This window comes from Neoarius graeffei, chromosome 25, assembly GCF_027579695.1.
Source record: "Neoarius graeffei isolate fNeoGra1 chromosome 25, fNeoGra1.pri, whole genome shotgun sequence".
NCBI classification, from domain to species: Eukaryota; Metazoa; Chordata; class Actinopteri; order Siluriformes; family Ariidae; genus Neoarius; species Neoarius graeffei.
In genome coordinates, this window is record NC_083593.1 from 45,586,663 (window position 1) to 45,647,610 (window position 60,948).

The 60,948-nt window shown below is 41.6% G+C and overlaps 1 protein-coding gene across 5 annotated transcripts; it reads left to right on the forward strand.

The window, feature by feature from the left end:
- The first annotated feature begins 21,842 nt into the window (after window positions 1-21,842).
- On the forward strand, window positions 21,843-58,752 carry sh3bp2 (SH3-domain binding protein 2). Of its 5 annotated transcripts, none has more exons than XM_060908260.1 (13): window positions 21,843-21,907; window positions 34,715-34,854; window positions 35,075-35,177; window positions 38,796-38,913; window positions 39,548-39,615; window positions 40,266-40,348; window positions 40,456-40,521; window positions 40,630-41,164; window positions 44,211-44,322; window positions 44,667-44,722; window positions 45,188-45,263; window positions 45,384-45,443; window positions 57,800-58,752. In XM_060908260.1, exons 1-13 carry the CDS (start codon window positions 21,873-21,875, stop codon window positions 57,935-57,937), a joined length of 1,590 nt encoding a protein of 529 aa, XP_060764243.1. In that variant the 5' UTR covers window positions 21,843-21,872; the 3' UTR covers window positions 57,938-58,752. The 5 variants fall into 5 exon arrangements, with proteins under 5 accessions (XP_060764243.1, XP_060764242.1, XP_060764244.1 ...); XM_060908259.1 differs by lacking the exon at window positions 21,843-21,907 and adding an exon at window positions 25,350-25,584; XM_060908261.1 differs by lacking the exon at window positions 21,843-21,907 and adding an exon at window positions 29,280-29,348.
- Window positions 58,753-60,948: the final 2,196 nt, after the last annotated feature.

Below are 60,948 nucleotides of genomic sequence, written 5' to 3' on the forward strand. Positions count from 1 at the left end.
GCTATAATTGTCTCAAATATTGCCTATTTTAAAAGGCAGTCATGGAAGGGCATTCTAACATGCTTTTTTTCCATTTCCTATGAGAATAGCGAAGCCCATAAAATGTCTGTTTCAGAGACTTTACAGAATAGGAGAGCCTGGAAAAGCATCATGTTTAATGCAAACCCACTACATTCTTTCTTTTTCTTTATTGTAGCATGTACAGTATTTATAAGTTACACATGCCCAATCTTTACTACATGTTAGTTACATTAGTTTGTAGTTAGCAGCTTGGCAGCAGTTCTGCAGATTTGTGCAATCCAAAATATAGCTCATACACACTGGCTAGGATGTCTTTGTACATTTAAAAAAAATTTATGTTTCTAGGCCAATAGCAATAGAATAGTGGAAAGACAAATTGATTATTTATACGGTGCCAGTCAAAACTTTGGATACACCTACTCATTCATAGGTTTTTCTGTATTTTGACTATTTTCTACATCGTAGAACAATACTGAAGACATCAAAACTATAAAACAACATGTGGAACATACACCGATCAGCCATAACATTAAAACCACTGGCAGGTAAAGTGAATAACATTGATTATCTCATTACAATGGCACCTGTTAAGGGGTGGGATATATTAGGCAGCAAGAGAACAGTCAGTTCATGAAGTTGATGTGTTGGAAGCAGGAAAAATGGGCAAGCGTAAAGATCTGAGTGACTTTGACAAAAGCCAAATTGTGATAGCTAGATGACTGGGTCTGAACATCGAACAAAATGGCACATCTTGTGAGGTGTTCCCGGTATGCAGTGGTTAGTACCTACCAAAAGTGGTCCAAGGAAGGACAACCGGTGAACTGGTGACAGGGTCATGGGTGTCGAAGGCTCACTGATTCACATGGGGCACGAAGGCTAGCCCATATGGTCCAATCTCACAGAAGAGCTACTGTAGCACAAACTGCTGAAAAAGTTACTGCTGGCTAAAAGAGAATCAATGACCTTCGACACTCATGACCCTGTCACCGGTTCACCAGTTGTCCTTCCTTGGACCATTTTTGGTAGGTACTAACCACTGCATATAGGGAACACCCCACAAAATGTGTCATTTTGGAGATGCCAGTCACCTTGCCATCACAATTTAGCCCTTGTCAAAGTTGCTCAGATCCTTATGCTATAATTAAAGTCTATAATTAAATCTATAATTATACCAGTTATGAACATTTCCGTGTGATCAGAAGTCGATACAGTATAAAAAAGGCATGTGATACCATTTGGCATGATTTGAAGTATTGGACAATTCATCATTGAATGGTTTCTCAGTAACAAGCAAACTATATTTTTGTTTGATTAACCCATTTTAAAATGCTTATATTATTTATTATGTGTATGATAAAATTCCATGAAAATATAAACTGGAAAAGACCATCGCTCCAAGCGTCGCTGGCAAAACACCTAAACCCCAGTCATTAAAACCGTTGACAGATGGCCTCAATGTCTACTGTACACTTTTCTACTATTGATTCTGCCCACAGTGCACTTTCTTCTTTTGGCTGGTCCCGTACATTCAGGGTTGCCACAGTGGATCTGTTCCACATATCTGATTTGGCATAGGTTTTATACCAGATGCCCTTCCTGACGCAACCCTCCCCAGTCTATCCAGGCTTGGGGCTGGCACTAAGTATGCACTGTCTTGTGCAGCCCCAGTGGCTGGGTATTTTACCTAAAAAATGGTAAGTGGCTGGGTATTTTACCTAATCTGCATGTCTTTGGACTGTAGGGGAAACTGGAGCACCCAGAGGAAACCCACGCAGACACGGTGAGAACATGCAAACCCTACATGGAAAGGCCCCCGTCGGCTGTGAAGTTTGAACCTGTAACCTTCTTGCTATGAGGCAACAGTGCTAACCACTGCACCACCATGCCACCCTGCCCATGCTGCACCACAGAGTGCAAATCCAGGGCAAAGCAGTCTGCAACTATCAGTGGCTGTTTGGCAGCTTCCTCTTCAAATCTGTTATACCAGATGGTTGGAAAGATTTGACACCCACAGTCAGGTTACCTTCAGCTAGTGTTCATAAAACCACCGTTACAAACATACAGTAACTGGAATTTCCTTATATTCAAGGTGAACGTTTGAACACGAAAATTAGTTTGGAGTGTTCACTTGTTTTCCAGATGTAATCAGTGTAAAATGACTGCACCAATTTATCTGAGAATTCATTTGCATTTTTATTTCTTCTAACAGCGCCAGGGTTACTGTCTGTGTGGAGATTCCTCCAGGTTCTCTGATTTCCTCCTACCTCTCAAAACATGGCTATGCTAATTTGCCCCATAGATGTGAATGAGTGTGTGAATGTGTGTGTATGGTACCCTACAATGAACTGCTGTTCCAGGCTACGTTTACATTACGTCGAATCAGCGGATCATCAGATTAACGTTCTTAAAACGATTCGCGTTTACACTAAAACTGTTAGCCGTGCACACAGCAACACCAATACACGGATGCGCTCGGCTCCGCAGGCATCCTGCGCTCCAAATCACTCCGCCCTGAACAGCGAGTGCCCTCTGGAGGGTGCGCACTCCGGCCTTGCGCAGCTCACAGAGCACGCGAGTGAAGTGCACAAGCTGTGATTCGGGACTGAGCCGCTGTGTGTGTGATCCCAGCGCATATCACTTACCACTTGCAAGTGGAAGGATGGCAAGCCTAAAGACAATCATAACTACACAATGGGCAGTATTTGCATCAGTATTTGCAGTATTTTCATACTTTTATACTCTTTAATGAAAGGTGATACAAGGCGGAAGTCCGCGCCGTTTTTCAGCAGTCGCGTCACATGACCAACGCCAGCGAATCAGGAAGGTGGATGTCACAGTGACGTTGTCCAATGAGGACGCCAGCTAGAGCTCAGCACAGCGTATTCGCGTATCTCAATGTTTACACAGCACCGGACCAGATACGATCTAGATTGAATACGTGGACCCTGGCGGATTCCCGTTTCCCAGCGTTTCCAGGTGGTTTAATGTAAACGGACAGTGCATCCGCGAAGAAAACGAGACAGATACGGTCTAATGTAAACGTAGCCCCAGCTAGGATTTATTCACACATTCACACACAGCATTCCCATGATAAGCTCCAGATCAACTGCAGTCCTGATCAGAGACGCACTGAGAAGCATCACCGTGTTCATATAGATCATGAATTTTACAGTAAAAGGTTGGAGACAGGACGGAACCTGAAGCTTGTGCAAATGCACACAATTTTGCAGGATTTAGATTTATAAAATGGATTGTGTGTAGAACACAGCATACACTTGGTTGTCAAGTACACCTTTTGTGCGTACATAGAGTGTTATTTGTGTGTACAGGCTCTTTCAAGGAGTGCAGGCACATTTCAAAGGAAATTTTGCTAATAATTATTCAATATTTCGGCAGCACAGTGATGTAGCAGGTAGCATCGCCACCTCAGAACTCCTTGGGCTTCTCGTTCAAGCCTGAGCTTGGATTGATGTCTTTGCAGAGATTTTGTATATGTTCTTCTCATGTCCACGTGGGTTTCTCTGGGTCCCCTGGGTTTGTCCAACCTTCCAAAAACATGCCACTAGTTGGATTGGCTAAGATAAATTGCCGCTTGGTGAGAATAAGTGTGTGCATGGAACCAGAGGTGGAAAGTAACAAAGTACATTTACCTGAGTACTGTACTTAAGGGGCGGCACGGTGGTGTAGTGGTTAGCGCTGTCACCTCACAGCAAGAAGGTCTGGGTTCGAGCCCCGTGGCCGGCGAGGGCCTTTCTGTGTGGAGTTTGCATGTTCTCCCCGTGTCCACGTGGGTTTCCTCCGGGTGCTCCGGTTTCCCCCACAGTCCAAAGACATGCAGGTTAGGTTAACTGGTGACTCTAAAGTGAGTGTGAATGGTTGTCTGTGTCTATGTGTCAGCCCTGTGATGACCTGGCGACTTGTCCAGGGTGTACCCCGCCTTTCGCCTGTAGTCAGCTGGGATAGGCTCCAGCTTGCCTGTGGAACAGGATAAAGCAGCTACAGATGATGATGATGATGACTGTACTTAAGTACACGTTTTGAGTATCTGTACTTTACTTGAGTATTTTTTTTTGGAAACTTATGACTTTAACTTCACTACATTTGAAAGAGAAATATACTTTTTTCTTGACTACATTTATATCAAGGTCCTTGTTACTCGTTACTATGAAGCAGCTTTGAAAGTGGATGTTTTTTTCTTTTCTTTTCTAAAACGTGGTTGGTTTTTTCACAGGTGACACTGAGAGCCAATCAGTAATCACTAGGGTCACGTTACATCCATAGACTGTATAAAATCAAGATCAATGATTTCTCCACAGCATTATTTAACATAATCAGTTGATGGCAGAAAGGTTGAGGCAGTTCTTCTGGGCAATGCACGCACCCATGGCCATACCTAGAACCCATGTTTCAGTTTTCTGAAAGGATTAAATATTCATTTCATTTTAAGTGTTTGCTTTGTTTACCTAAAACGAGCCACATCACGGCCTACAAAAACTCGACGTCCAATCTGCGGAAACATATTGAGGTCTGTAAACGTTTTATTCCAAGAGAAAGCTTGCAACGAAGTTGTTTGTGCTTTTAGAGCTAATGATAACATTGCAATAGCTATGCAGTCTGGTTAGTCAAATGACTTTCTATGGATTTGCCCACCAAGTTGCCATCGCCTTGTCCACGGCTAACATTTACACATAGCTAGTTAACGTGAACACTGTTACTTAGCATGTAAAAATGGAGTTACGCTAACATGAATAACATTAACTTATCTGAAGTCCTTTCAGAAATATGCTTTAGCATAATCTTGCCAAATAAACAGAATATAGAAATATTTCTTTTCTAGTAGCGTTAGCTACCCAATATGATTTTGAGTTGAAAAGAGCTTGCTGGTGGTGTAGTGGTTAGCACTGTCGCCTCACAGCAAGAGGGTCCTGGGTTCGATCCCTGTGGCCGGCGAGGGCCTTTCTGTGTGGAGTTTGCATGTTGTCTGTGTGGGTTTGCTCCAGTTTCCCCCAAAGACATGCAGGTTAGGTTAACTGGTGACTCTAAATTGACTGTAGGTGTGAATGGTTGTCTGTGTTGTGCTATGATTTTGTGCCAATCATAGCACTGAAACAGCGCTGATTAAAGTTATAAATGACATACGTCTTAATACTGATGCAGGCAAAACATCGGTCCTGGTATTACTGGACCTCAGTGCAGCTTTTGATACTGTTGATCACAACATACTGCTATATCGACTTGAACACTGGGTTGGGTTGACTGGTAAAGTTATCAATTGGTTAAAATCATACTCAAAAGATAGAAGCTTCTTTGTTACCATGGGAAATTGTACCTCAACATCAATGTCCTTGACCTGTGGTGTCCCCCAGGGGTCGATCCTTGGACCATTATTATTCAATCTTTATATGCTCCCACTTGGACAAATTATCAAGAACAACTCAATTTTGTATCACTGCTATGCAGATGACACCCAAATTTATTTTGCTCTATCACCTAATGATTATACCCCCCTTGAATGTCTCTACCAGTGTATCGACCAAATCAACAACTGGATGTCACAAAATTTTCTTCAGCTGAATACAGATAAAACAGAAGTAATTCTATTTGGGAAAAAAGATGAAAGACTCAGGATTACCACTATTCTTGACACAAAGGGGATTAAAACAAAAGATATGGTTAAAAATCTTGGTGTTTTCATTGACAGTGAGCTAAACTTTGACAGTCACATGAAAGCAATCACTAAATCAGCATTTTATCACCTAAAAAACATTTCCAAACTAAGAGGACTTATGTCAAAAAATGATCTGGAAAAACTAATACATGCCTTCATCTCTAGTAGGGTTGATTACTGCAATGGCCTTTTCACAGGCCTGCCAAAAAAGACCATCAAACGACTTCAGGTGATTCAAAATGCAGCGGCGAGGGTTCTCACACGAACAAAAAGAACAGAGCACATTACTCCAATTCTAAGGTCCCTTCACTGGCTTCCAGTAAGCTACAGAATTGACTTTAAAGCATTGCTGCTGGTGTACAAATCTCTAAATGGTACAGGGCCCAATTACCTCTGTGATATGTTGCAGCGGCCGAACCCAATCAGATCTACCAGATCGCAGCAGCAAAATTTACTGGTAAAACCTGTTGTTAAAACAAAGTGTGGTGAAGCAGCTTTTAGCTACTATGCAGTACAGCTATGAAACCAACTCCCAGAGGACATCAAAAATGCTCCTGCTGTTGGCAGCTTCAAATCTAGACTAAAGACCAAGCTGTTCTCAGATGCTTTCTGCTAACTGATAAATATCGTCATCTTTACATGTTTTAAACTTTACTTAACTTTTACAGTCTCTGCATGTTTTAAACTTTACTTAACTTTTATTCTATTTTATTCTGCTGGGTTTTTTTACTGAACTTTTACTTCATTTTATTATTTTATTTCTTAATTTCTTGTGATTTTTTTCTCTCTTCTTCCCCATTTATTTTATGTAATTTTATTTCATATTGTTTACTGTTTTCCTTTTACCTCTGTAAAGCACATTGAACTGCCACTGTGTATGAAATGCGCTATATAAATAAACTTGCCTTGCCTTGTGTCTATGTGTCAGCCCTGTGATGACCTGGCGACTTGTCCAGGGTGTACCCCGCCTCTCACCTGTAGTCAGCTGGGATAGGCTCCAGCTTGCCTGCGACCCTGTAGAACAGGATAAAGTGGCTAGAGATTATGAGAAGAGTTTACTAGCATGTCAGGTGGAGTTTCGCTGACTAGCTAGCTTTTCGTTAACCACCATGATGGCACAGCATGCGTTCATTTCGTAAATCCAGTAGGTTGCTTCAGAGGCATTAGGTTTTGTAAGCATTGTGGTAATAATACAAAAAATGCATTGACAGAAAATGTACTTTTAATACTTAAGTATTTTTAAATGCAAGTACTTCAGTACTTTAACTTAAGCAAAAATTTGACTGTACAACTTTCACTTGTATCAGCATAACATTTGACCAGTGGGATCTGTACTTTGACTTAAGTAATGAAGTTGAGTACTTTGCCCACCTCTGCATGGTACCCTGCAATGGACTGGCATACCTTCTAAGGTTAAATCCCACTTTGTGCCCAGTATTCCCAGGATAGACTCCAAGGATGAAGTGGTTACCGAAAGTGAGTGAGACTGAGTATTCAATATTTTAATAAACTTAACATACTGTAATTTAGTCTTAAGCTTATGATATGAAGTTGTATTCATATAAAATAAATTTGTGAGAAAAATAAGACATAATATTTGAAATATTTGACAGAATACCATAAGCTAGTATTTTACATATGAATAGTTTTCTCTAAACCAAGCCTTGGAATGCAAAACACACATTTCATAATATTTTTATTTTTATTTTATTTTTACTTGGTGGAAATAGAAGCTGCTTTTAAAATGTTTATATCCTGCTTGTGCCAGCAGATGGAAGTGTTGGTCTTGAAACTGATGTCTGAAGAGGCTGCACTCCACCATGGTGCTTTTTCTCCATCATTCCCAAAAGGTTTTTACACAGAGGAGGAATAAATAACTTTTCTGTGGTGCTGTTATTCCTGAGGATAAAATTCCCCCATGTGCTTCACCAGGTGGAGGAGAGAAGATAGAGAAAACTGAGTGAAAAGGTGAGACAGAGAGAAACTGAAAGTAGGGACACATTCAGAAGGTACTGAATATTTGAGTCATTAATGTTTACAGACAGATCTTTGTACACGTTTCACATATCAGACTTCAGGAAAGGACATTTCTCCACAGGTTAACCATTTTCAAATGCAACATAGGTGTGTGGGGAAAATCTCAAATTACCTGCTGAAGAAAATATTTGCTGGGGTTTTATTTTTCTAAGGGCAGGATAGTAGAGCTGGTGGGTGTTGATTTCCATAGAGGAGATGTGACATCAACATATTTCCATCCAGAGTGTGAAGAATGATTCATCTTGAATGAAGATTGGGTGGATGTCTAAAATCATGATTTTTTTAAATTTGCTATCAAAAACAAAACAAACTTAGGCCTATAGAAGTCAGATATGTGCCCAGTAGTCAAGTCAAGTCAAGTTTATTTCTATAGCGCTTTTAACAATAGACATTGTCACAAAGCAGCTTTACAGAATTTGAATGACTTTAAACATGAGCTAATTTTATCCCTAGTCTATCCCCGATGAGCAAGCCTGTGGCGACGGTGGCAAGGAAAAACTCCCTCAGACAACATGAGGAAGAAACCTCAAGAGGAACCAGACTCAAAAGGGAACCCATCCTCATTTTGGCAACAACAGACAACATGATTATAACATGAAATAATTCGTGTAATTCGTGTTTTAACATGAAATCTGTTTTGTTGATGTTATAAACTCTTCACTTGATGGAAACTTGAGTGCAAAACTGTTCATGACAACTGCAGTCCTAAAGTTAGCAAGTCAACTGTAGTCCTCAGCCATAAAAGCATTACTGTACGGTAAGTGTCCCATATGGGGCCGTCCTCCACATGAGCGATGTGATGAGACCCCAGCCAGACGTAGGGCATCAGAATGGATCAGGCAGGTCCAAGGAGCAGAAGAGGTCAGTGGGGGTGGGGGTGGGGGGTAGAAAGAGAAAGAAAACACAGGTTGTTAGGTATGCGCCCAATGTCACCTGAATAAGTAGAAGCAGTATACATTTTGCGCTGAGTGCAAGCAGGGACTCTGGGAAAACTAACTATGACAGCATAACTAAAAGGAGAGAGCCAGAAGGTAACACAGGCATGAGGGAGCCCCGGGACATAAAGCAGCAGCCACTACACCGTCAACAAAATCGAGTGAGCAAGCGAGTGGGGGACTGACAGCATCCATACATCCCAGTTTACCAAAACACTCTATGCCTGAGGACCTTCCAGATCCACACCTTTACCTCATAAACACCATTAACAAAAGGCTTGACTAAACAGATATGTTTTCAGCCTAGACTTAAACGCTGAGACTGTGTCTGATTCACGAACACTACTTGGAAGGCTGTTCCATAACTGTGGGGCTTTGTAAGAAAAGGCTCTGCCCCCTGATGTAGCCTTCACTATACAAGGTACCAGCAAATAGCCTGCACCTTTTGATCTAAGTAGGCGTGGCGGGTCATAAAGGACCAGAAGTTCGCTCAGGTACTGTGGCGCGAGACCATTCAGTGCTTTAAAGGTCAATAGTAGTATTTTATAATCAATACGAAATTTGATTGGGAGCCAATGCAGTGTGGATAAGACAGAGGTGATGTGATCATATTTTCTAGTTCTAGTAAGGACTCTTGCTGCTGCATTTTGAACTAACTAGAGCTTGTTTATGCACTTATTGGAACATCCAGAGAGTAAGGGATTGCAATAATCCAACCTGGAGGTAACAAAAGCATGAACTAGCCCAGTAATAACTTAATTTAACTCTTATTACATACTTTCCCCCATAAGGTCAAGTTCAGCTGATGGAGTTCAGGACTTTGCCCAAGAGTGCAGCTTGGCAGTGCTGGGGCTCAAACCCTAACTCTTGATCAGTAACCCAGAGCCTTAACCCTTTGTGCTACCACTTCCCTGTCATAGACAAGCTTAATTAATTGGTCTTTATAGTTACATGCATTCACTCACTCTCAGAAAATAAAGTACATTATTGTACCTTTAGGGATACCACAGCTTGTCATTGGGTCAGAACCCTCTAAGGTACTTATTTGTACCTTTTATATACTGCTTGGGAACATATATATACCTTTTTGGCCGTAAAAAAGTACACATAGTTCCCTTGAGGTCCAATAATGAGCCCTAGGGGGTGCATTAGTGTAGATTGTACCTTGGGGGACAGAACTGGACTCCTACTGTACCCCTATTTCTAACAGTGCTCCATTATGAACATATGCAACTGCTTATTCATGTAGATCAAGGAGCAGCAGCACAATGCGTAAAATCACTGCGCGAAATGAGGGAGATACAGGTCGTGCGGCTCGGGGCGTGTGCACAAATAAATTCTAATGGTGACGTTTGTGTAGTCGGTTTTCTGTCGTTCATTTGCACCTTAATTTCAATGAGGTGACGTAAAAGATTTCTGTTCTTGCGTTGACTAGGTCCTGAGCTCAGTAAGGGGAATTTCCTTTCATTGCTGTCGACTAACTTAAAAAGACATCTGTATTTTGTATCTTTGGTGATATACTGAGGGTTTTTTTTTTGTTTTTTTGTTTTTGGGGGGGGGATTCTTATGCCTAGCATAATTAGCATAAAGTTTGATGAATTGTGCATACTTACATGTATATGATATTGTGCATTATATGTATTTAAGGTGTCAGACTCATATACTGTATTTCAGTGCAAATTCAGAGGCACTTCTGCTGAAGGGGTGGGGGGTCACCCAGGGCACCACACAACCTAGAACCACCACTGGATGAGAGGGACCAGAGGAGAATGTCCCGACTGCTTCAAGCTGACAGGAAGACTATCGTAACTCAGGTAACCACTCTTTGCAAATGTAGTGAGTAGAAAAGCATGTCAGAATGCACATGTCAAACCTTGAGACATGATTGGCTACAGCACCAGAAGACTACATCAGGTTCCACTCCTGTCAGGAAGACCTCCCAAGACGTCTGAGGCTTCAGTGGGCACAAACTGAGCAAAACTGGGCAGTTGAATATCAGGAAAAGAGCAGGAGATGCTCACTATGATTTTAAAGAGCGGATATTTGAGTTACCTTCCTGAACATTTACCTAACTGAAGTTCTTGACCTGTATCTGCATAATTTTATGCATTGTGCTGCTGCTGCTGCATGATTAGCTGAATACATACCTGCATGAATAAGCAGGTGTAAGGGTATTTCTAAAAAAGTGAGAAACACTCATGAATGTATAGTTAGTTACCACATTATATTCAGTCAGTATACTGTATTGACACAAGAGCTGCAACCATTAGTGTAAGCTGAAAGCAGTTTGTCCACATGGATGAGCACAATGGATCATTTTTAAGCCTTTATTTGCAACTCTTGTGCCAATACAGTATACTGACTGAATATAATATGCAAAATGTACACTCATCAGTGTTTCTCACTTTTTAGGAACACCCTTACACCTGTTAATTCATGCAATTATAGCAGCAGTGTGATACATAAAATCATGTACATTAACGCACAGTGGGCGGCACGGTGGTGTAGTGGTTAGCGCTGTCGCCTCACAGCAAGAAGGTCCTGGGTTCGAGCCCCGGGGCCGGCGAGGGCCTTTCTGTGTGGAGTTTGCATGTTCTCCCCGTGTCCGTGTGGGTTTCCTCCGGGTGCTCCGGTTTCCCCCACAGTCCAAAGACATGCAGGTTAGGTTAACTGGTGACTCTAAATTGACCGTAGGTGTGAATGTGAGTGTGAATGGTTGTCTGTGTCTATGTGTCAGCCCTGTGATGACCTGGCGACTTGTCCAGGGTGTACCCTGCCTTTCGCCTGTAGTCAGCTGGGATAGGCTCCAGCTTGCCTGCGACCCTGTAGAAGGATAAAGCGGCTAGAGATAATGAGATGAGATTAACACACAGTGAAATTCTTTTGGTGCATTTAACCCCTATGGGCTAAATAAGCACATACACATACCCAGAGCAGTGGGCAGCAGTACCCAAGGACCAGTTATGGGTTAGGTGCCTTGCTCAAGGGGGGTGTTCGTTCATTCACTCACTCCCCCTACCCATACGTACAGTACATTTTCCTGCTGGTCCAAGGAATCAAACCAGCAACCTTTTGGTCCCAAAGCTGCTTCCCTAACCTTTAGGCTTCTTAGGCCTTGTTTCTATAGGGAAAAGTCAAATATACCATGCACTGAGAGGCTCCGGTTGAAATTATTGGTGCTTCTCAGTGCATGGTATATTTGATTAATATCCCTCATCAAAAAATTCCAGACTAAAAGTGTTAACTACAACGCATTAGAAATAAACCTGAAAAAAATATTCGAGGTCTAACTCTGCCTCGCTAGGCATGATCATGATACGTAGATCGATATACACAGAAATGTTTGTGGAGCCACAGCTGTGACTCAAGTCAGCTGTATCGCTTGAAATTGTGATATCAATTCATGGTATATCCAGGATATACCATGACTGACTCACACCATATCCATTTTTTTTTTTGACGTCACAAGATACATTGCTTAATCGGTGGTGGAACTATTTTATGTCACATGAGCCATCCTTGGCCAATCTCTGCACGGGAATTTTTTGATGAGGGATACTTATAAACTTATAAAGGAAAACAATAGTAAAACATAACATAAAATAATAATAAAACTCTTAAACCTAAACTGTTAAGTAGGTTAATAGAATACAAATTTAGATATCATTCATGCATTATCAGTAACTGCTTTATCCTGGTCAGGGTCTCAGGGGATCCAGAGCCTATCCCAGGGACACTGGGTGTGAGGTGGGAATACACCCTGGACACCAGTCCACTGTAGGCGCAAACACATTGACACACTCAATCATAGCTAGGGGAAATTTGATGTAGCCAGTCCATCTACCACCATGTTGTTGGAAACTGGAAAACCTGGAGGAAACCAACAGGAACTTGGGGAGAACATGCACAGAAACTCCACACAGGCAGTACCCCAAGTTCCTGATCAAACAGTGGATGCCAACTGGCTTCACTTATACATATTGAAAGTGTTTCAACAAAACTGATGTATGTTCTAGGGCACAGATTCCCAAACCTGGTCCTGGAGTAATCAGGTACTTAATAGCCCTTCCCGAGCTTTGCTGAGGGTCAGGGCCTTGCGTTCTAGGATATATCATGAACATATGCTGCTTTATCCTGGACAGGGTTGCAGTGGATCCCAAGCCTATCACATGAACTCTGGATATGAGGTGGGATTACACCCTGGATGAGACGCCAGTGCATCACAGGTCACCATGCACACATATACTTTCACACCTAGGAGAAATCTAGAATAGAAAACCTACCTCCTGGGATTTTTTTTTTTTTTTTGAGGTGGGAGAAAACCGTTTAACTTTTACTCAAATTAACCTCAGCAGGCGTGTTTTGATGGAAACATGACTAGTAAAAACAGCTTATAAATGTGTTGGTGAGGTTGCGTTTATAGCAAGCAGGAACTGCTCACTTCCTGTCACATAGTTTATTTATATTTTTCATTATCTGGTGATAAAAAAAAGCATCTTTTAAGCAGCACATTTGAATGCTGAGCAAAATGTATACCACCAGCTTTAAAATGCATATTAATTGGCATTAATATATACAATCTGATTCATTGCAAAATAAAAATGCATTTCACACCTTTTTCTTGATTATATGAATGGGCAAGTAACATGTACGTAAGAGAGGGGGGTATGTGTCATTTTCATTCCTGGAATGATGGAAAGGTCTTTTAATTTTGCCACCCATTCATATAGCTGACCTTTAACAGCTTCTTCTGCTAATGATAAACTTTTGGGGTGAGTGGTCAAGTTAAGATTAATTTTTTTTTATCTGAAATATAAAACACAAATCTAGAGGTAGAGCTGGGGCGGCACGGTGGTGTAGTGGTTAGTGCTGTCGCCTCACAGCAAGAAGGTCCTGGGTTCGAGCCCCGGGGCCGGCGAGGGCCTTTCTGTGCGGAGTTTGCATGTTCTCCATGTGGGTTTCCTCCGGGTGCTCCGGTTTCCCCCACAGTCCAAAGACATGCAGGTTAGGTTAACTGGTGGCTCTAAATTGACCGTGAGTGTGAATGGTTGTCTGTGTCTATGTGTCAGCCCTGTGATGACCTGGCGACTTGTCCAGGGTGTACCCTGCCTTTCGCCCGTAGTCAGCTGGGATAGGCTCCAGCTTGCCTGCGACCCTGTAGAAGGATAAAGTGGCTAGAGATAATGTAATGTGTGTGTGATGTAGAGGTAGAGCTGTACTGGTCTTTGTCAGGGGTGCAGATTTGATTTTCATTAAAGGAATGTGAATTTGAGGGGTTTTTAAAATCATTGTTTGTTTAGATAGCAAAGGATTCCAGGCACAGTGTGATTGTGTTTAAGCTCCATAAGGTCCAGTTACCACAAATGAAAGTGTAGTGTTGGTCAAAGGTGGCCGAAATTTAATATCTAAAAAAAAAAATCAGTGAATACCCAAATTCAACTAATGTGTGTTATTTTGTAGTGTTCCTATACTTGGTATGTCACAACTACAAATTTGGTCGAAAATAGTAAACTTTGCTGGAGTCAGAAACTTGTTGCCTCGCATACAAGTGACTCATGAAAGGACTAGAGATAATCTTGGAGAAACTCTAGCAGCGGGGGGGGATTCTAATAGTGTGTCACTAACAAATTTCTGGAGTATTGCTGGGTTTCAGTCACGTGACTTTTCTTAGCGGTTTTACCAGAAGTGGAATAGCTGGTGGTCTAAACGGCTGCCGTAGTGCAAACAACTAGCGATAACATCAGATTATGCTCGTAATCTAGAAGCCACTGCTCACTTTAGATATATTCAGAAGATTGCTATGTGCAATGGAATCGACCCCTACAGTCTGGGAAAGAAGGATTTGTCATAAGATCTCGAAAACTACCCTTCAGTCGAGTTCCCCGACATCTCGAACTATCTGGTGTTGCAGACGTCCTTCTACACCGCAAAACAGATGAAAGCGTGGAAGAGTACGGAGGCTTGCAACTTTTTTGTATGTGGCTGGGTAAAGGACCTCGCTATCAAGTCGCTGCCGAATTAATCCTTATTGTTTTTGCCCTTGTAAGTTATTTTGGGGTTTTTTAAGCTTTTCATTCACATCTTTACAATGAAGCGCTGCAAGTTGAAGTGTAAACAAACAACAGTTTGCTTGATTCTCACTTGTGTTGGCTCTTATCTCTTAGGTAAATCATTCACAAAGATCATCAGAACCCCCTGGATCTGGATCTTAGTTAACCCCTTCGATTTCAGTGAGAGGTTCAAAAGCCACCTTTCTCAATGTCTTTTTGTGAAATCCTGTGTTCGTTCACCCTTTTTTATTAGTTCATGGGGAACCCTGAAGAAACTTTTATCAGTTTCACGGTTTGATCAATTCAAACAACTTAAAACAGCGCAAGCGTAAGGCATTTTTCATGCGAGCAATGCACCTTCTCCGTACAAACGAGCTTTGGTAGACCACCATCTAAAGTTTTGAATAACTAATGAGGCAGATGTGACGTCATGTGAAACTCAGCAATGCTGGGAAAAAAGTGCAAGCGTGATTAATTCATTATCAATGCTAGTCTTCAACTGTTAATTTCAGTTGATTTGCCATTGTATGCAGTCCTGCAAAGCATCCAGTACGATTTAAGGTCAATTCATTCATTCATCTTCAGTAACTGCTTTGTCCTGGTGAGGACCTTGGTGGATCGAGAGCTAAGGCCATCCTTAAAAAAAAATCCGTTTCCTGTCCACCGGGTGGGCAAAAAAAATTTCAGTCGGGAGGGAGGGATTTTTTTTTTTAATTATATATGGATGGATAAGAAATCGCAATGCTGTGTTTGCTTTTTCTTTCAGTACTTTTTTTTTATTACAAAAGCAGACACATTTAATAAAATATGACAGTTAAATCAACTGAAACTTGTACAAAAACTTTAAGTTAGCATTTTAAATGCTGACTGCAACATTTGCAAAACTTTTACAAAGGTACTTAAAATGTCCGACACACGGACTTTTTGTAGTTCTAAATCGAGCGTTAGGCCGAGTTCAGATGAAATTACACTATTAAAATGATCACTGAATGATTTGTTTTTCTGAATCTTTACTATTTTGTTGTTCGCCAGAATACCAATTTGCGATTTCACACTTCAGCAAATGTTTGAAAACTCCGGATCTGCTTCCTTCATGGTGGCTGCCATTTTTTTGTGCCGCACGGCGCATGCACAGAGCTGATTCGACAGGGCTTTCCACAAGCGCCGGCTGCCGGCCATACAGCCGACTACACAATTAAGTGCAGCTGGCTACTTTAATGACTATTTTTGTAGCCCACAGGCTCTAAATATTAATTTTCGATTTTAATAAAATTAAATGTTTAGCTAACGGACTGACAATGTCAAACTGAACCGTTGATCAAGGGAGAGTAATTCATCTGCGCCCCGACATGCGGTGTGCGCGCGCACTCAACTGCGTGAATGTGTCATGCACCGAAAATAAGAGATTTACAAGCCAGGAACGCCTCATGATGCAATACGCAAGAAAAGAAAGAAGATTTACTGCCATTTTACTTTGTATTTGAGTAAAGTGCATAAATAAATGGTCTGTGGAAAATACATTTAACCCTGGGAACAGGAGTTTATTTTGTGTTTACTCCCCCCGGCTGGCTACTTATTTGTCATGGCTGGCTAGTATGAGCCTTAGTGGAAAGCCCTGGGAATATGGAAATGTCAAGTTCGATTTTAGATTTACGAACCCGAAAAAAAATGTCGAAAAACCAGCGTTAAAAAAAAAAATTTTCACCCGCACAAACGGCACTCACCCGGCCAGTGGACCGGAAACAGAACATTTTTTAATAATGGCCTAATTGCAGTAACACCGGGCACAATGCGGGATGAGTCACCCTCAGATGAAGCACCAGTTTTATTTTGTGGTCATATTAAATAAAAAAATATTGGGCCCCTTGTCTGCATGGGTTTCCTCCGGGTACTCCAGTTTCCCCCACATTTCAAAGACATGCAGATTAGGTACAAGACAGTGCATACTTAGCGCCGGTCCCAAGCTCGGATAGATTGAGGAGGGTTGCATCAGGAAGGTCATCCGGTGTAAAACCTATGCCAAATCAAATATTCAGATCCACTATGGCAACCCCTAACGGGAGCATCTGAAAGATGAAGTTGTTAAAGGAAAAAAATTGTAGTGAAAGTGATAAAACAAATGTGTGTTACATCTGCAATGTAACAAATTTGAATGAAAGTATATTGTATATACTGTACACTCTCAGGAAACAAAGTACATCATTGTACATTAGGGGTACAATGGCTTGTCACTGGGTCAGTACCCTTGAAGGTACTTATTTGTACCTTTTATATACTGATTGGGACCAAATATGTAGCTTTTTGACCCTAAAAGGTACACATAGTTATCTTGAAATCCAGTAGTGAGTCCTAGGGGGTACATTAGTGTAGATTGTCCCTTGGGGGACAGAAATGGACTCCTACTGTACCCCTGTTTCTGACAGTGTATATTTATCACAGTCCTAGAGGTCTCACCCCACTAGGACAAGGAACTGTGTAACCCTGCAGACGTGTGGCAGCTTGTTCCCACCTGGTGACTTCCTGGGTCCAGTGCATGATGGACCTGTAAACTTCGTGGGGGGTTACATCACCAGGAAGGTACTAATTAGTGGTTTCACCATTGTGAGGGTGACCATCCCCAGTCGAGTGTGTCCCTAGGTGGTACAATGGGGAATGACCAAATGACAGTATGGCTAGCTGTGAATAGTGTCACACTTCATGGTGCGGCAAATAAGTAGTCACGAACCAACCGGCGGTATCGCTATCACACAGAAGGCGGGGTAGGTGCTGGCAAAAACTGCTTCATTAAATTCTTTTGTATCTCATTGACGGTGATACCTGGTGAGTCAGAGCTGCCTCAAACCCTCCTCCCAGCCTACTGTGCATCACAGCATAGACAGACTCTGACAAACTGGAGGTCTGGCATGATGCTACAGCACCTGCTCCTGCCGGTCGTCATGGGTTTACCTGTACCACTGGGTCACAGGCTCCGGTGTCAAGATGGTGGGACTTTTGGGATTGTGCAACCACTCTCCCAGCCTGATCCTTTCGTAGCGCAGGTTTTTACTACTAATCTTAAACAGAACCCACTGGCGTACCACATCTTGCCAAGGTATTGCCCACTTCAAAGAGGCTCACACCAATGCCAGAAACACCAGGTGTACCACACAACATAATCAACAACTAAGAGCACCCTTGAGCCCAGGTGACGGTATCCTCTGTTCCATGTGTGGGAGAAGATGCGCCTCGGAGTTTGTTCTTCGGAGTCATCAGAGAGCCCATTGGCAACATTTACAACCAGAAGGATCCAAGATATAGTAGTGAACGTGACTGTCAACATCGACAGACAACCTGAGAGAGAGAGAGAGAGAGAGAGAGAGACTATATAATATGTTAATTACAACTCCAATTCCATAAATTTGGGACACTGTGTAAAATGTAAATAAAAAACAGAATATGATGATTTGCCAATCATGGAAACCCTATATTTCATTGAAAATAGTACAAAGACAACATAACAAATGTTGAAACTGAGTAATTTTATTGTTTTTTGAAAAATATGTGCTCATTTTGAATTTGATGTCAGCAACATGTTTCAAAAAAGTTGGGACAGGGACACGTTTACCACTGTGTTGCATCACCTCTACTTTTAACAACACTCTGTAAACGTTTGGGAACTGAGGAGATCAATTGCTGTAGTTTTGAAAGAGAACTGTTGTCCCATTCTTGCCTGATATACAATTTCAGTTGCTCAACAGTTCGGGGTCTCCTTTGTCATATTTTTTCACTTCATAATGCGCCAAATGTTTTAAATGGGTGACCGGTCTGGACTGCAGGCAGGCCAGTTTAGCACCTGGACTCTTTTACTACGGAGCCATGCAGTTTTAATATGTGCAGAAAGTAGTTTGGCATCGTCTTGCTGAAAGAAAGAAAACCTTCCTTGAAAAAGGTTTTGTCTAGATGGCAGCATATTGCTCTGAAACGTGTATATATTGTTAAGCATTAATGATGCCTTCCCAAATGTACAAGCTACCCATGTCATGTGCCCTAATGCACCCTTATACCATCACTGTGTGCTGATAACAAGACAGATGGTCCCTCTCCTCTTTAGCCTCGAAGATGTGGTGTGGCACAGTGAACCCCTCCCCATCTTTACTTCTGAAAGACTCCGCCTCTCTGGGATGCTCTTCTTATACCCAATCATGTTACTGACCTGTTGCCAATTAACAAATTAGTTTTTGGGGGGGTTTTTTACCATTACACAACTTTTTCAGTCTTTTGTTGCCCCTGTCCCAACTTTTTTGAAAAGTGTTGCTGATATCAAATTCAAAATGAGCATATATTTTTCAAAAAACAATAAAATGTCTCAGTTTCAACATTTAGCCCTGTGATGACCTGGCGACTTGTCCAGGGTGTACCCCGCCTTTCGCCCGTAGTCAGCTGGGATAGGCTCCAGCTTGCCTGCGACCCTGTAGAAGGATAAAGCGGCTAGAGATAATGAGATGAGATGAGATGAGTTTCAACATTTGATATGTTGTCTTTGTACAATTTTCAATGAAATATAGGGTTTCCATAATTGGCAAATCATCATATTCTGTTTTTTATTTACGTTTTACACAGTGTCCCAGATTGATGGACTTGGGGTTGTATATCTTGTGTATCTTGTGCATGAAGCTGGACTCTCTGGTGACGGTGGCAGAGAAGAGGTCTATGGACAAACTATTGAACATCATGGACGATGCCAGTCACCCTCTGCACACCATCATCAGCAACCAGAGGAGGCTGTTCAGTGACAGAATGCTCCTTCCCAAGTGCAGGACAAACAGACTCAAAAGCTCCTTTGTCCCTCACGCCATCAGACTTTACAACTCCTCTCTGGGGGGGGGGGACAGGAGGACAGAGGACGGGAAGGAGCAGTAGCCTAGCCTAACAATAAGCAATACCGGACAATGTGCAATATAATGTTCAATATAATGTGCAATATCTTTCCTGCTTCCCCCACACACACACACTTACCCTAACCCCACTTCTCCCCCCTTTCCCCCCTTCCCCATATCTTATTCTTTTATATTTGTATATGTAAATACTTAATTTATTTTAATTCATCTAGAAGTTTTTCTCTATTTCTTTTCTCTGTTTATCTGTAATGATGCTGCTGGAATCTTAATTTCCCTGAGTGAACCCTCCCAAAGGGATCAATAAAGTTTTATCTAATCTATTGTCTTGTAAAATATGTAGATTTATTGTGAGAAGAAATTGTCATATTATCGATTCACTCATTCAGATTCAGCCTCTTTCAGGGGTGATCTCAGAGGGGTAGAACTAACTTTTGTAAAGATCCAGATGTATAGATCTTCTGGACAAAAGGTCATATAAGCAACGAATATCTCATTCATCTCATTATCTCTAGCCGCTTTATCCTTCTACAGGGTCGCAGGCAAGCTGGAGCCTATCCCAGCTGACTACGGGCGAAAGGCGGGGTACACCCTGGACAAGTCGCCAGGTCATCGCAGGGCTGACACATAGACACAGACAACCGTTCGCACTCACATTCACACCTACGGTCAATTTAGAGTCACCAGTTAACCTAACCTGCATGTCTTTGGACTGTGGGGGAAACCGGAGCACCCGGAGGAAACCCACGGGGAGAACATGCAAACTCCACACAGAAAGGCCCTCGCCGGCCCCGGGGCTCGAACCCAGACCTTCTTGCTGTGAGGCGACGGCGCTAACCACTACACCACCGTGCCGCCCAGCAACGAATATAACTTGTATTATTGTTTAATACTTAACCATTAATGAGTAGTTCATGTAATCAGATAAATCAATTCAAAGTGTTACTAATTTTGACTTATAACGAGGAGACACTGGGTCTGAACTTCGCTGTTCATTTGTCTTCATGCTTTCTAGTTTTCATCAGTGATTTTTTCCCCCGTGTTTTTCTTCAGTTTATTGGTCACTTCACTAACCAGACCACAAATAAAACAATTTTTGAGAATCAGTGAAAACTCTCCCCTCTGATGTCATCTCTCAAGCATGTGAGGTAGTCTCTGGTCCAAAGACCTGCTTTCGGGTAAATAATTTCTAACTGTGTGATTGGATCTCTAACAACAGATGATTTGTTACAGAAACCGACCTTGTTCATGTTTAGAACGCTGGAGTTGCTGAACCATGGCCAATTGCACCCTCTACTTCTGTATTTCTTTTTTAAGTTTGGTGGACTAAAATACTTTGCTAGATGTGCATCTCGCTTATTTATTTCCATGTACATGCAATAAAGCAGAATCCAGTATCAGCCCGCTTTGTGAACTGCGCTTATGAAATGATTAAATAGAAAGCGCTTTATTACTGACATGGAAAGCCAAGTGCTGTTTTGCTAAAGTTTCCTATGCATCACTTTCAATTCCTTTCTCCTTTTCAGTGTTTTTAATGTTGCATAGACTTCACAGTGCTTCTTGAAAGTGTTCCACAGTGGGTGGTGATGGGAAGGTTGTGAAGAACCTAGTGCCAGTCACCATATCTCAACTCTCCACCCCCTGTTTTTTTTTTTTTTTTTCTGGAAGTGTAAAGCAATAAAAACCACAGACCATGCAACATCTATCTCCTGTGGGAGCCGAGCTGAATGTGTTTACCTTGTAATACACTCGGATCATCATTAGTGGTAAATCTGCCAACATCTTTTTTTTTTTTTTTTAATGAGTGCTTTTCTGGGTAAAGTTAAACTCAGTGTGATTTCAATTAACTTTGTTTTTTTCTGTGCAACCTAAAAGATCTGACTGCGTTGTTTAGCATTAAATGTCAGCTGCAGTAAAGTAAAGTAAAGTACGGTACAAACAGGAGATACATCTTGAAGATACATTTAGGACTTGGAAATGTAGAAATGCTATTAACACATCAACATGGCTGTGTGCAAACAGAACAGGCATAGCTGTATGCAATTTAGAAATGACAGATGTCTCTCAAGTAGGGTGGGACACAAAGTGCATTGCATAAGGTATGAACAAGATATATGACCACTTTGCTGTAGATCATGCATGATAAATGTTAAAACACTCACCTTTGACCATTTTCTAAATAATAGAGCAGAGTGTGCAGTGTGCAGTGGGAGGATCTCATAAATAGCACTTCTCAGAGGGCCAGAGAGGAAGTGGACTTGCTCACTGCAAACCTCTGAGATTAAGAATGCACGCTCACGCTCCATCAGATGTTCTCAATGGGTAAGCCCCGCTTGTTTTCTTCTTGTTTCCTTTTAAGAACAGTTATTTGGTTAATGGTTATATTTAGATGCTATACTGGTGTGCTATTGTTTCTTTGTACTTATGTCAAAGAGATAGTACGTTGCATTGTGAATTTTAGAAGACGTAGACTAGAATTCACTTTTTTACCCAGCAGAAATACAAGAAAGAGGGCAGTGCCATAAAATTAGCGGTGTAAGAATACTGACTGTTCTTCTCTGTGATGTTTAGGTTTTGTGTAGTTGATCTTGAATGGCCTTGAAACTCCTTTGTATTAAAAGGATGGAAAGTATATATTACCTTTCCACAAAAAATAAACTTAATATGCCTGCTAGTTGTCTGTATGTCTGTATCATGGCATGTCTGTCATCTACCAAGGTGAGCTTCACTGCAAAAAAAATTATCTTAGCAAGCAAAAATATCTTAAATATACTGCCAATGCATTCCCCTGACATTTCTAGTTATTAGATTGTTTGTAAGCAAATAGGATTACTAAACACAGTTCGAGATATTTATACTCGGATTTGAAATGGTTTTATTCTCTTGGCAAATAATTTTGTTTATTTCAAGATATTATTTCCAGACAATTTTAAATTGAAATTATTAAACATGTAGAAATAGGCTTAATGGTCGTATATTTATTACATAACTTCTTAATGAGAGATATTAGATATCGTTTCCTTTATTCAAGATAGCATCGCTGTTTTGCAGTGTTACAGTTTTGTTGGAATTATGAATTGACTTTGCTTTGCTCTTGTTCTTTGAGAAGACAATTAATCTCACAATTCAGTCAGAACATTTCGGCTTCTAGTCCTTCTGAAATAGGAAACTCGAAAGACACTCAGAGAGCGCAGACCTCCACCAAGGACAATAGTCAACACTTCGATGATATGCAAACCTGCTACTGCAATCACTTTTTATGTCTGGATATACGTCCAAAATTTTTAGAATTATGTCAAAATACGGTTATGCCAAGCCGAAGCCTCATGATTTCAGTGCTATTATTACGTACTCATAAATCAAAATTATTTCACATACTTGGAATACGTTTGTGAAAACCAGAAAACGCTTTAGATATCATCTATATTCATACAGTATGTACTGTACTAATATCAAACGCTTAGACTTAAATAACATCATGAACATGGCAGCTTGTTATCAAACTGTATGTTCACAAGGAAGAAATCTGTACTTGAGTTGAGTCAAATCTAAATTTGCATTTGGAAAATGTACGCATTTAGAAAGTGGTTTCGGGCGGCACGGTGGTGTAGTGGTTAGCGCTGTCGCCTCACAGCAAGAAGGTCCGGGTTCGAGCCCTGTGGCCGACGAGGGCCTTTCTGTGCGGAGTTTGCATGTTCTCCCCGTGTCCGCGTGGGTTTCCTCCGGGTGCTCCGGTTTCCCCCACAGTCCAAAGACATGCAGGTTAGGTTAACTGGTGACTCTAAATTGACCATAGGTATGAATGTGAGTGTGAATGGTTGTCTGTGTCTATGTGTCAGCCCTGTGATGACCTGGCGACTTGTCCAGGGTGTACCCCGCCTCTCGCCCGTAGTCAGCTGGGATAGGCTCCAGCTTGCCTGCGACCCTGTAGAACAGGATAAAGCGGCTAGAGATAATGAGATGAGATGAGAAAGCAGTTTCTCTGGTGGTGCAGTTTCTCTTCTCCCGGAGATTCAACAGTGATGAGCTCACATGATGCTCCAAGCTAATTTTGCTGCCATCTACTGGATATTAGGATGTATGGAATTGTTGAGCGCTGATTTGATGGCCAAATACATATCTTGCAACGTTAGCGAACGTGAAATTCATTTTGTGGATCCGCCCTGTGATTCGGATCGGCTCCAAAATGTAGTAGGTTCTTCCTTGGCCCATGCTACAACCTTCCACCAAGTTTCATGGAAATCGGGTTGGTAGGTTTTGTGCAATCCTGCTTCAAGTCAGACAAACAAACTGCACCGGAAACATAATCTCTTTGGCGGCGGTAATGAGAGAGCCTACAGAGAACCAGCATGTAATTATGGATGGACTATTCTTGTTTAAAATCTGATCATGTCCTGCGCTGAAATTCTCCATCATGGAAATAACAGTTGCTCTTCTGTTTTTCTCTTACACATGGCAGCTAATGATGTATGAGCATCACACTTACTTATTGTACACATTCAACCACAATTGCCAATCTGCTTTATTGTCTTTCCCATAGATCTGAATGCATAGGTCTGTTTCGTCACTGTTCATGTTACAAACAACAACATCCACCTGAGTATACTTTGTGTCTGAAGCTCTTGCATCCATACTCCAATAACTGACCCACATTTGAGGTCATTTCTTTCTTTTCCTCTTGCCAGTTTCATACAAGCCCAAGGTCAGCCATGTCTGTATTAGATTAGAATAAAGAGCTACATTAAAGAAGTCATGATATCCTGAAATAGGAAGGTGCCAGTTCCACATTTTAGAAACACCAATTATGACAACATTCACCATTTGGTCATGTGTCTGTCTGTGTAGGTTTCATGACCAGAGTCTCACCTTTTTTTCCCCTTCTTGTAATGTTCATTCAGTGTTAACATTACGATGTGGTCAGCTGCATTTGTTTTCCACCTGTAGAATAGGAAGTGAGATGAGTGGTTCATTCTGTATTTGTTACATATGTACGGGGATGGGGTAATAGATTTACAAACTGGAAATTGACCGTATTTGGGCAATGGTAACAATACCATACAATTCACTTGGAAAAGTGCGATCATAGTATATTAAGTCATCTTGGATGGATGTAAAGAGTATCTAACTATAAGGCGTATGCACTTTTCTGGCTTGTTATAAATGCTATAAGAAGGATTTGCAGTCCAAGAAGAAGAAACGTGTGTTTGGAAACCATGTTCTAATGCCTCATATACCTCATATAGGTTTTGAATAAACCACTGTTGTCCAGTATCTATGTTTCTATGTGATCACTTACTGAAAAGCCCAAAACTTCACATTTGGAAAAAATATTCGAAGTTCATATTCATTAAGGGTTCGTCCAGCAGCTGACCTTTTTCTTGAGCCTGTGATCAAAATATAAGGATTCCATGTCTAAATATAAAAGATGAAATACATGATACACACATAATGGTTTAAAAAAAAAAGACGTAGTCTTTCCGAAAATGCTTAGCAAGACATTTCAATATTTTTAGGTCTGTGATCGAGAGAAATTGGAAAATCTTTTGAAAGAAATTTCTTTTTCCAGAGAAGCATGTCGGGACACCTGTTACGAGTCACTGATGCTACTTTAGAGACCTATGGTTGTTGAGGTGGAAAGTCCCTCAAGTTCAGGCCCTAACAGTGAAAAATGGCCAATCAGCTTGTCCAAGCCATCAGCCAACAGGAAGTGTGGCTCTGACACAGTTGCTGTGTGTTCATGTTGTGGCTCAGAGGAGGAAGTGACTTGACAATGTGTGAGAGTCTCAGATCACAGGCTGCTATTCTCTCGTTCCTTAGCTTTATCAGTTCCTGAAGATTGGCTTCTACAGTATCGTTCTGCCTACAATCATGTCTTCAGCTTCAGCCTGATAACATAGTAATGGACTCTGGCGTATATTCATGGCGCTCTCAGTGAAGACAAAGGGAGCGTTTCCACATCCACATCCAGAAGCTCATAAGAAAATGTGTTGGAATATTATGTAAGTGTGTTTTGTTTATACGCCAAAGTAATCTTGATTTTGCCGGATAGTATAAATTGTAGTACAGTAATACTGCATTTGAGTAAGTGCTTGAGTTGTTATAATGTCTTGGCGAGGATGTTGAGAACCTACAGTTACTTGTCGAGCAGATAGAAATGAAACTGAAGTTGTGAAGTTTTTCTGTGAAACTGATTTTGCAAACTGCTACTTCGAAACAGAAAATAGCCCCGGTACTCTTCTGTGATCACGTATGCACTCACAAACTGTGTATCATTAAAAAGTCAAGTTAACAATGCACAGAGTGTCTAAAATATTGCTTCTTGACCTCTCTGGATGTTAAAACTAGTCTCATGTGTCATTTCTTCCTAATGATTGGTTATGCCTTCTCTCAAATTAATAACAGCCCCAATCCTGTCAGGTTAGGATGCCCCCGGTGTCTTAATGTCAACTTTAGCCTACTCTTCCAGTCAATGTGCGACAAATCCGGAGTTTGTAGGGGTGTCACTTTTTGGTGTTGGAAGTGTTTTCTCAGGGATTGAGGTCTGGTGATTTTGTAGGACATCCATAGTGTCCTTTTGCTCGTCAAACAAGACTCTCACAAATTTGGTCCTACGCACTGGACAGTTGTCATCCGTGTACATTAGAGTGTCAGTATTGTGTTCTGTTCGGACATGCAGCCCATAAAGGAACCTCAGAGTCTGACCATCAACTGACAGATTGTATTCCAGATTTATGTTACATGTGTCCAAACCTGTTGATATTGTAAAATAACTTATCAGTGGAGGGCGGCACGGTGGTGTAGTGGTTAGTGCTGTCGCCTCACAGCAAAAAGGTCCGGGTTCGAGCCCCGTGGCCGGCGAGGGCCTTTCTGTGCGGAGTTTGCATGTTCTCCCCGTGTCCGCATGGGTTTCCTCCGGGTGCTCCGGTTTCCCCTACAGTCCAAAGACATGCAGGTTAGGTTAACTGGTGACTCTAAACTGACCGTAAATGTGAGTGTGAATGGTTGTCTGTGTCTATGTGTCAGCCCTGTGATGACCTGGCGACTTGTCCAGGGTGTACCCCGCCTTTCACCCGTAGTCAGCTGGGATAGGCTCCAGCTTGCCTGCGACCCTGTAGAACAGGATAAAGCGGCTAGAGATAATGAGATGAGATGAGACTTATCAGTGGTCTTTTTTGTTAATCCAAGGAGCTTGAGTCTTACGTACGTGGCATATGCTCAGTTAGGTCAGATTTTTTTAATGTGATGAATACCAAGATATCTGATACCATGTTAGATAAGTCTAATGGTGAATCATTATGATTTAACTCAACTTTGTTATCTTATAGATACACAGATTTACAGTACCACAAAACATTTTCACAGGAAATTGGAGTCAGAGCACAAAATCTTCAGACCATTTCAAGATTTTCTTATTGGCTCTCTGGCTGGATTCAATGTCCAACCGCTGTAGTTGCTATCACAAAAAAAGCTAGCCAAGTCTGAGATATGAGCACACATTGAGTCACACCTGCCTCCAGAAGGTCAGTGTTTGTTGTGTAACTGTGGTTAAGTGGGCGAGCTTCCTGCAGCAAGTGAAACAGCCAGGTTTCTTATTTTTCATCCTTTTCTCACGCTATCCCCAGGCATCCTGCAGGTCTGTTTTGTTTAAGCCATACGTCTTGATTCTTCTGAACTTATCTGTAACTGAAAGTAGTGTTTCCTACCATGAGTGGCATGCGCATATTAAAAAAAAAAAGGAAGTGATGTGGGGGGAAACTATGGAAACCACCAAAGAAGAATTAGTCCATGCAATCTTCTGGTTACATTACATGTATGACCTTAATGTTGGTTAAGCACTGTTGCCTGATTAGAAATTATTTTCTTTCTTTCTTAAGAATATATTCATATACATTAAGGAGTACATTGATGTACAATACTGTGCAAAAGTCGTAGGCACATGTAAAGAAATGCTGTAAACCAAAAATAATTTTAAAAATATTGAAATGAAATGTTTCAACATTAAAAAATACTATAAACAGTCATCAGTAAGACATAATAAATGAAACAAAGTCAATATTTGGTGTGAGACGACACTTTGCTTAAAATAAAAATAGTAGTCTCAGGTACAGTGAGTGCAGTTTCACTGTATGTGGAAATGAGCTGGGCGGCACGGTGGTATAGTGGTTAGCACTGTCGCCTCACAGCAAGAAGGTCCTGGGTTCGAGCCCTGGGGCCGGCGAGGGCCTTTCTGTGTGGAGTTTGCATGTTCTCCCCGTGTCCGCGTGGGTTTCCTCCGGGTGCTCCGGTTTCCCCCACAGTCCAAAGACATGCAGGTTAGGTTAACTGGTGACTCTAAATTGACCGTAGGTGTGAATGTGAGTGTGAATGGTTGTCTGTGTCTATGTGTCAGCCCTGTGGTGACCTGGCGACTTGTCCAGGGTGTACCCCGCCTTTCGCCCGTAGTCAGCTGGGATAGGCTCCAGCTTGCCTGTGACCCTGTAGAAGGATAAAGCGGCTAGAGATAATGAGATGAGATGAGAAATGAGCTGTAGGTTTTACTGAGCATCTTCCAGAACCAGCCACGGTTCTTCTGGACACTGACTGTCACACTCGCTTCTTCATTTTGCACCAAAACCCAGTAGCCTTCATTATGTTTTCTTTTTTAATCTGAAAAGTACTCTGTTATGTAATATGCTGCTCAGATGCAAACTTTTTTTTTTCTGTAACATTTAATTTTGTGCTGGGAAACGAACATCTGGAACTCTAAAATGTTTTTGTACTGACTCGATAATGTAGAAGTCATAACAGAAATCTATAACAAAGTTTGTATGAAAAAAAAAAACAGGGTGCCGAAGACTTCTGCACAGTACTGTATGTTATCAATATGTTTTAACAGTCAGTAAGTTTTCCATCGCATGAAAGTCCTTGGACAGATGACTTTGCACTTTTGTGTGCCATTTGAATTTGCTTTTTTGTCTTGTTAACTTCAAGAGAGACAAAAAAAATACCCTTTCATGGATTATTTTCCCTATAACAGCATGCCCCACGGTGTATTATCAAAAAAAGTCAAAGTCCTTCTCACACCAGAATCTGGTCTTCCCAGGTAGTCTCCTGTCCCAGTACTAACCAACTCTTTAAGACGTACAGTATGGGTGCGACGCCAATCTCAGTTTCAGTAACCCTCAGCCTCTCACCTACCGGTATACAGCTAGGGTTACAGTGGAGGGCTAGTCCTCTGGTAACCGTGAGAGTTTGAGTTTAACTCCCCACTCGCATCTGTATTGCAGCGTGCCTTGCCAGATGGTAGTAGGTACCATTTTTATGATGGTCTTTGGTAAGACCCGACCACAAGTAGAATTCGTGATCTCCCAGTCAAGAGGCAGACACACTAGGCCAACTGGCGGTCTACAGTGTATTATAGTGTTCCTTAATTACTTAGTGCTCCTTACTTAAATGCTTGGATTAAAAAAGTTTCACATGTCTACTGCAAGCTCTATGTTTATACAATATCATCACGTTAAAATACATAGATGTGTTGAAAAACAATACACATCATTCATTAGGTAATGATAATTCACAGAGCAGTGTCTAATAAATCCAGTCCTGTCTGATGGTCCACTGACCCCCACAGAATCTTACATCTGATAGTTTTTACATTACATTACAGGCTTTTAGCAGACTCTGTTATCCAGAGGGACGTACAACATACCCAGAGCAGCCTGGGGAACAGTTACCTTGCTCAAGGACACTTCAGCCATTCCTGTTGGTCCAGGGACTCAAACCAGTAGGTCCCAAAGCTGCTTCTCTAACCATTAGGCCATGGCTTCCCCTGAATTTTAAAATGCGTTTTGAAAAGAAGGTAAACGTTTGTTTGTTTTATCTGTAACCGTTTATCCCGTGCAGGGTCGCGGGAAGGTAAAAAGTATTCTGTCTAAATCTGAATTTACAATAAATTCGTTCCCCTGGGAAATCATTCATCACTTACTTAAAGAATGAGACTTCTGAGGAACTGTGACACTGTGATTGTATCATAACGCTGATGTCACTCAGACAGCACGTCATTTCACTAAAACACTGGCAATAATCTCAAAGTTCCTGATGACTTCCTGACATCTATCAGGCTACCAGTGTTTTGCGGATTGAATCATAGTGTTTACTGGACCATAGCTTTTTTTAACATGCACAATTTTGGCACCTCAAAAAGCAAGCCTTTCGATGAATAAACGTATTTCCTTATTACATTTTATTTTTATTTCTTAAGAATGATTTGAACCCCGGGCAGCACGGTGGCGTAGTAGTTAGCGCTGTCGCCTCACAGCAAGAAGGTCCGGGTTCGAGCCCCGTGGCCGGCGAGGGCCTTTCTGTGTGGAGTTTGCATGTTCTCCCCGTGTCCGCGTGGGTTTCCTCCGGGTGCTCCGGTTTCCCCCACAGTCCAAAGACATGCAGGTTAGGTTAACTGGTGACCCTAAATTGACCGTAGGTGTGAATGTGAGTGTGAATGGTTGTCTGGTCTATGTGTCAGCCCTGTGATGACCTGGCGACTTGTCCAGGGTGTACCCCGCCTTTCGCCCATAGTCAGCTGGGATAGGCTCCAGCTTGCCTGCGACCCTGTAGAACAGGATAAAGCGGCTACAAATAATGAGATGAGACGAGAGATTTGAACCCCATGCACTGCATTTGCACTTGTGTGTTGTCTGAAAGTCTGTCAAGCAGCAAGCTGTATTCTTTAGTGCCATGTGAAGTGAACAAATTAAGCTAGGTACAGATTTAATCAGTGAGCTTGTCCTGAAAGATAACTCATGGTTAATATTAGCATTAACACTCTGCCCAGTTTGCTTCATAATCGCATACGGCTTCTTGTTTGCATTCCTAAGAAGCTCAAAGCTCAGAAACTCTGGGTTTTAGCCCGACCTTTAAGTTATATTGTGGGAAGTCACCGCAGGAAGTGAACTGAATAAAGCCTTCTCAGCTTTCAGGTCTTATGCTATTTCTATAAACCTTTTTCCGTTGTTTACCATCTCGTCTGCGCACAGGGAGATTTGTGGCTTAGATAATATTGTAACAGGTTTAATTGTTCATTTCATTTTCAGCTAAAAGTCAGTAGTGTGTCAGAGTCACATGTCAGTGAAGGAACATGCAAAAACACATCTTTATGGTTCATGATTATCCAGTTTTTGCAATTTATGTATCCATAATTGCTGAATGTATTTCAAACTCAGCTAAAACAATAACAATCATGCACATTGACTCGAGACATGTTGCTCAGGGTAAAGAAGGTTTGGGTGTAGGGTAATGCGATTCCAGTTACACATAAACAATATACTAGGAATGTAACTGAATACAATTATATTATTCAGATTAAACAGATGGTGGCACGGTGGTGTAGTGGTTAGCGCTGTCGCCGCACAGCAAGAAGGTCCGGGTTCGAGCCCCTTGGCCGGCGAGGGCCTTTCTGTGCGGAGTTTGCATGTTCTCCCCGTGTCCGCGTGGGTTTCCTCCGGGTGCTCCGGTTTCCCCCACAGTCCAAAGACATGCAGGTTAGGTTAACTGGTGACTCTAAATTGACCGTAGGTGTGAATGTGAGTGTGAATGGTTGTCTGTGTCTATGTGTCAGCCCTGTGATGACCTGGCGACTTGTCCAGGGTGTACCCCGCCTTTCGCCCGTAGTCAGCCGGGATAGGCTCCAGCTTGCCTGCGACCCTGGAGAACAGGATAAAGTGGCTAGAGATAATGAGATGAGATGAGGAATGCAGCAGGACTCGGATCCTGAACATGCAGTGCTGTGCAATGAATGTACAGCTTTCACTCCCAATTCAGGTTTAAATCCAGATACAGATATCCCTATGATATACTACAATTAACAGACACTTTTATTCAGGGCGATGTATAACAAGAGGGTACATGACACAGTGCTCCTGGAGTAGAGAGAGAGCGAAGGGCCTTGCTCAGGGGCCCAACAGTGGCAGCTTGTCAGTGCTGGGGCTTGAACCAATGACCTTCATATCAGTAACCCAGAGCCTTAAACATTGATCCACTACATACTATAGCAAAGGATAAACTGTAACAGAAGCTGATTCAGGTGAACCGTCGCCTGATTGCTGATTGCTTCTATCCAGTAATATTGATTACCGTAAAATACCAAATAATAGCCCGGGCGATTATTTGTCTCAATCACGTAAGAGACCCGGCGCGTATTAGAGACTAGGCGGCTATTTGGAACAGGCGATTAATTCCTTCTTCACAAATACCTTCCCCAAAATCTACCTCAAAACGGGGAAAAAAAATCATTCTCAGATAGGCCTACTTTTAACCAGTATAACTTACAGTTTGTTTAGAGTTAGATTACAGATAGCACGGTGCCGACTTTGGGGAATTTTGAAGACGCGCAGAATGCATCTTCGCATGGCACAGTCGGGGTGGATAAAGGATAAATCACACACCTTTTCCTGTTAATGACTAGTTAAGCGCATGCTTTACAAAATAATCAAGAAACCACACCATTGTCTGTGCGCAGCACTGTGATTTAATTACTCTGCAAAGTTATGGTCACTACTTGCTATCACCCTCACCCATGCAGCCTCCACCCTTTGCGCTTCGCGATGTCTGTCAATCTGAAATTGCATGGAGGGCGCGACGCTGAAGCAACATCATTAGGGTGCGAAGTGTCAAACCAAAGGGTTTTTTCTTATGCTGAAAAATAAGTGACCTGCAGTGGCTACATACTGTCATCTTGCATCACGTTTCTCTCCAAGACGTCTCCCTATTTGGCGGATATGAGCCTATTCCCCGAGTGAGTTGGTACGGTGGCTCGACCCCGTAGAAAACTTAAAGTTCGGATGAAAGTTAGTTGAATAGGTTACTGACTTGTAGGCCTACATGTTGCCTGCCTGACGCGTGCTTCTGCCCAACTTGCACGACAGATTACTTGTTGAAAAGGCCCCTTGGATTAGATTGGCCGCGAGCAGACTGAAATGCATGTTAGAACGCTCTCACCTTTTTTGTAAAGCGTCTTCCAGATCCGAATGGGTAAGGGCAAGTGAAATGGTATAAGGTCTTTAATAAAACTCGGTGTGTGCTTTGACGCATGCATTCGGCAATTTAGGTCGTTTAACAGAAGCAGCAGTCCAACCTTGGAAACCCGCAGTCCTCAATGTCACCACACACGCTGGCTTTCGTTGGGTATACCCAAAGGGGTATTCCTCATTCGATGACGTAAGTGATATCCCACACACCCATGTCAAACGTAATTGGCTAAGACATCTGTCAAAAGTTACGGAGTTGCATTCCTCAAGAAATATTACGGTAGACCAAGATTATAACATTGAAATGGCATGTTTATTATCACGTAACAAAATGTTGTAAACAGTATTATAGAAATAATTTCATTCATTCATTCATTCATTCATTCATTCATATTGTTTCGGTAGAAAACTATGCAATGCAAAATCGTTTAAACACCAGAAAACCAGAAAAGTGCTGGGCCTCAAGATTCTAGATAGAACGTTCGGACGCTTTTTTTTTTTTTTTTAGACCCCGGCGAGTATTCAAAACCGGCCTTTATTTGTCACAACACACGCGTACACCCGGCCGTTAAAGGGAACTCGGCGGTTAATTGGAACTCGGCTATTATTTGGTATTTTACGGTACTCAAGTTGATATTCAGTCACATTATGTCATTAAGTTCATTCTGGGACAATGATTTGTTTGCTGTAAATTTCAGCCATAATAGCACACGTATAATATCTTAACCAAAAAAAACCCCAAAAACCTGCCACTCTGTAGGTGGTGTGTGTCTTTTTTTAACTTGATTGCACCCACACAGCACACATGGGGAAAGGAAGGGAGCCTCTGATGCAAATTATGAGGGCAAGAATGTGTTTTTTTTTTTCACGTTGATTGCTCCCTGGTGGAAAGTAACACAAGTTCAAAAGAGGAAAAAAGAAATAACATCTCTTTGTTTGCTTTCATGTGGTTTGAAGTAAAGGTCAAGAAAGGGTCAGCAAAATACTTCTAAATTACATTGCCCATCATCACGCTCGCCCATGGAAATTTTACCAGCGAAATTTAGCATCATGTGAATATTCAAGCAGAATGAAGTCTGCAGAAATATTTTTGGTCACATTTCCACAACTAAGTCAGCATTCGTGTAGAAGTGCATGGAAATGTAACTTTTACCCTATTTTGTGAAATTACATCCTGTCCTACAGCTTTCTTCTGGATCCGTCATGCTACATTTCCATGCTCCGTTCTTTGTGTTGAACCTTCAGTTCCACTTGTTCCCTGGAGGTAGATAATCTCTCAGCTCCACCCAAAAATGAGCTTCCAGAGTAATTTGGGACAAATCAGATTCAGAGATCTGAGGGAGTTTTTCCTCCTTCCTTTGCTGCTTCATATGTCTCCATGTCCTTCTGCAGACCAGCCTTTGGGCACCAGGTGTCACATGGTAGGCTTGGAACAGCAAACTCGGCTGGAAATCTGTGACCCTCAGCACGATCAAGAGCACAGTAGGGGATTGTAAATTCCATGGGAAACGTGTTGTTTCCTCTCTTTCCTGTCCTGGCTTTGTCTGGTCCAGGGTCAAGGTTTTGACTGGAGGGTTTGCACTAATCGGACAAGCTTTATTAGCTGTGTGGTGTGTGCTGCACCTCGTCAGTATTATATGGATCTCCTTCTGGATTTAGCCTCCACTACCAGCATGTCCAGTGAGAGCATGTCAGTGAAGGGCATTAGGAGGCAGATGTGTAAGAGGTAAGTTTAGGATGTGGACTGAAAGAATGGCGAGAGTTTTGAGAGTTAGAGTTCATGAAAAAGCCGTGTGCTGGAGACAATGGAGTTTTGATTCCATTCAGATTTTGGTTTTGAAATGTTTCATCACAGCCATCTTTCCTTGCTTGATCAAGGACTACACAGTTTTGCTCTTAAACCTTTATACCGTTTTACTATTTCATATACCGTTTATTTCTTTCATAGTGATTCTAACACATTCCTGTCTTCCTGTCGTTGTTGTAAAGTCGTATTTCATGTCTGTCTTCAAACTAATCTTCACAGCTAACTCTGAACAAGAGGTACAGCATCCACATCAAGATAAAGATAGGGAGTTCAGTGAATAAGTTAGTTGCGTTAAAGATTAACCTTTCGTCTCTCCTTTAGAAATATGACTGCTGCGCCAATTTCCTGGCCCGTCCCGATGAGGGCTATCGGAGCTCAGAACCTTCTGACCATGCCTGGAGGTGTTGCCATTTCTGGGTATTTACACAAAAAAGGAGGAAGCCAGTTCAGCCTGATGAAATGTAAGTATTGTCGTATTGCTCATGAAGACTTTATCGCTAAAAAGAAAAGAAAAAAAATTTAATCAAACCTTCTTTCAGATTATCTTCTAAGTTGTTTTTTTTTAAAAAAAAGGGCTTACTAGAACTGAAAAAATTCACTCTGCTTTAGGTTTGGGAGTGATTATTATGAAAGCATTGGTGTTTGAACATTTTGGAATATTTTCTCTTGCCAATCCCACAGGGCCTCTTCGCTACATTATAATCCATAGAGGCTGCGTCTACTATTTCAAGACCAGCACGTCGGCCACACCACAGGGAGCGTTCTCCCTCAACGGCTACAACAGGCAAGTTCACGTCAACCATTTCATTTGCTGAAGAGCTAAAATGCTGTGCGTACTTAAGGAAAAAAAAACAACCTGCCACCTTTACACATTTAGACATGGTCTTCCATTGTTTCTCAGGTGACACTTTGGAATAAAGTTAAACGTTCAAAGTTAGGATTGGAACTATGAAACTGGCCAACCTCTAAAAGCAGACGTAAATCATGAGTCATACTGAAGCCAGAAGGGGCTCATGGTTTACATATGTTCATCTTTGCATGCTTGGTTTAGCCACATCCTGTCCCACTTCGAGCAGTCCACTCAAACTTAGTTTCTCATGCACATTAGATGAGTGCAGATACCGTGAGATATGTGTCACTGTCTTAAATACCACCAGCACAAGAGTTGACGATACTCCTCTCAAGTCCTCCTCCATGTTGGACCAATGTGGTGCAGCCAGTATGTGCTTAATTATTGTGTCTAGTCTCCGGTTCTAGTTGTGGTCTGGTAAAAATAGGGGGTTTTTTTATATCTGCAAGCAGTCTGAGAACTTCACAGAGCCAGCTGTGTAACTGTATACATCATACAGGCCACTAGCATTACATAGAGAGTAACATCAGGATATCAAAAAAGCAATGGGATATTAATACAGTGGTGCTTGAAAGTTTGTGAACCATTTAGAATTTTCTATATTTCTGCATAAATATGACCTAAAACATCATCAGATTTTCACACAAGTCCTAAAAGTAGATAAGGAGAACCCAGTTAAACAAATGAGACAAAAATATTATACTTGGTCATTTATTTATTAAGGAGGATGATCCAATTTTACATATCTGTGAGTGGCAAAAGTATGTGAACCTCTAGGATTAGCAGTTAATTTGAAGGTGAAATTAGAGTCAGGTGTTTTCAATCAATGGGATGACAATCAGGTGTGAGTGGGCACCCTGTTTTATTTAAAGAACAGGGATCGATCAAAGTCTGAGCTTCACAACACATGTTTGTGGAAGTGTATCATGGCACGAACAAAGGAGATTTCTGAGGACCTCAAAAAAAGCGTTGTTGATGCTCATCAGACTGGAAAAGGTTACAAAACCATCTCTAAAGAGTTTGGACTCCACCAATCCACAGTCAGACAGATTGTGTACAAATGGAGGAAATTCAAGACCATTGTTACCCTCCCCAGGAGTGGTCGACCAACAAAGATCATGCCAAGAGCAAGGCGTGTAATAGTCGGCGAGGTCACAAAGGACCCCAGGGTAACTTCTAAGCAACTGAAGGCCTCTCTCACATTGGCTAATGTTAATGTTCATGAGTCCACCATCAGGAGAACACTGAACAACATTGGCATGCATGGCAGGGTTGCAAGGAGAAAGCCGCTGCTCTCCAAAAAGAACATTGCCGCTCGTCTGCAGTTTGCTAAAGATCGTGTGGACAAGCCAGACGGCTATTGGAAAAAATGTTTTGTGGACGGATGAGACCAAAATAGAACATTTTTGGTTTAAATGAGAAGTGTTATGTTTGGAGAAAGGAAAACACTGCATTCCAGCATAAGAACCTTATCCCATCTGTGAAACATGGTGATGGTAGTATCATGGTTTGGGCCTGTTTTGCTGCATCCGGGCCAGGACGGCTTGCCATCATTGATGGAACAATGAATTCTGAATTATACCAGCGAATTCTAAAGGAAAATGTCAGGACATCTGTCCATGAACTGAGGTCCTGTCCACATGGCAACGGATTCAGGTGAATCTGATAAAATTGTTTATCGTTTCGGCCTGGCGTCCACACGGCACCGGCGTTTTGGGTGCCCCAAAACGAAATCTTTTGAGAACGGGTTCCAGAGTGAAAAAATCTGGCAACGGACCCGTTGCGAAGTCGTCTGGATGAGTAGAAGGGATTTGTTTACGATGACGTCACAACCACATGTGCTTCATGCCGGGTAGAAGTGTAATGAACTCGAAGCAAGTTGTCAACAAATCCTATAACTTGGTTCATGAAACGCGCTTGCAAAATATTTTCACTGTGAATATTTATTGTGTAATGGTGCAAAGTGAGAGAGAGAGAGAGAGAGAGAGAGAGAGAGAGAGAGAATAGCGCTTAGGGCAGAGTCAATCCTGCCAGCAAAAATAGGGAAAAAAAAAGGAGCGATCTCACCTCTTCAGATGTTGGTTTAAGTCCAACAATACATTCCTCAAAAAGGGTGTAGAAGAACAAAGTAATCCATCAACGTGTAGCATTCAATTTATTCCGGACCATTAAAGAATTCTGGAGGATATCAGAATGTTGGCGTACCGGCTTCCATCTACCCCCGTTCATTCCTCTTTCCACGTCTCCATTCAAAAAACGAGCACGTGATTTAAAGGGACTATAGCCATAGGATAGGGAGTGAGAAAGTGTGTGCGTGTGACAGTGACAGGGATAGTCACTGTGCGCATGCGCAGTTATGCGCATGCGTCTACTTCTATTGTTCTGGTGTCTCCGATGGGACCATCTTACAGCGCACGTAGAGGTGTGGCATGTGTATTGTATCGTTTTCAGCAAGCGTTGCGTTGCCATATGAACCTGATATTTTACTGATCCGTTGCCCATGTGGACGCGATATTTAAAAAAAAAAAATCTCGTTGCCGTTGTCGTGTGGATGTAGCCTAAATCTCAAGAGAAGGTGGGTCATGCAGCAAGACAACGACCCTAAGCACACAAGTCGTTCTACCAAAGAATGGTTAAAGAAGAATAAAGTTAATGTTTTGGAATGGCCAAGTCAAAGTCCTGACCTTAATCCAATCGAAATGTTGTGGAAGGACCTGAAGCGAGCAGTTCATGTGAGGAAACCCACCAACATCCCAGATTTGAAGCTGTTCTGTACGGAGGAACGGGCTAAAATTCCTCCAAGCCGGTGTGCAGGACTGATCAACAGTTACCGGAAACGTTTAGTTGCAGTTATTGCTGCACAAGGGGGTCACACCAGATACTGAAAGCAAAGGTTCACATACTTTAGATATGTAATATTGGATCATTTTCCTCAATAAATAAATGACCAAGTATAATATTTTTGTCTCATTTGTTTAACTGGGTTCTCTTTATCTACTTTTAGGACTTGTGTGAAAATCTGATGATGTTTTAGGTCATATTTATGCAGAAATATAGACAATTCTAAAGGGTTCACAAACTTTCAAGCACTGCTGTACCAGATAAAACTCATCAGTGCTAAAATATGTGTATGAAAAGAACACATCATACTGTTGTACATGGTCCCATATGGATTTTCCAGTTTATGCCAAAGTCTCACAATTACTGCTGTACAGTAAACTTGAACTGCTGCTGTAATCATACTGACTGCCCTGTGTCCAGGACTCATCTACAATCTGTTCATCCTGAACATCCTTTCAAAACCTTTAATACAACTGTGTGTTGTGTAAAAATTAATGATAGTACTACCTGACACCCAGTCGAGAACAGGTTTCCTTTCTTAGCCTGGTTCCTCTTGATGTTTCTTCCTTATGTCAGCTCAGGGAGTTTTTCCTTGCCACTGTCACCTCTAGCTTGCTCATTAGGATGCTAAATATAAATCTACATCCATATTTCTGTCTTGTGTTTTGCCAAAAATAAAACTGTTTCTCAAATAATTTGTTTGGTCATCAGGGTCATGCGAGCTGCAGAGGAGACCACATCCAGCAACGTTTTCCCCTTTAAGGTCGTGCACTTCAGTAAGAGGCACCGCACATGGTATTTTTCAGCAGCCAGTGAAGATGAGAGAAGGGTGAGATGTTTATTCGACACTCAGTATGCTTCATGCTTCATCAGGGTAGTGGAGATGAATGATTGGTTGGGTTATGGCTGTCATTGTTGGCCACAGCTTATGGCTGTGATTATTATTGGTTAACCATACGGTGGGGAAGCCATAACCTTTTGGTTAGAGAAGCAACATTGAGACCAAAAGGTTGCTGGTTCGATTCCCTGGACCAGCAGAAATGGCTGAAATGCCCTTGAACAAGGCACCTAACCCCCAATTGCTCCCCAGGCTGCCCTGGGTATGATGTATGTTAGCTAGCTATGGCCGGGTTCTTACCCGAACTGATAATCACATCATCATTTTTTCTTTGGCTAATCAGACACAAGGTACGCCACCACTCTTGCCGGAGCAGTTGGGGGTTAGGTGCCTTGCTCAAGGGCACTTGAGCCAGTCCTGGTGGTTCAGAGAATCGAACCAGCAACCTTTTGGTCCCAAAGCAGGTTCTCTAACCATTTGGCTTCCCCATATGATGTATGTCACGCTGGATAAGAGCGTCTGCTAAATGCCATTAATGTAATGTGACAAAAATAAACTTCTTACATAATTCAGTGACGTTCATACAGGTTTAACTTTACAAAACATTGTTTCTCATCTCCAACAGAAATGGATGCGTCATTTGAGGAAAGAGATCGGACACTATAATGACAGGAAAGATTCGCTTGACCCAAGGTAAAAAAAAAAATTCAGTTAAAATATTATTGAGTTAGCTTGTCTCACATGACTAAATCGGGAAGAAATGGGAAATAAGCTTCTCTTGTTTTGCCCACTTTTTCATACCCATAACCTACATCCAAAGTGCCAGATGTGAGTGAAATCTAGATGCTTTCTCAACTTACATGGCTGAATTTTGCATTTAAAGAGTTTTTTGGAAATCCCCACAAACGTTATAGATATTACAACATATTACAGTCCAGATTTAATTAGAACAACTTGGTGCGTGTGTACTGTAATTCATGTTCAGGCCAGTCATATTGGCACTATATTTGTGCATTTCACTATATCCTGGAAGTTTCAGTGTTTTGTGATCGGGAAGTTTTTGGTCATATATGAGCACGTGTAAAAAATTAAAATTAAAAATTGCTGACCACACTGTTAACTCCCACAGATGTACAGTGTAATTGGATTTACTTCCCTTTTCTGATAAATTTGTACTGAATATATTTCTGTGCCAGTCTGTGTTCCATGGTAGTATCATACTTTTAGAACCCCTTGAAAATGAGATGCCACATCTCAAGGGGTTATCCTCAAAATAAATAAAAATAAAAATAAATACTGTGAATGGGCTTATGAAATGAATTAATTTCCCCTCATAATTCTAGTGAATCTGACTCTGATGAAAGTTTCTATGGCCCTATTGAGAGCCCTTTGGAGATCACCAACGCCCCGGATGACCACGAAGGAGGTAAGATGTGACTGTGTGATTGACAATTAGCATTAAAGAATAGTACGTAACTGTTTGTGCCTCTGTGAGCTTTCAGTTCACATCTGTATTTTGCACTTTTTTAATAGACTATGCAGAACAAAATGATGAAAGTGATGACGATGACTATCTTATGCCCGATGACCCAGTAGCAGGTAGCTTCATATGCTTTGATGCATCTTTAGATGCTGCTTTAAATTAAATTGAGGACATTTTCTAGAAAATGAAATCCAGTAACTAGATGTCTCATGTGGCTTTTCCAGGTCAGCCCAAGGCACCGCCTCCATCTTACCCACCTCCACCTGTGCCCTACCATCCAAAAGGCCCTCCACCACCAGTACCCCCTCCACCCATTAAATCACCACAGTGCCCCATCCAGAAGAAACCAACCAGCACTGTTCCAGGCCCACCCAAACCCTCTGACTCTCTAAATAAAGGCCCTCCTCCTGTGCCTTCGGCCCCTCCTCTACTACAGAAACCAACCTCTAACAGAAAGACAATTGCTCCGGCTCCTTCACCTGCGTGCCTGAAAAAGCCAGTAATCGGGATGGTGTCCTTATCCACTCTCCCAGGATATGACCGGAAACCTGCTCCTGCTACAGTCATTCATAATCCATCCACTCTCCATATCTGTGAAAACCTGGAAAACAAACTGCTTCTGAACTCTCGTGACAGATCTAGTTCACAGAGCCTGAACAATTCACCTGGTGAGAGAAAACTCACAATGCCGGGCTACAAACCGCCACCCAAGTGTTCACCACCAGGGATAAAGCCCAAACTCAGTCAACCATCTTTACAGTAGGTGTCCGCTTTCACTCCATTTAGATGCTCTTTTGATTATTCTGATTGTGACCTGAAATCCCTAACATCGTAGACAATCTGTAAATAAAGTGAATGTTAAATGAACACCTGCAGTGTTGAATGATAGCGTTAACTCCAACATCTTGCTGGGTGTAAAGAAAAACTCTGCCTTTAAACATGTTAAATATACAGTACACTCACTGGCCACTTTAATAGGAACTTGTTCTTGATTGTATGATTCCTGTTCTTGGCTGGCAGGAGTGGAACCCAATGTGGTCTTCTGCTGTTGCATGCTAAGATGCTTTTCTGCTCACCACGGTTGTAAAGAGTTGCTGAGTTACCATACCCTTTCTGGCAGCTCAAACCAATCTGTGCCGAGTTTCCCAAAAGCATCGTAGCACAAAGATGATTGTTAAATGGTAGAGCGAGCAGCACAATGAACACTCTCTCTCCTCGTTAAGGTGCTTTTAGTGTTAAAGGAGAACTGAAGGCAAATTTTTTATTATCAAAATTCTATCTATCTCATTTTATTAAATATCAGAATACATTTTTGATCGCTATTTTGTCACTGCTTTTGCAAGTTATGAGTGTTTGAAATATACTATGTAATATATCAGTCCATACGTCAAAGCAATGGCCGTAAATGAGATTCGTTGAGACCCGTGCGAGACATCGTAGGACGGAAGTAAAACGTACAGCGGAAATCAAAGTGACCAACATCTGCCAACGTTGTCAAAAGACGCGCTCACCCTCTTTCGAATGCTGATGTAATCAAGCCAGAAGTTTTGTTTATTTTGATAGCAATCAGGAACGTTTGAAAAAAGTAACCAGTAATCATAATTTAAACTCATTTTTGTGCAATATTTTGTTTGGAAAACAGTTTTCAAAATGACGGCACTGACACCTGGCTGACACGTCACGTTTCGAAGTCTCGCACAAATCTGGTGACGATCGCGCGGATAAGTGACGCCTGCCGTGGACCAAACGAACTAAATTCAACATGGCTAAAAACCAAATAGGCTGATTAGTGTAATATTTAATTGCAATTAGTTGCCAAAATGAGTCACCATATCTCATCTCATCTCATCTCATCTCATTATCTGTAGCCACTTTATCCTGTTCTACAGGGTCGCAGGCAAGCTGGAGCCTATCCCAGCTGACTACGGGCGAAAGGCGGGGTACACCCTGGACAAGTCGCCAGGTCATCACAGGGCTTGAGTCACCATATAAGGGTACTAAAACCGAAAACGTAATTGAATAACACGTTAATTAAGAAATAAAGTAAGTTTTAAAATGACTTCAGTTCTCTTTTAAGAGGCTTTTGGGAAACCCATTTTCCTCTGACCTCTCTTATCAATAAGGCGTTAGTTTCCACCCACAGAACTGTCACTAACTCAGTGTTGTTTATCGTGCCATTCTTTGTAAACTCCAGAGACTGTTGTGTGTGAAAACCCCAGGAGATCAGCAGTTTCTGAAATATTCAAACCAGTCCATCTGGCTCAACCTGACACTCATGTCACAGTGAAAGTCACACTTTGAGATCACAATTTTTCCCGTTCTGATGTTTGACGTGAACATTAACTGAAGCTCTTGATTTGTACGGTATCGGCATGATGTGATGCATTGTGCTGCTGTCAAAGGATTGGCTTGAGATGACAAGCATGATGGTACTGACGGCAGTGTTAGCATGAAAGTGAAAGCTGCGGAAGTTGCTCTGTTTGAGCAGCGGTGTACAGATAAGAGATCTGGACAGACTAAAGGACTAAAGCACTGCTGCATCGTTCTCTTTATGTAGAGATAAAATGAGGCTTAATTACTACTGCTGCTACCATCATCAGTTAGTTAAACAGCATTGTGGATAATGCAGGAAACCGTTAACCAGAATCAAACTTGACCAGCAATGAAAGTAGTTTTCATTACAAAATATTCAAAATATAATTGGTGATTAGGACATGTTAAATATAAAGATTAAAATGCAAATTGTTCAGGGTGGATTTTTCTTTTAGGCTACGGTCACACTGCAGCTCGCGATGCTTTGCATATTACGTTACATTCTGTTACTGGGATTTAGCAGACACTCTTATCCAGAGCGACATACAACATACCCAGAGCAGCCTGGGGAGCAGTTGGGGGTTAAGTGCCTTGCTCAAGGGCACTTCAGCCATTCCTGTTGGTCCAGGGAATCAAACCAGTGACCTTTTGGTCCCAAAGCTGCTTCTCGATAGGTTATCGATGAAAATGAGGTGTTTGGTGGCGATGCTTCCTCAAGCTTCAGGAAATATTCCCAAAGCCATCTGCGAGTATTCGGTGATTAGTTTGCCTACGAAAACATCCCCACCAAATTTCAATGCATGCATTGAAACTTTTTGCAATGTTTTTGGCCACTCATGAGGCGGTGACGCAACAAAAAACAACTCTGAGCTCTGAGAACATTCACCATGCATCGTACAATTGTTGGCAATGCTATCAGTTTTTCATTGCCAAGTATTCGCAAACGGCGGCACGGTGGTGTAGTGGTTAGCGCTGTCGCCTCACAGCAAGAAGGTCCTGGGTTCGAGCCCTGTGGCCGGCGAGGGCCTTTCTGTGTGGAGTTTGCATGTTCTCCCCGTGTCCGCGTGGGTTTCCTCCAGGTGCTCCGGTTTCCCCCACAGTCCAAAGACATGCAGGTTAGGCTAACTGGTGACTCTAAATTGACCGTAGGTGTGAATGGTTGTCTGTGTCTATGTGTCAGCCCTGTGATGACCTGGCGACTTGTCCAGGGTGTACCCCGCCTTTCGCCCGTAGTCAGCTGGGATAGGATCCAGCTTGCCTGCGACCCTGTAGAAGGATAAAGCGGCTAGAGATAATGAGATGAGATGAGATGAGAAGTATTCGCAAACCCATCGCGTGCTGTAGTGTGACCATAGCCCTAAATGTACACGATATGTCTATGTTAATACAACACTGGATTATGGTTTATCTTTCTTCATCATTGTCGTTTAAGGAAAACTATAGTACAGCCATCAAATCCTTTACAAAGCCATTCACAATTCTGTCCTCTCAGAAGATCATCACCTGAAGGCCAAAGTTTTCGATCCTCTGTGGAAGAGAAGTCCTTGAAAACGAGTGTCATACCAAACTACAATGAAGACTCTGATGATAACGACTATGAAAATGTGAGTGAACCTCATCAGGTTGTGAGTTGAAGCTCCTCAGAAGACGTTACATTACATTACACATACGGCGTATGCTTCCTTAATAAATCTTACGTAAAGCTTTTGCTGTCGCTGCATTTAAGAAACCTTGAAGCATTTTTAGCATTTATTGTTGTGTTTCTGTTTTACTGTAAATAACGATGGTGCTACTAATAGTTTCTTTAGTAATTAACAGTGACGCAAGGAACTCTATAGGAAATACTATAACCCATGAAGTAATTCAGAGAAGTGGGTGAGATGTGAAAAAGGAACTAAATGAGTCATGAGTATGTATAACTCATGTATGCTTGTTGTCTGGGTTTTAGGTACAGCTGCCTGACTCTGTCTTTGTGGAAACAACCGAGACCAGTACTGTTGAAAAGTAAGAAGTCTTTCCACAAACATTAAATGTTAGACTTATTGACAGATATCGCTCCTTTAACCTCCTAAGGCCCAAGCTGTTTTTTTTACATGCATTTTTTATTTCTCTTTGCTATTTGGGCTTATTAGAACCTGATTAGAATAAAAACTAAGCATCATCTTTTGATAAGATGTACTTTTAGAGAAAAAGTATGTCCACATATGTGGATTCTTGTTCCGAATTTCCATAAAGTGCTGTCCACGCATGTGACCGCTAAGCCCTAGGAGGATACTCTTCTTATCAGATAGGGCTTTTTTTTTTTTAATCTTTAGGGATGTGATGACACACAGGAAATAGCGCACAAACACTAAAGCTATCCTCTAGCTTCCTGTAATGGCCTGGAGTGGATTTTTCTACTCTCTAATCCCTCATTGGAGCCAGGATTGAAATCCCCTCATCATTCACTGTTTCTTCTTCTGTCTTCAGATTGTTTAAAGAGACATGTGGCTCTCCGCCAGATGGCCTTTACTGCATCCGAAAGTCAGGAACAAAGACCTCAAAGGTACGTGACAGCATGATGCATACTGTACGCAGGATGCTACGCAGAAAGAGTTGTGAAATGTGTGTGCATGTTTTCATGTGTGCATTTGAAACCTACTCATTTCATTCTTTGGATGTGTAGGTGCTTGTTGTGTGGGATGTGAGTCTGAACAAGGCAAGGAACTACCGGCTGTTTGAGGAGGTGGGTGTTTCACCTATATGAGCTCATCTGTGTGTAAAATTAATTACTATAAGATTACAGTAATGTCCATATACCATACATGTCAACCTTTGGTCAATCAAACCTGTATAACCAACCTCCAAAATCCGTATTTCCCTTATAAAATCCGTATAAGATGCAAATTAAAATAATTTACCTAAAATTTGAATGATAATTAACAATGATATATCCCAGTTACTTTTTATTCAATATTAATAACAATAAACCTTCAGAATGAATACAAAGCTCCAATGTTTGACAAAAACACAGTGTTATCAGTGTAGTTACGAAGGAAATACTTCGTTGTTTGGAGACAGGTTTCACCGAGCGGCTATTTTGCGCGAGACTTCATATTAGCCACAAAGTCAGGAAAATCTGTTCGTAAAATTACGTTATAATGACCAAATACAATGAAAAGTATTTTTCCAGTCTCACCTGTGAAAGGTAATCCCCTGTGATCTCGTTTGGACGGTAAACCTGTTGGTACAGTTAAACGCAGCACATGAATGAGGCATCTTTATTCTCGGCTACTGTCTAGATGCTATACCAGAGACGGTTGAAGAATCTCCACTTTGCCACATCCAATATGGCGGCGAGGATGACGTATGATTCTACGCAGAAGGCGGCGTCTATGTTTATATGTCTATGACTTCACGGTTGGCGGGATTCTCGCAATGCGGTGTGCGCATGATCAAAAGTGGAACGAAGTCTCGCTACCACAAGATAACGCGCGATTTCATAAGACTCTTTACTGGCTGGCTGTGGTGTACAGTACGTTTGTAAATGTTATGCGCGCTTTTATCATCGTGGGAATTGGTTATAGCTCTAAATAAATATTGAAGTTTTTTTAAAGAATCCGTATAACTTTATTTATACGCCCGTATACTACGTTTATTGAATCAAATCCGTATAAAATACGGACATTCCGTATAGGTTGACATGTATGATATACACTGTCCTCTATCGAGTCTGTGGTAAAAGCACTGAAAACTTGAGCTGAAGTCCAAAAAATTTGTCACAGAGAATATTATTATAAATAATAATAATAATAAACGTTAATTATACAGTATAAGACCTGAAATATATGTAGAAGTCAACTCAATTGTTTACAGTATGAAGAAAAAAGTGACAATATAAATAGTGTACAAAATCAAATAAAACAAGCGTTGCCAGGCAAAACAAACCTCGCCCGGTAGCACTTATGATGAATATGAAGGAAGATCTCATCTCGTCTCATTATCTCTAGCTGCTTTATCCTTCTACAGGGTCGCAGGCAAGCTGGAGCCTATCCCAGCTGACTACGGGCGAAAGGCGGGGTACACCCTGGACAAGTCGCCAGGTCATCACAGGGCTGACACATAGACAACCATTCACACTCACATTCACACCTACAGTCAATTTAGAGTCACCAGTTAGCCTAACCTGCATGTCTTTGGACTGTGGGGGAAACCGGAGCACCCGGAGGAAACCCACGCGGACACGGGGAGAACATGCAAACCTCACACAGAAAGGCCCTCGCTGGCCACGGGGCTCGAACCCGGACCTTCTTGCTGTGAGGCGACAGCGCTAACCACTACACCACCGTGCCGCCCATGAAGGAGGATATCACAAAAAAAAGATTTTGACCTTTTTGGTAACCTTGACCTTGATTTTGGCCTTGTGTGTGAACATGCTCGGCCAATAAACATGGTTCTGATTCTGATTCTCTGCTGCTCTCGGCCAATCAGAACACACCATACTGCTCTCAGCCAATCAGAACACACCGTACTGCACAGTTGTTACACTCTTACATTCTTACACCACGATGACATACTGTACCCTGTGTCCGAAATCGCTCCCTACTCACTATATAGGGCACTATATAGTGAGGACGCCATTTTGTAGTGCTGTCCGAAACCTTAGTGAGGAATATTTTACACCCTATATAGTGCACTCAAAGTATCCCACAATGCATCACGAAAAGTAGTGTACAACCGATGGTCACTAACCAAGCAATATATCCCATCATGCACTGCGGTCATGCCGAAAGAAATCAAATTAAGTCTCAAATTTGATTTAATAAAAGGCAGCGGCAAAGAAGAAAGTATTCAGCCTTGATTTAAAAGAACTGAAAGATGCAGGTACTTTGTATTGATTAATGTGGGAAATGCGCTCAGTATAATATGGATTTATCACAAAAATACATGCATGTGTTTATTATTTTGAAAACCGACCAGCCGACTGATCTGGCACGTTTTAATTGTGCGAAAGTAATGACGTAAATACCATACCAGCGTGACAGACTAGTGTCCGAAAGCGGGTTTTTTTTTTTTTACCAATGAGCTCACTATATAGTCCTCTATATAGTAATTCCCTATATAGGGAGTAGGGAGTCGTGAATGAGTGAGCGATTTTGGACACAGGGTCAGTGGCTACCACCTCTATATGAACCAGTAGCCACAAAAACCTTGACCTTGACCGGATTACCCCTAAAATGTTGGAGGTTCTATTTGAAACCAATGCCCATCTATCCTGAAGTTTCATGAAGATTAGTCCAGCCGTTTTCCCGTAACATCATTAATAAACAAACAAACAAACACCTGCCGAAAACAATACCTCGCCCCCTGGTGGACTCCATTCCAGGCGAGGTAATTACAATAATTTAAATAATATAAAAGTAAGTAAAATAATGAGACAGGATCAATATTACAAATTTATGTAGCTCCAACAGGAAAAGCAAGCATATCTTAAAAAAATAACCACAAACCAGCCATGATGGAGAAAAATCAGAATTAGATTTATTGGCCAAGTATGTTGACACACCCAAGGATTCTGGCAGTAGGTTTCTCTCTAGCAATACAGGAAGAAAAATAAAGAAGAAGAAGAAGAAGAAGACAAATATAGGCAATATAAATATACAATATAAATATATCTATACGCAAGCTACAAAATCTATAATATACATTATTATACATACAGGACACGTTTTCATTGGAATAACATGTATTCGATTCCCTTCTAGCAGGTTTCATTCATTTGGTTCGATAGCATGCAATATTCTTAGCATATCGCTTATCCTACGTGTATTATATCACTCCACCCAATGGAGAATGAGCTTTGAATATGGTTTACGATATTGCATGGTTGTCAAGACAACACGACGTCACACGTCGGAGCTGATGCGAATATCCAGTGAGAAAGTTTTCTGCTGCGCATGCGCAAAAGCATTTCTTTGTTCACTGGGAAAGAGAAAGACGCGTTGAACAACCGAAAGGCTCCCAAAACTTCATTAGATACTCTTCATGCATACTTACAAGAGAAAAATCTCATCTCATCTCATTATCTCTAGCCGCTTTATCCTGTTCTACAGGGTCGCAGGCAAGCTGGAGCCTATCCCAGCTGACTACAGGCGAAAGGCGGGGTACACCCTGGACAAGTCGCCAGGTCATCACAGGGCTGACACATAGACACAGACAACCATTCACACTCACATTCACACCTACGCTCAATTTAGAGTCACCAGTTAACCTAACCTGCATGTCTTTGGACTGTGGGGGAAACCGGAGCACCCGGAGGAAACCCACGCGGACACGGGGAGAACATGCAAACTCCGCACAGAAAGGCCCTCGCCGGCCACGGGGCTCGAACCCGGACCTTCTTGCTGTGAGGCGACAGCGCTAACCACTACACCACCGTGCCGCCCCAAGAGAAAAATATACAACAGATATTGAAAACCTGGAAAAGAGACACGTCGGAGACGTAAAGCTTCCAGCGAGTGACTGTGACAGTTTGTAAACAAACATGGCTGTCGGGTTTGCTTCATTAAATACGGAAGATTTTGAGAGAATTTTGAAAGAGAAAGACGCGTCGAACTTCTGAAAGGAATGTGTATGTATTATAATAATAATATTGGCTGACGTTGAGTGGTATATCAGATATATTCCATTCAGCTAGCATGATATTGAACGAGTCAAGACTCGTTCAATATCATGCTAGCTGGATGGAATATATCTGATATACCACTCAACATCAGCCAATATTGCTGAAATACTTATAATATACAGTATACAATATAAATACATACAGTATGGTATCTACAATATCGACAATATAAACAGTACATAATATACAGACAAGACACAATATACAAAAAATATACACGTAAGACAGTCAGTGTACACAGAGCGCAGAGTGGTAGTGCAAACAACTGTGTACGATACACGAGGCACAAGCGGCACAACGACAGCAAAAGTGGATTTTTATTTCCATACGATATTGGAATAAAAGTTGAAGGTTAGAAACTGGTCACAGAGGACAGAGTTTACGAGGAAAGGTGCACTTTAATTATTTTAAATCTAAATTTTAAAAAATGTTCCTAGTCCTGTAATAATTATAATTATAATCAGAGATACCGAGGAAAACCTGGGTCTTGTAATATGGCTGTGCCTCGGGCTGATTTGTTGCAGGGTTTTGTTGACATTTTAGTTGACATATGGTTGGCAGATTTTTCCACAGAACGCTTTAGGGTTCCTCCACAGGATCAAACCAAAGAATGCTCAAGGCTTTTAGATAAGCGAGGAGGTAGCTGTTGAATGATTTTACTGCAGAGGTTAGAGGGCTCTGCTTTAAAAAAAAAAAGAAAACCTTATTGCTTGTTTAGAAAATAATTACTTAAGGATTCTTCTTCAAAACCTTTAGATTCATGTCTTCATGAAGAGTTTCTGCTTGAAGATCTCCCAGAGGGACAAACCAAACTGTCCTAGATTTAGCCTTCCTTTCTGTGATAAATGGTACAGTGGTGCTTGAAAGTTTGTGAACCCTTTAGAATTTTCTATATTTCTGCATAAATATGACCTAAAACATCATCAGATTTTCACACAAGTCCTAAAAGTAGATAAAAAGAACCCAGTTAAACAAATGAGACAAAAATATTATACTTGGTCATTTATTTATTGAGGAAAATGATCCAATATTACATATCTGTGAGTCGCAAAAGTATGTGAACCTTTGCTTTCAGTATCTGGTGTGACCCCCTTGTGCAGCAATAACTGCAGCTGAACGTTTCCGGTAACTGTTGATCAGTCCTGCACACCGGCTTGGAGGAATTTTAGCCCATTCCTCCATACAGAACAGCTTCAACTCTGGGATGTTGGTGGGTTTCCTCACATGAACTGCTCGCTTCAGGTCCTTCCACAACATTTTGATTGGATTAAGGTCAGGACTTTGACTTGGCCATTCCAGAACATTAACTTTATTCTTCTTTAACCATTCTTTGGTAGAACGACTTGTGTGCTTAGGGTTGTTGTCTTGCTGCATCACCCACCTTCTCTTGAGATTCAGTTCATGGACAGATGTCCTGACATTTTCCTTTAGAATTTGCTGGTATAATTCAGAATTCATTGTTCCATCAATGATGGCAAGCTGTCCTGGCCCAGATGCAGCAAAATAGGCCCAAACCATGATACTACTATCACCATGTTTCATAGATGGGATAAGGTTCTTATGCTGGAATGCAGTGTTTTCCTTTCTCCAAACATAACGCTTCTCATTTAAACCAAAAAGTTCTATTTTGGTCTCATCCATCCACAAAACATTTTTCCAATAGCCTTCTGGCTTGTCCACGTGATCTTTAGCAAACTGCAGACGAGCAGTAATGTTCTTTTTGGAGAGCAGTGGCTTTCTCCTTGCAACCCTTCCATGCACACTATTGTTGTTCAGTGTTCTCCTGATGGTGGACTCATGAACATTAACATTAGCCAATGTGAGAGAGGCCTTCAGTTGCTTAGAAGTTACCCTGGGGTCCTTTGTGACTTCGCCGATGATTACACGCCTTGCTCTTGGAAAGATTTTTGTTGGTCAACCACTCCTGGGGAGGGTAACAATGGTCTTGAATTTCCTCCATTTGTACACAATCTGTCTGACAGTGGATTGGTGGAGTCCAAACTCTTTAGAGATGGTTTTGTAACCTTTTCCAGCCTGATGAGCATCAACAACTCTTTTTCTGAGGTCCTCAGAAATCTCCTTTGTTCGTGCCATCATACACTTCCACAAACGTGTTGTGAAGCTCAGACTTTGATAGAGCCCTGTTCTTTAAATAAAACAGGGTGCCCACTCACACCTGATTGTCATCCCATTGATTGAAAACACCTGACTCTAATTTCACCTTCAAATTAACTGCTAATCCTAGAGGTTCACATACTTTTGCCACTCACAGATATGTAATATTGGATCATTTTCCTTAATAAATAAATGACCAAGTATAATATTTTTTGTCTCATTTGTTTAACTGGGTTCTCTTTATCTACTTTTAGGGCTTGTGTGAAAATCTGATGATGTTTTAGGTCATATTTATGCAGAAACATCGAAAATTCTAAAGGGTTCACAAACTTTCAAGCACCACTGTTTGTGCACAAAGAGATACTGAACAAAAGGAGATCATTTAAATTGAAAATTTCATATTGTCCTGTGTCACTGTTATTTGTACTTAGAAAAACATTAGAAATCAGGAATGCAGTTGCTTTTATGTGTGTGTGTGTATGTGTGTGTGTGTGTTTGCCCTATGTCAGGGGTGTCAAACCTGATCCATAAAGGGCCGTGTGGCTGCAGGTTTTCATTCCAGCCATGCAGCAGCACACCTGACTTGGCTCATTCAATCAACTGAACTGTCTTCACACAGTCAAATACTTGCAGCCACACCCACCCTTGATTAAAGGGTGGGTGTGTCAGTTGATTGAATGAGCCAAATCAGGGTGCTGCTGCATGGCTGGAATGAAAACCTGCAGCCACATGGCCCTTTATGGATCAGGTTTGACACCCCTGCCCTATGTCATTCTTATGACACCATCAGTGATACCTAGCGATATAATGCATTACTCAAACCTAAAGATTTTGTTGTCATGCTACATTGCAGTCCCACTATGACAAACTCTTTTACTACGAATTCTTGCATGTAATGAATCAAGTTTGTGTCCCCGCCTTTAGTGACAACGAGTCAGTCTTCAAAAAACATCATTGAGTCATGCGTTCCTCTTCCCACCAGAAACAAACAATAAGTAATCAAGTCTGCAGTCAAGTTAGCAAGTTGTATTAATGCCATAAAACAAATACCTAATGAGCCTCGCTTAGGCATTGATCATTAACAATAATCAAGAACGGTCATCACTGACTTCAAAAAAATCCCTTAAAAGGACTTTATGAGCTAAAAGCAGTTTTGAGTCTTTACTCTGTGAACATTGTTATCATGGCTACACATAAACGTAAGATACTCTCTGTCGAAGACATACTTTATATCCTGGACTGTCTAAAGTGTCAAGCAACAAATTTGTCTAAAGATTATGACATCCCAAAAAAATTCAATTTCAAGCTCCAAGACTTCGCCCATAATGGCAATCAACATGAAAAGAAAGAAGAACAACAATTTTATTCATCACACACTTGTGAAATTCCTCTCTGCATTTAACCCACCTGAAGCAGTGGACAGCCATACTAACAGCACCCAGGGAACAGTTGGGAGTTAGGTGCCTCGCTCAAGGCCGTCCCATATTAATCTAACCGCATGTCTTCAGGGGAAACTGGAGCACCCGGAGGAAACCCATGCAGACACGGGGAGAACATGCAAGCTCCACACAGAAAAGCTCCTGCTGGCCGCTAGGTTCAAACCCAGACCCTTCTTGCCGTGAGGCGACCGTGCTAACCATTTACACCACTATGCCGCCCCAAGATGGGGCAAACAAATGACAGCGAGTGTGGCTCATTCCCTTTACTTAAGTGCGACTTATTTCCTTTACTTGGTCAATATGTAAGTGAATTCAGCATAATTATTATATGGCGCGAGCTACTTCTGGTAAAATCGTGTGCTCTGATTGGTTCCTTGATGGGCAGTATTTTCCCATAATGCCCATGGGCGATTACAGACTTTCTTTCCAAGGCGCTGGCTTTCAATGTCAGTCCTCTCAATAACTGCCGGCAACCGGCAATTTTGCCGCCTACAAACGCTCCATTGCCGGTTACTCACAGTGGTTTTTCAAAGAATTGAAATTCATAAGTTTTTACTTCATAATTTATACTTCATAAAAATAAAATTTTGCATTCAGGATCACTCAGAATTCACCATTTAACATCTACATTTTCAAAATTTTACGGGGGAGGACCCCCGGACCCCCCTCTTTTTTATACATCGCGGCGGCTAACGCAGCCTCCGCTCAGCTTACGCTTAACATGGATCCCAGACGTCCGCTATTTAACGGAATTCCACTATTTTTCTAGCCAAAGTGTTGGGTTTTTTTAAAATCTCTTGTATATCCGTTAAAAATATGTTTAAGTAAAATGACCAGCAGAATATGTTCTGATTTGGTTTGCTTGTTTAGCGATGTTTTCGTCGGCTTCGTTTGTTCTCGTTGACATTCGGGAACACTCGAAAGTTAAATTGATGTAAATACCGCGAGACTGTATGCAATAGAATGAGAAAACAATATGGCTGCGCCCATTTGCTAGAAAACATGTTTTAACTCCGTTCGTGCTTTTGTTTCTAATGCATTGAACTTAATTCAATATGTCATGGAAAGCGTAGTTCCGCTTAGCCAGAGAGGAAGTTGAATGTAAGAAGAGATTAATGAATGTGGTGAATACAGAACTTGAAACAAAAGCTCATGCGAACAGAGTAGCCAAGAAACGATCCAAAAGAGCACTGCAGGAACGTCAGAAAAAGCAGAAGGAAAGATCAGAGAAACAAAAGCAGAGAAAACTGGAGGAAAGATCACAGAATCTCATCTCATTATCTCTAGCCGCTTTATCCTTCTACAGGGTCGCAGGCAAGCTGGAGCCTATCCCAGCTGACTACGGGCGAAAGGCAGGGTACACCCTGGACAAGTCGCCAGGTCATCACAGGGCTGACACATAGACACAGACAACCATTCACATTCACACCTACGGTCAATTTAGAGTCACCAGTTAACCTAACCTGCATGGCTTTGGACTGTGGGGGAAACCGGAGCACCCGGAGGAAACCCACGCGGACACGGGGAGAACATGCAAACTCCGCACAGACAGGGGCTCGAACCCGGACCTTCTTGCTGTGAGGCGACAGCGCTAACCACTACACCACCGTGCCGCCCAGATCACAGAATGCACCCCAGAAAAGAGCATTAAACTCCTCTGCAGTGAAACCTTTCAAAAAGAGAAAGGTTTAAATCAAATATCTCCAATATTTGCTGTACATACCGGTATGAATATATCTAATATTACTGAATCATTGATTTCTGCTCATATTCATGATTTTTGAAAAATGAATGTGGCTTATATTAGGCTAGTATTGACATTAACTCGAAACAAAAAAATAAACAAATGAGATAAACTATGGATACTATTGTTATATTATAACAAAATCAGTGGAATATTTAGGCAAGTATATTCTTCAAAGCTACATTTTTTTCTAATTTTTATAAATAACAAATTTTTTTGCCACTTATGTCATAGATTACAAAATATGGCATCAAATAGATACACATTATTGTTAAATTCTGTTGCTTTTCTATGTTAAATCTATGTAAAAAATGTGTTCTATAGCATCTTTAAATATTAAAATCTCAACAGCTTCAGGGGGCTTTGCCCTGTACCCCCAGCAGGGGCACTGCCCCTGCACCCCGCAAAGGGCTTGCAGCCATAGACATATAAACATAGACGCCGCATTGAGCTGGTGGCCCCGTTTCTGGGATACGTCAGAGTGTCCGCCATATTGGATGTGGCAAATCTTCCCCGTAAACCAATGCAAGTAAATGGACTGAACTTCATAAAGCCCCTTTCTACAATAATATTTAACTCGATGCCTTTTATTCACCCATTAAGACACACACGTATATATTGGAGAAACAAACAGGCATCAAAACAACATATATAACTTTTAATGTGATGGTTATAGTGTGCGAAATACCCGTCAATATTCCGTGGGAGGTGTGACCTAAATTTCCTCAACATGCAGCAGGCCTATACCGGAATCAAGCTATCGGAAACTTTTTTTTTTAAATTCCGCTGCTACTATCGTAGGCTTCTAACGATATCTACACATCAAGGCATGTTTTGGAGCTCAGCGGGGATCGTGTAGAATAATGTGCTGTGCTTACGCTGCTGAAGCCGTGCCGTGCCGTGCCGTCTCCGCATCACTTTCATTAAATGCCGTGCAGATAGGCTATAAAATGTCTCCAAAAACAGTTTTTGCAATATACAGTGCTATATGGAAAAAAATTCAATTAAACCATATTACAATGGGATTGCTCCATGTGATTGCTTCACAGTCTGACATGCTTCCAATCTCTTCTATTTTTGAGTGTGCCATCACCATCTGACAGCTGATGATGAAATTGGTTGGGTGGGCTATGAAATAAATTATATTATATTCGTTGTTTGGAGACAGGTTTCACCGAGCGGCTATAGAGTGCTCCGAGATGATGCTAAAAATAGTAACACTGCGGTCTGCGAGGCCATCTTGGAAGTCACTCGTTCCAGAGCGCTCATAGAGTACACATCAGCTATTTACATTCACCGATTCGTTTCCGCGTTAGAGGGCTTAGAAGCTTGGATTTTTTAAGAATTTAGACATCTGAAGTGATGGAGCACTACTGTGATAGTTTAGATAAGCAGGCACGGGAGCGTTATGCTGAGAAGGTACGTTTCATTGGGAATGTAGATCCATACACTGTTAGTGAGAAGGAATGGAAAGCTGACCCCAGCTTGTTGCCACATGTGACATACATCGATCTTGTGAACTATCTAGTGTTTCACCCAAGTCCATTTTGTGAACTAAAGGATTTACAGAACTACAAGAGTATGGAAGCATACGATAGATTTTAATGCCATTTGATGCAACAATGCACTGCAGTAGACATAAGCTACCTAATGTGACAAATATATCCATTAATCATTGCTGAAAGTACATAGAAAAGATAATAGTTTGTATCACATTTATTTTAGTAACTATGAAATTCAAGACAATATTAACCTACCTGTCACAAAGTGATCAGAACAAATCCGGATACAGTCAAGTTGTCCTAAATTTGATCGGTTGATGGCAGCCAGCCACTGTCGTCTCTTCCGCTCGCTTTTCTCCTGTGCTGCAATTCCCTGGTTAGTCACGACTTTAGGGAGTCTGTAGAAGCTTTTGCCACCCTTTTCCCCCCCGGCTACTACAGCCAACAATGACGCACGTAACATTGTCACCCCTTTTTGCTTCGCTGAACAACAACAATGCACTGACACAGCCTGACCCAGGCGACCTTTGACTTCCAATATGGCCGCCGTTGGGTTTGCGCTGACCTCGAAGCACTCTATTATGCGCGAGACTTCATATTAGCCACAAAGTCAGAAAAATCTGTTCGTAAAATTACGTTATAATGACCAAATACAATGAAAAGTATTTTTCCAGTCTCAACTGTGAAAGGTAATCCCCTGTGATCTCGTTTGGACAGTAAACCTGTTGGTACAGTTAAACGCAGCACATGAATGAGGCATCTTTATTCTCCACTTCGCCACATCCAATATGGCGGCGAGGATGACGTATGATTCTACGCGGAAGGCGGCGTCTATGTTTATATGTCTATGCTTGCAGCCCCCTTGACCCATGCTGATAGTTTCTTACATTCCTCTATTTTTTTCAATTACTGCTGGGATCCCTGGCTTAACCTCTGCCTACTACTCTTTCTTACTTGCCCCTTTCTCAGAAATATATTGAGAGGGCTGCAATGTTGCAAAAAACAAAACGACAAAAAAGAGTAATTGGAAATCAAAACAGAATCAAAAACAGCCGAAACATAAAAGACAAACGAGCCACCGAGTTATTCAAGAAATGAACAACGAAGAGCATTCAGACACCGCTAACCGCTAACAAAAATTCAGTTTTGAAAACGCTAGCCGTTTATTCTGCATGCCTGACTCAGCTACGGTACAAATTGAAAGCAGTGTCACGCCTCATTATAATGACCGTCTGTTTTAATCTTGGAAATAAAAAAAAGCCATATAATAAACTCCTTATTAACCTTGCTTGCTCGATCTTTACTGGAAAATATCAGACCGAGGTCTTTTTGTATGGCTCGGTCCTTTTACAGAAAAGTTAATGTTTGGTGTGATGGTGTGACAAGTGGGTCCATTTCAGTATTACGAACTTTTCAGTATAACGAACTATCTGGACGTCCCCCAAGGGGTTTGTTATAGCCAGGATGCAGTGTATTAGATTTTATCTCTCCAGCCATCATTGAAAGGAAGGATAACATAGTCATCACCTAGCCATCCCAACATGTCTTTGTACCCAACCAAAAACATCAGTATTCACACTTGCATTTTATGCTCACTCACTCTCTCTCCTCCTGTAGGATGAAATCGTGTACCTGGAGACAGGCTTGTCCTTCCCTTCAGTAGCAGCTCTGGTGGAGCACTACTACAGCCACCCCCTGCCCAACCACGGCTCTCTGTGCTTACAGAAACCCTTCGGATACACACCACCCAGGTGACACTGTCCTCTACTGCCATCATGGACTCGTATCTTCATATCCTTGTATCGTCATATCCTCATATCTACAGCCTCATGGCTCCAGCTCTATCCCCCTGCTGGCTATAGCAGCTCACTACAGCTGATCATGGACATCAGCCATAAGGACAAGTAATGCTTTCCAGTGCCAAAGATTGCAAATAAGGACTCAGGAATGTGGATGAATCTGAGCTGCCAATCAGACTAAACGGATTTACCAGTTTTGGAGCTTTATCTTAGCTGAAATTGACGCCCATCATCCTCAGTTGTATTTGATTCAGAAATGTTGGTGGTTATGTGTGTAACTGTTCATACCTTTGCACAGAAACAATGCACATGTGCACAATCTGCTCAGATGTGAGCCTGCAGCTGCCGAAATCAAACAGTTCATCAAACTAAATGATCATTCTACAAGTATCCACGTGGTGAGATGATGAAATGGTGCGATAGCGAAATGGCAGCTTCTCATGCCTTTAGTTTTGGTTTTTAAAGCTCGCCTTTTGAGTATAGTGAACGAAAACACATTGCTTAGACGGTGTAACCACTGATTCGGGACATATTTTCCAGGTAAAATGACTACATTTCCTGACGTTACAGTAAAATGTATTGTGAAATATGAATTTTTCTATATCAGAAATACAAAAGTGCAACAACTGAGTGTGACGTAACACACCATATGCCTAGATGTCTGTAAATACTGTAAGCATTACCATTTCTGTACAATGTTATATATTATTCCTGTACTTTATTACTTGTGGAAAATGCACATATGTAAATTAAACAACTCTTTGTACCATTGTTAAATTATATTTTCTACCTAATATAGCATGAATGCTATTAGACAAAAATAATTAAAAAAAAATATTATACTGTTTGAATGCAAATGCAAAGAGTCAAATATCTGTTTATCTTGGCATAAAGTTAATACAAATAAGGTATTTAACAGTTATTCCACGAAATCGAGTCGCACATGAGCTGATAGCCAACGAGGCGTGTAATGCAGAGCTGGTTATAAAGCGTAGGTCACAACCGGATGTACGATTTTTTGGCCATGCGATTTTTGGCGTTTCCCAAATCGCTGCGTTTTTTTTGTTCGTGGAGAAAGACGCACGTTAGCCGTAAGTTTGTCTTGCAACCTGAAAAAAACGTAAGCGCCCGTAGAGTTTGTCTGACATGACAAAGAACCTCTGCGGCCGGTCTACGGCTCGAAAATCAGCACATCACACGCGCGCCCTCCGTGCGGTTCTTGCGTTTTTTTGCACGTAGACCGGTCGTAGGAGCACGTACGGCCGGTTGTGACCGAGGCATAAGCCATGTACGACAAGATTGAGTGGAATAACTGTTTTATTCTATCCACATTCACTGGATTTTGAGAAACCGAGCATTTTTATTTATTTTTTTGCAAATTCGATAAATAAAAGCTTTATACAAAATGATCGACAAAATCATTTCCGCTTACAATATAAACAAACCGGCGAAATGACAGCAGCAATTTGTGAAAAATGCGATAATAATAATAATTCTTGAAAAATAATTTTTAAAAAAGATCCGTTTTTACCATCAAATACGTTCATTCCATATATTGTTGCTTTTTTATTTTTGTATTTTTGGGGGGGTTTTGTTTTCAAGTAAAGTTTTTATTTCGTCCTCGGTTGGTTCAGCAACATGCTCTGCCATTTTATTCTTCTTTACTCATGGTATATGAGCTGATAACCTAGTAGTAGAGTAGCCAATCCAAGCGCACGATTGTTCATATCCAGTGAATGTGGACAGAATAACCACTCTTATTTTTACATTCAAATAAAATCCAATATCAGTGCTTATCATACAGTATTAGTTCACTAATCTCAGTACACACTCTAGCAAAGTCAAACAAATGACCGATGAATCTGTTGTACATTATGTGCTCATGTGATACATTTCTTCATTCTGACTTTTCTCTAACCTCAGTGGCATGACGTTTGGTGACTGTTGAACCCAAAGTCCTGAAGTGTTGCTTTTTTTTTTCACAGAACAGTCACATGCTGGGGGAAAAAGCAGAACACATTACAGATGTACAGTTCACATGGGTTGTTCCAGGAAAAGTTTCTTTTTTTTTAATAATAATGATAGTCAGCAATAAGAACGTTTCCTTAGTGTTGTTTTGATTTACTGGAAATCATTGAGGTTAGTGCTGTTGCCTCACAGCAAGGAGGTTCTGGGGTTGAACCTCATAGTAGACCGGGTCATTTCTAAGTGGAGTTTGTGTGTGGGCGGCACGGTGGTGTAGTGGTTAGCGCTGTCGCCTCACAGCAAGAAGGTCCTGGGTTCGAGCCCCGGGGCCGGCGAGGGCCTTTCTGTGCGGAGTTTGCATGTTCTCCCCGTGTCCGCGTGGGTTTCCTCGGGGTGCTCCGGTTTCCCCCACAGTCCAAAGACATGCAGGTTAGGTTAACTGGTGACTCTAAATTGACCGTAGGTGTGAATGTGAGTGTGAATGGTTGTCTGTGTCTATGTGTCAGCCCTGTGATGACCTGGCGACTTGTCCAGGGTGTACCCCGCCTTTCGCCCGTAGTCAGCTGGGATAGGCTCCAGCTTGCCTGCGACCCTGTAGAAGGATAAAGCGGCTAGAGATAATGAGAGAGAGAGAGAGAGAGAGAGAGAGTTTGTATGTTCACCTCATGCCTATGTGCGTTCCTCCAGGTGCTCCAGTTTTCACCGACAGTCCAAAGACATGTAGATTAGGTCAACTGGCTAGTCTAAATTGCCCAAGGTGTGAATGTGAGTGTGAATTGTTGTCCGTGCTTGGAATAGGTTGGCGACCTGCCCAGGGTGTCCCCTGCCTCTCACCCAAAGTCAGCTGAAATTCATTTCCAGCTCCACCTCCAGCTTCCCCACAGCCCGGATAAGCAGTATGGATGGATGGATGGATGGATGGTAATCCAATGATATTATCACCTCTTTGAAAATGTTCAATCCATTTAGAAGTTGCACTGGACCATAAATCTGAGTAGGATT

Bases quoted from the DNA above. Each gene is read 5' to 3' on its own strand.
- sh3bp2 (XM_060908257.1), top strand. From the start codon at position 34,224: ATGGATCTCCTTCTGGATTTAGCCTCCACTACCAGCATGTCCAGTGAG. The intron at 34,313-34,714 runs GTAAGTTTAGGA...TCTCTCCTTTAG, and splicing joins AGGAGGCAGATGTGTAAGAG to AAATATGACTGCTGCGCCAA. The intron at 35,178-38,795 runs GCAAGTTCACGT...TTTGGTCATCAG, and splicing joins TCCCTCAACGGCTACAACAG to GGTCATGCGAGCTGCAGAGG.